Source organism: Vombatus ursinus, unplaced genomic scaffold, assembly GCF_900497805.2.
Source record: "Vombatus ursinus unplaced genomic scaffold, bare-nosed wombat genome assembly UNPS02014791.1, whole genome shotgun sequence".
NCBI lineage: Eukaryota > Metazoa > Chordata > Mammalia > Diprotodontia > Vombatidae > Vombatus > Vombatus ursinus.
The window spans coordinates 77,390,773-77,451,720 of record NW_020954569.1 but is presented as its reverse complement, the minus strand read 5'-3'; the positions used below and the strand labels follow the sequence as shown (position 1 = coordinate 77,451,720).

The 60,948-nt window shown below is 38.5% G+C and overlaps 1 protein-coding gene across 1 annotated transcript; it reads left to right on the top strand.

The window, feature by feature from the left end:
- The first annotated feature begins 8,094 nt into the window (after nt 1-8,094).
- FECH (ferrochelatase) lies at nt 8,095-52,014 on the top strand. The gene is made up of 11 exons (XM_027868940.1): nt 8,095-8,167; nt 12,390-12,513; nt 25,323-25,442; nt 26,500-26,648; nt 35,036-35,170; nt 37,631-37,737; nt 40,766-40,864; nt 44,925-45,032; nt 46,538-46,702; nt 50,065-50,124; nt 50,605-52,014. The coding sequence occupies exons 1-11, from the start codon at nt 8,137-8,139 to the stop codon at nt 50,737-50,739; spliced, it is 1,233 nt and encodes a 410-aa protein (XP_027724741.1). The 5' UTR covers nt 8,095-8,136; the 3' UTR covers nt 50,740-52,014.
- Nucleotides 52,015-60,948: the final 8,934 nt, after the last annotated feature.

Here is a 60,948-nt window from a genome sequence, read left to right as displayed (position 1 = left end):
CTAGAAAAGGATACCACTTAAAACTATGTGTTCCTAATTGCTTCTTTTTATGTTTGAATTGAGTTAGATCATATTTGTTGGTGTGTTTTAGACACTAGTTAAGTTTTATTTATTTTTGCAGTTCAAAATAAAATTACCAGTGAAATATTTTTGTAGTGTAAGAATTGAGATACTTTTAAGGGTATAAGTAGCTTCTAACAGTTACTACTTAATGAGGGAATTTGTTTAAGCGATGTTTAGCCTGAAGAAGTGAAGCTGTAGTAGATTAAGTGTATATTTTATGAATGTTTTGGGTTCCATGAATCTAGTATTTACTATATATAATATATATATATATATATATATATTATATCTAGTATAATACTGACAAGTACATAATAAATGCTTATTGAATTGCATTTGTTGAATGAAACTAAAACAGGACCTGAAAAACAGAACAGTGGGTGCAGTCAGTCAAAGAGCCCAGCTTGGGGGAGCTTCACTGGGGCGTGAGCACAGGAGATAACACCAGCTCAGTGGCAGTGAGATCTTGGCACAGCAGCAGTGGGGTCTTGGCACAGCAGCAGTGGGGTCTTGGTTGCTCTTTCAAGAAGTAACGACTGGGCAGAGGGCAGAGAACAGTAGGTACCTGGCAGCCAAGCCAGGGAATTAACCATAAAGGTCACTGCTCAGTAGCAGTGCTTCACACTCTTAATAGCGCCCTTACTGACTTAGTTACCAAAAGGCTCTCTCCTGTCTCCCTTCTTTCCTCATTGTCTTGCCTTTTCTTGTTCCCCTCAATTCTCCCCAATGCATTTTTCTATCCTATTTTCCCTCCCTCTGCTTATTCTCTCCCCTTTAGTACCCAAAAGTCCCCTGGATAGTTGCATGGTCAGTTGAGGTTTAGACTTCATCATTTCATAGTGCTTTGCCATGAATGTAGCCCTGGAATAAAATCAGCTGGGAAATTGCCAATTTGGTTATGTGTGACCCCTAGTTTCTTCTGAAAGAAGTAAAAAGGAATTATGAGTCCTCCACTTAGTGATTGCATATTGATTGATATGGGACAAGTCAGACTTTTTTAGTGTTCAGGCATAAACAGAAATAAAATTTTATTAAACTTGGTTTTCTTAGCACCAGCTCGGTGGCAGAGAGGAAGAATACTGGACCTGAATTCAGGAGGACCTGAATTCAGGAAGACCTGAGTTCAAATCCTGCCTCAGACATTTTCTAGCTGTGTGACCCATGGAAAGTCACAACTCATGTTTGCCTCAGTTTCCTCATCTGCAAAATGAGGGTAATAGTACTTATCTCTTAGAGTTGTGAGGAAAAATGAGATATTTGTAAAGTGATTTGCAAACTTTAAAGCACTATATAAATGCTAATATTATTACTAATTCCCCCCTTGGACAATTCAGGAGGAGAAAAGGATATAATGAAATTAAGCAGTGATAGAACAGTGCAGCTGCACAAACATTAATTTGTAGTTGAGAATGGATGAAATGGGTAATGTGTTATATTAAGCTAAGTTCTTAGCTTTGTTGTTCAGTCGTTTCAGTCATGTCCAACTCTTAATGACCCCATTTAAGGTTTTCTGGGCAAAAATACTGGAGTGGTTTGCCATTTCCTTCTCCAGCTCATTTTATAGATGAGGAAACTGAGGCCAGCAGGGTGAAGTGACTCGCCCAGTGTCACCCAGCTACAAAGTGTTTGGGAGGCCAGATTTGAACCAGGCCAGATACTCTATCCACTGCACCACCTTAGCAGCCTAAACTTATCTTTACTATGTGCAAATTTTTTAATGTGATTAAAGAGACTTGATTGGGAATTCTAAAAAAGTAGGCTACTTTTGTGTGTCACAAGCATCAAGTGTCTATAGTCAAAATCATCCACCTGTCACCAGACTTCAGTGAGCAGTTCACCAATTTTTAGAACTTCAGTTCTATATTAGAAGTTTAAATTTTTACCCATCAGACATATATTCCTGTGGGGCTACAATGGCTAAGCTTTTTGCTGTTAGCACTATTGAGTTTCTTTGGACCCATGATAAAAAGCTTTATTAATACTTTTCAAGTCTGTCACAATACTCTTTCAAATTTAAAATGTTAGTTCTCCATTGCCATGACTTAGCATGTCTCATCAGCCCCTCTATTATCATTTTAAGTCATTGGCTAGATGGTGCTTCCTGAAAAATAGATAACTGATGATTTGACACCGCCTGGTGCTGGGGAGATAGAGGAATATGGGGTGGATCCCTAGACTTGAGACATGAAGAGTTTGAATAGGGTCCACAGAGCTCCAGGATAGGAGAAAAAGAACTGAAGCAGTGACCCCTGACCTTCTGAAGATTTGATGATTATGAGAATTGGGTTATTTAACCTGGAGTTTGCATGTGTAAGCACCACCGGTAATGTGTGTACTGGAAAAGAACCTGGACAAAATGATCATACAGCAGCATGGAGTCCTTGGAGAGACTAATGGTTAAATCCTGCTTCCATCTCTTATTGATCCAGGCCAAATCACTTAACAGACCCAAGCCTCACTTTTCCTCATCTGTGAAATGGGGATAATAATACTTGTCTTACCTTACCAGGTATAGTATAAGTGGTATTGAACAGCTATACGCCAAATTTGTGGACAAGTCAAAAGAGCTGAAGTGTGGTGGGAAATATTTCTATGACAATTTAGGAAGAATTTTCAGATACAAACACCTTCACTAAAAATGTGGATCATCTGAAAGTTGGTGGGGAAAGGATAAATACACAATGACATGACTGAGTGTGACAGGCAAATAACTATAGACTACACCTCTGATCCTGACTAACTGTTGTGTAAACTGGGTAATTGGGTAAGAGTATGAGTTTGTGCAACCTCTGCTCACTCCTGGGGGAAGGTAAAAGTACACATTCTTTTGACTTGGATTCTGCAGTATCATTGTGGTAAACAAAGGATAGTTAGCATGTTGGAGCTATGGATTAGATGATAATTACGGCATGCAAATTGCTTCTGCTTTCCTTGGCTACAATTTCTTTGGCACTGAATTTGCCCCCTTTTTCTGATTACGGAGATACAGCCAAGTAATCTAAATTTAGTTTGTGCAGCAGCTCAGAGATGCCAATCATGACAAATAATGATTTAGGTTTCTCCCCCTCTCCCAAAGCACTGAGCTGAAACCAACAAATTCATTTTATTTAGGTCTTCGAGCTAAACTCACACACTGGGTCCTATCTGTGACAGGCGAGTGCTTTATCCACTAATTAAGTCACCCAGCCTCAGATAAATCCTCTTGCTCTGCTGGGCTGCTTATCTGGGGCCATCCAGGGCTTCTTTCATTCATATACATTTCTGTGTAGAAAGTGAATGTTTCTGCACAAGTATTTCTTGGTAAATGTGGAAAATAGAAGTAAAACAATTATCTACTCTATAAGGGGTTGGTTTTTTTTTTTTAATTTACCCAGTAACTCAATGTACTTTCCAGTTTATTTTCCCTGGAATTATCTCTTTGGGAGATAATGCAGCAGTGTGGTGTAGTGCTGGAATCAGAGGACCTGAGTTCATATTCTGTCTGCTTGCTGACTGTTTGACATTGGACAAGCCATTTAAACTCTATGGGCTACAGTTTGCTATTGTTCTGTCTGCCTCATTTGGGATTTCCTTGGCAGTGATACTGGAGTAGTTTGCCCTTTCTTTCTCCAGCTCATTTTACAGATGAGGAAACTGAGGTAAATAGAGTTAGATGACTTGCCCAGGGTCACACAGCTAGTAAGTGTCTGAGGCCAAGTTTGACCTCAGGAATATGAGTCTTGCTGACTAGAGGCCAGGCACTCTTTACACTATGGCACCCCCTAGTTACCTGGGCTTCAGTTAACTTATCTGTAAAATGAAAGCGATCACTCTCATCTCTAAGGTCCATTCTAGGTCCAAATCTATGAATCTATTCATTTCAGAAAATTTTTTTTTAGCTTTTCATCATTCTTTCTGCTAATCTTAATGTCATCATTATCCAGCATTTATAGAGTATAAAGCATGGTTAGTTTTCTAAAGACACTGATCTTAATTTTAGGAATGGAAAGTTATATATTACAAAGCTGATCCAGCACTTAGCACAGTGTCTGGCACAGTAATAATTAGGTTTATCTTATTGACTGACTAGCCCTTATGGTGGTGTGATCTTCCTGTATTTGTCTGTACCCATAAGATGAGACATGTCAGAAAAAATATGCATGTAGGTATATTTTGAAAAATAACAGTGATAATAGGTTGCATTCAGATTTTGCCCAAGTCAAGCGTAAAGGAGTGCAGTGGATAGAGTGTCTGGCCTGGAGTCAGGAAGACCTGAGTTCAAATCTGGCCTCAGATACTTCCTAGCTGTGTGACCCTGGGCAAGCCACTTACCTCCGTCTGCCTCAGTTTCCTCATCTGTGAAATGAGCTAGAGAAAGACATGGCAAATTACTACAGTATCTTTGCCAAGAAAACCCCAAATGGGGTCACGAAGAGTTGGATACAACTGAACAACAACTTAAGTAGCCTGATGAGCTAATTAAAATATGCAGGGAGTTGCAAAGCATCCATGATCTCACGTAATTTTTACAACAATGCTGTGAGGTACTGTAGGTATTGTCATTACCATTCCCCTACCCCTTTTAACCAGACTTGGGTTAAGTGACTTGCTTATGGTTCGGATTGTCCCCCAGAGAGGTCTCTTCTGGCTCCGAACCAAACTACCTTCTAGTAACATCAAACAAGTTTCTATGATAATAGAGATAGTCCTTCTAGGTGAAGAGTAGTGAATTCATTTTCACATGTCACGTCTCAGTACGAATGTATCAGTTTTGTACATCTTGATCACTGGAAACATGACTCTATCTTCTACGCACTTGTTAAGTTAATATTCCTTGAGCCTAGGTCTTACAATGTCACTCTGCTACCTGAAAAGCTTTAGTGTCCCAAGACTGCTAGTGTAAAACGTTTACAAGATCCCTTTTGGAACCACAGCCTGGTTCTAACCTATCCTGACATTCCAGCCAGACCAGCCTATTTGCTGCCCCACCCTATCTCCAGACGTTTGGATGCCTGGGAGACAGGGAGACTGGGAGGGATGGAATATTCTTCTTTACCTCCACCTTCTACAGGAAGCCATCTTTTCTGAGCTGCTTGGTAGTACTTTCTCTTCCCATTGCATTTTCTTTATGTAAGATTTGTATTGCTTATTTCTGTACTCTTTGTCCTCCAGTAGAATGACTTCAAAGGCAGGAAGTGTTTGGATTTTTTTTTGTTTGTTTGTTTTTGTGCTTGTATCCCCAGCACCTAGTAGGCACTTAAATCCTTATTGAGTAAAAGATGGACAACTGGATTTAAAATTAATAAAAATGAAAGCATATCAACAAAAATCCACAAAAAGGGCAATACAATTTACAAATATAGGTGCTAAATGAATATATTTAACAATGAAATGGTTTTGATATTCATTAAAAGAATATGAAAGTGATTTATTTTTAAAAAAGATCAATACAAGTAATTTTTTATGAGTTTCCCCTAAAAATGTACTGGATTTCTTTCCCCTAAAAGTATAAAATATTTACAAACCTTTATCCCATCATGAGTCTGATTAAAAAAACCCTAAAATGCAAGCAAACCACGAGCTACTCATTGAGTTTCTATGAAATTTTGCCCAATTTTTGCCTACTCACCAATCATTTTGGAGTCTGTGTGGTAGATAGACAATAGATAAGCATTATCTTCATTTGGCAGAAAGTGGAATGTGGCCAGAGATAGGGTTACTTGACTTATCCAGGGTATTCCAGATGTGGCTAAGTGAAGAGGGAATTCATACTCTTGATTTCCTCTTACTTTCTAATTTTCCAACCTTAGACATACTGCTTCTTCTGGTGCTGAATTTAAAAATAGGTAAAAGATTCAGGGTTTTTTTTTGGCAGGAAAGCACATCCTTCATACTAGAAAAACTCTTTGAAAGGGCAATAAAGAATGAGTAGAATCTTAGCTAACAAATATAGACTTGGTGATGAAATATAGGAAAACGGAATTTAAAAAAAAACCATCATTCTCCATTTCTCAGAGCAACAATTCTATCAAATTCCCATTTGGTTTTACCTTTAGATAATGATGAAGACTGGCCCTTTTAATTGGGGCTCCCACTGCAACGGAAATAATCATTTTTAGGAAACTGAATAATTTGATCAGCACCTCAACTACTCAGGTACAAAACCAAAAACAATTTTTTAAAAAAAATTTCAAGGGATGTTGTGGCCATCCTGGTGATAAGCCTCCCTCCTCTGAGCTCAGACAATTCAAGTTGCCGATTTATAAGTAACTACTATACACAGGGCACTATTCTTACTACTTACTGAGTATACAAAGATAATGATAAAAATTGTTTCTGATCTCAAGGAGGTTACATACAACCTTAGATTATACATATATATGTATATATACATATATATTTATTTTATATATATTTATATGTATTTAAAAATATAATTAAAAATACATATATTTTAATACAGAATAGATAAGGACACTGGGCAACCAACAAGCTTTTATTAAGAACCTACTACATGCCAGGCACTAAGGATATAAAGTGAAACATCCCCTGCCCTTTAGAAGCTTACATTCTAAGCTGTCTCTTTACCTAGATATTTTCTGCCCGGGAGCCTGTCTCTGTGATGCCGCCCTCCAAACGAGTCCTCCAGAGACCAGGCCTGGAAGGAACTAAACCACCTGCCCAGCTATTCCTTGAGATCATGTCCGTGTACTCTCCTCTTCCACCACCTGCTCTGAGATCTGTAATCAAAATCACACTGTCATGGCCTCTGGAAAGCATATGCCAGTTGGCTGCCCCAGTGTTCTGTGCACCATCTTTGCTGCTTTACAGACCAAAGGCCCCTTCTCCAGCCACTGCTCCCCTACATACTTTGTCTGCCCCACCAAAGTGAGCTCTTTGAGAGCAGGGGCTACCTCACTTTTGTATTTTTAATCCTGAGTGCTTAGCACAGTTTTTGACACATTGTAAACATTTAATAAATGCTTTTAATTCAAAACATACACTTATAGGTAGGTTCACAATTTGTGCAAAATGGACACAAGGTGATTTTGGAGAGGAGGGCAGTCACATTGATTATAGGAGGTGGTGGTAAAGAGAGAAGGCATTTCAGGCCTGGGGAAAGAAAGGCCCAGGGCTGGGAAATTGAATGCCAGGCTAGGAAACAGTATAACAACAAGCAATTATTAAGTACTGTGCTGGGCACTAGGGATACAAAGAAAAGCAAAAACAGCCACTGCCCTCAAGGATTTTACACTCTAACAAGGGAGACAGCATTCAAACAAAACAATTATGTACAAACTATGTGTATATTCATGTGTGTATATATCTGCACATATACGTGCATATATATGCATATACATACATACACACATATGTGGGGCAGCTAGGTGGGAGAGTCAGAAGGAACCTGAGTTTAAATCTGGCCTCAGACACTTACTAGCTGTGTGGCCCTGGGCAATTTCTTAATATATATAATAACAGCATCTACCTCCCAGGGTTGTTGTGAGATTTTTTAGCTGGATAACCCTGGGCAAGTCATTTAACCTCTGTTTGCCTCAGTTTCCTCATCTAGACAATGGAGATAATAATGACAGGGTTATTGTGAGGATCAAATAAGATAATGATTGTAAAGCAGCGCATAGTAAGCGGTATGTAAATGTTATTATTATTATTATTATTATTATTATTATTATTATAGCCTCTGAGGTCCTTTCCAGCTCAATCTATAACTGGAAGTTTTATGGAATAGTAAAGTATGTCTACATCTTTATATAAGCCAACAACTTGATACGCCAATGGGCAGAGGCGAGAAGGGGTGGGTCTTAGAGCCAGCCCCTCCCTGCTGCCTTCAGCACCTCCCCGCCCCCGGACCCTGGGCAGATCTGGTGCAGTTCCCTCCGAGGTCCTGCAGCGGAGCAGAGCGCTAGGCGCCGTCGCTGCGGTGCTGGGGGCCGAGCTCGCAGCCCAGCGGGGAGCCGAGCCGAGCGAGCCAGAGCCCGGGCCTCGCGCCGTGGGGAGGAGCAGGCGCGCGTGCGCAGGAGCCGCCGGGGAGCGGCGCCGCGGCCTCTGCGGAGCAGCCTGAAAGCTGCCAACATGGCTGCCGCCGCGCGCCTCCTGGGTCCTTGTAAGTGCGCCTCGGGCTCGTCGCGCGGTCTTGGCTGTCGCTGCGGGCCGCGAGGATCGCGATAGCAGGAAGGGGGCCGCGGGCTGCTCTTGGGCTCCACGGCCCCGCTTGGGGGCGGGGGTTCCGGGGACAGGGGGATGGCCCAGCTTCAGGGGCTCCCACCCGCGATTGCAGACAGCAGAGCCCGCGGGGCAGCGAGGGCCGGCTGTGGAGTCCCAGGTCCTGGGTTCGAATTCTGCCGCTGTCACTTAATCCTTGTGACATCCTGGGCAGGGTATTCACTCTTTCAGGGCCTTGGTTTCCCCTTCTGTACAATGAGGGGAGTGCCGCTATCCTGCTAGGCAGCGCTGTCATCGTGGGGCCGACTTGGGGGAAACCAAAGTAGGTGTTAGAGTTAACTCTTCCCCAGCCGACAAGCATTGATTAAGCGCGTACTGCAGGGCTTTGCATTTCGGAGACGGAGAAGGGCAAAAACTGGGTGCCTGCCCTCCTGGAGCTTACAGACTAACGATGAAGAACAACTTGTACAGAGATGTGAGATACAGAGTAGATGAAGAGTCATCCGAGACGGGCAGGCACTAAGTGAAGGGAGGGTCAAGACAAGCCTCCTCCTGGAAGTGCAGTTGGATCGGAGCCATTAAGGAGGACCGCGAAATCCCAGAGAGGGCGGTGAAGGGGAAGAGCATTCCGTGCCGGGGGCACAGCAGGGGCAAAGGCAGGGAGGTGGGAGACGGGAGTGTTGTAGGAGGAGCACAGCGCGTAGACAGGGATTTTAAAGTGTGGGGAGGGGGGTAGAGTGTATAAGAAAACAAAACAAGCAGAAACCAGAATGGTTGGAAGTGTCCCGGTGTGAAAGAATTTAAGTTCAAACAGAGGATTGTATTATATTAATTTTATAATATTTATATTCTATCATTATATATAAATATATATAAACTGGAGTTTATTGAGGCTCTGCTTAAAGAGTTGTGACCTTCAACCTTGTTGGGAGAAGGAGGAGGAGGAGGAGAGAAAAATGCAAGTAGTGTGATCAGGGTACTGACTCCAGACTACAGATTGGTTCACATCCCACCCCTGACTCTTAAATCCTGTGTAAACTATTCACATAACTTTCCTGGATCTCATTTTCCTCATCCGTACAATGAGAGGGTTACTCTCGGACTCAGGGGTGGGGAATCTGCGGCCTTGAGGCCACACATGGCCCTCTAGGTCCTCAAGTGCAGCCCTTTGACTGAATCCAAACTTCACAGAACACTTGAGGGCCCAGAGGGCTACATGTGACCTTGAGGCCACTTCCCCATCCCTGGCACTAGGTGGTTTTGGAGGTTCCTTCCAGCTCTCTGTCTTAGGGTGCTGTGCTGTTGGAGGGTGAGCAGGAGGGGAGAGGTCCTTGTTTTGGGAGAATGGAAGTAAGTTCTATGAAACAGTGTTTGTTATGCTTGCATAAGATAAGTTTGGAAGCCCTGGTTGGGACAAAGGGATTTTAGAGTCATTTTATAGAGACCCATCCTCACTTATCTTGGGTGTAGCCAAGATTTCTCCTGACAGCCGTGTGTGCAGTGTGTCAGGCTTGGAAGCGTCCACATTTTATGGGTTGTAGTGTTACTGGTTGGTTACAGAAGCTGGGAAGATTCCTAGAGGCACCTGTTTGAGTTACCAAGTGCCCTTCCACCACTGAATAACTGCTTTTTTCAGCCTAGAAACATTAAGTGCCTGTTACACCCCAGTTGAGAGGCAGCATGATGCAATGAATAGCGATTCTGTTGGGGAGACAGCAAGAAATGAGTTTGAATCTCTCTGAACCTCAGTTTCCTCATCTGTGTTCTGAAGTTAATAACAGCTCAGTGTCTTGTACACAATAAGTGATTAATAAATGTTTGTTGTATCTAATTGAATTACCAGTCATCCCTAAACTGCAGAATTGAATGGATGGTCTTTTATCAGTTCTTATCCTCCTTTACCTCCCTGCATTTTGTTGATCATCTTCTCCCCTTACATGTTCTCTGTTCCCTTGATTTCTGTGACACTATCCTTTAACCTCTCTGATTGCCCCTTCTTGATATTTTCAGTATTATTTACCAGCTGCTCTTGTGTTGTGGGTGACCCCCCGCTATTCTATCCTGAGGCCTTTTCTCTCCTTTACTATACTTTGTTCCTTGGAGATCCCTGATCTCATCTGCTCCCATGGGTTAAAGTATCACCTCTATGTAGACGACTCCCAAATCTATGTGTCCAATTTTCTCTCTTGAATATCATCAGCTTCCTCCTAGATATCTCCTCCTGAATTTCCCATTGAGATCTCAAATATAAAACATCCAAAAACAGCCATTTTCTTCCCTAAACTTGGCCCGCCCACTTTTCTATTTCTTTTGAGAGCACTATTATCTTCCCACATGGGAAAGACCAAGTACACAAAAAATGTCTGTTGCCCGGATTTCAAAATGCCTTTGGTTAGACACCTTTGGCCATCAATACGTTTATCAGAGACAGATTGGACAGATGGACTCTTGGTTGAATCTGGAGTTGAACAGGAGGGAAAAACCCAATTGGATTGCTTTTGAGAAATTGTAAGCATTTTTTCCTGCTTCCTATAAAGGGAAAGGCCCATCATTTTAATACAGCCATTTTCCTGGTGTTACTATATGGTGATGAGTCATGGAACACACTTGTCCTGGAAGACCCACAGTTTAAGAAGTGCTTAAGGGGTTATGAATGGAAAAAGTTTAAGAAGCCCCGATTCTAGAGAATATTAGGCACGTAGAGAAATATTTGAGCAGGCTGAGCATGTAAACAGTAAAGCAGAACAGGAGGAAAGATGTTTGCGAGGAATTCTGTAATAGGAAGAGAATATGGACTGGTCACACCTGGCGACACATGGAGAGGGTGGACAGCAGAGGACTCCACTGGTGCCCTTGTCACATTAGGGGAAAGTGAGGATGACCTTGGGCAAACTGAGTGCATGTGTTATGCAGAATGTCTGAGAGCGTGTGGATAAGAGTTACACAGGATGGACAGGTATGGACGCTGTGTGATCTGCATCATTGGAGGGAGGGAGCTTCCAAGTAAATAATATCATAGATCCATTTGAGTATTTTATACTCATTTGTGCGCATGTTTTAGCCCCCTGCATGACATGCTCTTTTAGATCAGGACTCTTTTTTGTATTCCCTAAAACCAATCACAGTGCCTACCGCGTAGTAGGTGTTTAATAGAGGAAGGGATCTTATGGCTTATTGAGTCCAATCCCTTCGTTTTACAGATGAGGAAACTGAGGCACAGAGACATTGGGTAGTTTACTGAGCATCACACACTAGTAAATGTTTGAGGTGAGATTTTAACCCAAGTTGGGGGCAGCTAGGTGGCGCAGTGGATAGAGCACCTGAAGTCAGGAGGACCTGAGTCAAATCCAGTGTCAGACCAGACACTTGACACTTACTAGCTTAGTTGCTTAACCTCAGTTGCCTAAAAAGGGGGAAAAAAAGAGAGATTTTAACCCAAGTCCTTTTTTTTTTTTTCCCCGACTAGGCAGTAGGGTTAAGTGACTTGCCCAGGGTCACACAGCTAGTTAAGTGTCAAGTGTCTGAGGCCGGATTTGAACTCAGGTGCTTCTGACTTCAGGGCCAGTGTTCTATCCACGTACCACCTAGCTGCCCCCAACCGCTTTTCTTCTAATGCACTCAAAGTGTTCGAGGGTGCTGATCAGTTAGCGACACTGATTCTCAGGGAAAGGTTAGAATGGAAGGGATTGAGCCAACTTTCATTCCATCAGCTTGAAGGCTGGTAGAAACAGGCCGTGGGAACGAGTCAGCCTCATGGCACGTCACACATACCATGAGCCTGCTGTAGGACTTAAACTTTGACTTCATTATAAATCCCAAGCGGGTAACACTCTTTGGAGATTTAGTGATAGAAAAACATTAAGTATACAAGGCACTTCAGCAGTAGTTCAATCTGGTTGACCAGATCTATTATTTTATTTTCATAGGCTGACAGACAGGCAGAAATGGGATAACTAACTGAAATAAATGATATTCTAGTTCTGAATGCCTTTTTAAATCCTTTTGTTTCCTGCAAAAGACAGTGAGAAAGTGAACTCAGATTCCCCAAATCTCCGCATTTATATAAATCCGGGAACTATGCTCTTAGTACGCCTTTTCAAAGCAATTACTTTCCAACCAGATTTCACACTAAATAATAAAATAAAATTTTAATTTTATTGCAGTGGTGAAAAGCAGCAGGGGCAGCAGTCAGGGGACAATCCATGGACTGTGGAGGTGTCAGTCTGGTGCAGCGGCAGCAGCCACACACACGCAAAGAACAAAAGCTCAAGTTCAGCCAGAGAAGAGGTAGGAATTGAAGGTTTAGAGATAAAGAAGGCTTCTCTTGATTGATGTGAATAAGTATCAGTGAGCATAACCTGCCCAGTAAGGAAGGGGCTATGCAGATTCAGTTAATCAGGAATATTTTCTTCCCTTGGGCTTGTCATCACCAAATGTGAGAATTCATGGAATATATTATGTGAGACATGTAAGCATAGCACTTTTATTGGGGAGAAAAAAGTTCAAGCTTGAGCTCTTTTCACTGCCACCGCCTACCCCCAAGGCACCCTCCCCTCATTGGGAAGAAAAAGGAGTACAGAGAGCCTTTTCATCTCGGCCGGGTGGAGAAGGGAATGTCATTCTTGTTTGCCCTCCATTGACCCTTTTCTAGCCATCACAGCTTCAGGAGAATGACCTCTAGTGAATGCCACACAGAAGTGGAAATGGTTATCAGTAATTTGGGGTTGAAATTGGTTCTGGAAAATTATATTGTCACATTTGACATAAACTATAAGACCTCATTCTGTGTATAAATGTGGAGTTGGAGAAGCTGTAGGGTTTTAACATCTTATACTTTACAATGCTATTTCTCAATTTTTTTTTTGTGAAGAAGAAAGGGTATGAATCAGTCTTAAAAGTCTTTTGTTACTGTCGTTAATTGCAAAGTGCCTTGCACCACACTTTATTATTAACTATTATGGTAGTAAACATTTATAACGTTTCCCCAAACTGTATTAGTTTATTGAGACAGTGAACGTGAAAGATATTATAAATGTTAAGACATAACACAGATTGATTTTGTCATGAACATACAGAATTCTTGTATTGCCTTTTCTTGGTATAAATTATCGACAATAGAAACAAAATTTTGCTTTTTTTTCTTTTTGACCACAGACTAGCTTATATAAGTTTCATATAAGTTTTAGGTAGGTTAAGTCAAAGGAAACTTTAAAATTGAGAAAAATGACACAAAGGTGAAAACTTTTGAGTAATATGTTTTCAGTGATTTTTTTTTTTTTTTGATGTGCATGAGTGTTTAAAGAAAGGGAACCTGACCATTTAGGCTCCAATTACAGACATCGTATCTTTTTCTCTTGGGGAAAAGATTATGATCTTTGATGGAAGCTTTACTCTTCACAAAGCTAGGAAAGTGGTATGAGAAGTTACTAATGCACCATTCATCATTCACAACATCATTTGGAATTAAGTGCAGTGGTGTTTAAACATTTTCAAATCCTTACTTCTCTTTCATGTACGAGATTGAATGTGGGTTTTCAAAAATGCTGGCAAAGCAGAGTAATGTCCCATTCAAACCTTAATGGTCAGTCTCCTGCTCTGAGCTCAGGTGGTGTAGATGAAAAGTAGAGTTCTAAATCCAGATTGAATGCTGATACCCTCTGTGGCTTTTGATAAGTCATTTGGCCTGGTATTTCCTACCCCCTAATTTATGAACTGGCATCCATCCCTGGAAAAGTGTATTATAATTTATTATTAGTCACAGTCTTTGAGAGCGAAACTAGGGAGACACTGGGACAGGAAAGAAGGAGAGAGATTAAGGGCACATGGGGACTTCACATGAGAGCATCCTGAATTTTCAGGTAACAGAAGACTACTAGTTTTCTGGACTTTGGTAAAAATTTTCTGGCTTTAGTGTTTGGAGAGCCTACGGAACACTGCCTTTACCTCTCAATTTTAGTTTCTTAGTTCAGCAAATGAGAGTAGTAACATCTTCCTTTAAGAGAGAATATGAAAATTTCTTTAGTTAACCCTTACCATGGGCCATACAATGGACACATCTCTAATAGTAGAAAGAGAACTGGCTCAGAAATTGAAAGACCTGGGTTCTAATCTCCCCTCTGTTGCTTGCTTTTACCCAAGTGAACTTCCCTGAGCCTCAGGGGGATGGGCTAGATGGCCTCTGAGATGCTTCCCAGCTCTGGAGCTTCGAGCCTCTGCTTCCTATTTTTTGGGAATTCTTGTTTTTAAAATTAAAGTGGAGAATAGAGACTCTTGCCTGGTCATTTACCTACTGTTGCACGCTCAAGAGGGAGACTTCCTCCTCTGTAAATTTGACATTATTATGTACTTTTAAAAAAACATTGACAAGGGCTTTCTTTTAAAATGATGATCTAAATTACTTTTTTAAAAAATTAATTTAATTGTTTCTAGTTTTAAACATTCACTTCCATAAGCTTTTGAGTTTTAAATTTTCTCCCCTTCCCTCCCCACCTCCTTCCGAAGATGGCACGCAGTCTGATACAGGCTCTACATATACATTCCTATTAAACATATTTTCACATTAGTCATGTTGTAAAGAAGAATTAGAACCAATAGGAGGAACCACAAGAAAGAGGAAACAAAACAAAACAGCAGAAAAAAAAAAGAGCAAATAGCATACTTCCATCTGCATTCCAACTCCATAGTTCTTTCTCTGGATGTGGATAGCATTTTCCATCATGAGACTTTTGGAGATGTCTTAGATCCTTGCATTGCTGAGAAGAGCTAAGTCTATCAAAGTCAGTCATTGCACAATGTGGCTGTTAAAACGTTCTCCTGGTTGTGCTCACTTCACTCAGCATCAGTAAATGACTTTTTTTTTTTAAATAAAAAGTATTTGGCAGTAACACCATTAACTGAGTAGAGAGAAAGGAAGAACTCAGTAAAAGGTTTGTCTTGTAGTATATCTAAGTGGATTTAGTTCTTGAATTGTCAAAAGGAACTCATTGAAATCTAGGAGATGGATCCCCATTTAGCACCTGAGTAGTGATGGTAAATCCACATCTTGGCACTTTTAAAGTGAAATACCTCTTGCCCAGCAATTTTACCTCCTTTTAACTGATATTCTGACACAACTAATATTCTTCTGAGTGGCATTAGGAATAATCAGATTTTTAGTCTGGGGGAGAAGGGCATGGAAAGCTGTGGCATTGACTTTCCTGGCTAGACCTTTAATTCATTTCGACAAAAATTTTGGTCAGTAAAAATTTATTTATTTTTACAATTTTTAAAAACATTTTAGACTTAAATATTAAAACAAATACACAATAAAGAAAAGAAAAAGAAACATATTATAAACTTAAATATTGAAACTTAAATACAAAAGAAAAAAAGAAAAAAAGCATGTCATGTGCACAGCAGAACATAAGAGAGGATTCGAAACATATAGCAATAAATTTCCATTTCAAGAAAGCCTATATAATAAATACCATGCATTGTGTTGAAAACTATCCGTCTTTTCTTTGCCTCCTTGTAGGTTTTCTTTTGTTCTCTGCTGTGTACTTTTCACTTTGTTCTTTTTTCCCCCTTTCCTTCCCTACCCCCCCCAAGGTTACAGTTAAGCGTAGATATGTTTATATATAGATGTACACACATACATATGCATATGTACACATACATCCATATATAAACACATATTCTACTCCTGATCTTTGCTGTGTGTTTGTACGTCTCTTATTTCCCATCCCTCCCAACTCTTCTACTTCACTTCTATCCACTACCTTGCCCTCCTATTACTTAACCTATCCCTACTCCCCCCATCCCTCCCTTATCTTCTCATTCCCATAAATCTAAACACCCTTCTATACCCCACTTTAACTTATTTCCTTACCCTCCCCTCTAGAGATCCCTCCCTTATCCTCCCATTCCCTTTAATCTAAACACCCTTCTATATTCCCCTTAACCTATTCCCTCATCCTCCGCTCTAGAGATCCCTCCCTTATCCTCTCCCCCCTCCCTATCCCCTTAGCGTTTTATTTCTTTCTCAATTCAGAAGACTTTTATACTCTTCTAGATATATATATATTGTTCCCTCTTGAACCCATTCCCTATGAAAGTCAGTTTCCAGAACTAACAGGCCTCCTCCCCCTTCTAATTCCCCTGTGTTCTTCCTTTTGCACTCCTTTTGTGTAAGATAACTACTCCTTTTAGCTGTTCCTAAACAGCTTTATTTTTTGAAGTCTTATCATAGTCAGGTCTACCCCAGTGTTTCTTATGAATTACCCAGTTATTAATAACAATCTTAGATATGCATTTTACGTTTTATATACATGAAAGGCAAACAGCCTGTCCTTGTTGAGTTCCTTGTAATTAGTCTTTGGTATGTACCTTATATTTCTCTTAGCTCTTGTATGTCAAATCTTCTATTAAGTTCAGGTTTCTTTTAACAAAGTCCTGCAAGTCTGACAGTTCATTAAATGTTCATTTTTTTCCATTCAGAATTTTGCTTAGCTTTGCTGGGTATGATATTTTTGGCTGTAACCCTGGTTCTTTTGCTCTTCGATACATAATGTTCCAAGACATTGGAAAATTAAAGGTCTTTTGGTGTCGCCACTGCTAGGTATTGTGTGATTCTCATTGTGGCAGTAAACATTTATTAAACACTACTGTATGTCAGGCACTGTACTAAGTGCTGGGGCTACACCAAGAGGTAAAAGACAGCCCTTGCCCTCAGGGGGCTTACAGTCTAATGGGGGAGATCACAAACAAACAATATGTACAAACAAGCTATATATAGGATAAATGGGAAATAATTAAAAGGGGGACTAGAATTAAGAGGGATTGAGAAAAGATCCCTGCAGGAAGATGTTTTTAAAATCAAGGCTGAGAATTTATTAAGTGCAGGGCAGTTCGATAGACATAGGCTATGCAAGGATAAAAACTGAACATTCCTTGCCCTCAAAAGCTTCCATTCATCTACTGAGAAACAGTGTATACACAGATGGTAAACAAAGTGATTTTGAGAAGTGGACAGCAATAGCAGCTGGGGGATCAGGAAGGGTCTTGGGTAGGGGGTGGCACTCAAGCTGGGCTTTAGAGGAGGCAAGGAAGAAGCACATTATTGGGCTTACCATATCTGTTGGAATTTCAGACTGCTCCACCGGCATCTCAAACTCAGCATGTCTCAATCAGGACTCATTATCTTCCCCTACCCAAACACACACACCTTTTCTGAACGTCTGTATTCGTATCAAGGAGACATCAGCCTTCCATTTACCTACACTCTCAACTCTCTTTTCTCCTGCATACAGCGAGTTGTGAAGTCTTAGTGATTCCTCCTCCTCACAACACCTCTTGTATCCATCTTCGACTCTCATTGTGGTCTACTCTCCCAGCCATTACCGTAGTCCTCTTCCTCATCACCTCTTGCCTAGACGATGAGAAGAGTCTCCTACTTGGTCTCCCTGCCTCAATGTTCTGACCTCTGTGATCTATCTTTCACATAGTGGCCAAAGTGATATTTCTAAAACATAAATATGACTATGTCACTCCTCTCCTCAATAATCTCCTGTGGCTTCCTTTTATCTCTAGGGTCAAATACAAACTCCTCTGGCATTTAAAGCTATTTACAAACTAGCTTCAACCTACCTTTTCAGAGTAATTATTCATTACTATCCTTCACAAAGTGTCTGAAGCCAAATTGGCCTTCTTGTTTTCTCTTATACATGACCTTCTGTCTTCTGTCTCTGTGCTTTGCAATGCCTGTCACCTATGCCTAGAATGTACCCCCTTTTCACTTCCAATTTTTAGACTTTTTTAGTTTATGTCAAAGCTTAGGCTAGGTGGCACAGTTGGCCTGGAGTCAGGAAGACCGGAATTTAAATCCAGCCTCAAACATTAGCTGAGTAACCCTGAGCAAGTCACTTAACCCTGTTTGTCTCAGTTTCCTCATTTGTAAAATGAGCTGGAGAAGGAAGTGGCAAATCACTCCAGTATCTTTGCCAAGAAAACCCCAAATGGGGTCACCAAGAGTCAAACATGACTGAAAAACGGGAAGTTTATGTCAAAACTCAGCTCAAGTGCCACTTTCAGCATAAAGCATTTCCTGATCCCCTTAGCAATTAGCATCTTTGCCATGCAGAATTACGTTGTCTTTATTTCTATTTATTTTCTATATATGCACGTATTTCTCATGTTAGAAGGTAAGTTCCCTGAGGGCAGGGACTTTTTCATTTTTTTTTTTTTGGTAGTCCCATGGCCTGAAACAGGGGTGGGGAACCTGTGGCCTTCTGGGTCTTTGGGTCAGCCTTTTTTTTTTTTTTTTTTTAAGTGAAGCAGTTGGGGTTAAGTGACTTGCCCAGGGTCACACAGCTAGTAAATATCAAGCATCTGAGGTCAGATTTGAATTCAGGTCCTTCAGACTCCAGAGCCAGTGCTCTATCTGCTGTGCCACCTAGCTGCCCCTGGATTCAGCCTTTTGACTGAGTTGAGTTTTACAGAACAAATCCTTTTATTAAGGGGATTTGTTCTGTGAAGTTTGGATTCAGTCAAAGGGCTGAACTTGAGGACCTAGAGGGCCTTTTCCTCAGCCCTGGCTAGAGCAACGCTTGGAACATAATAGACACTTGATGAATGCTTGTTGATTGGTTGATTCCAGACTTGAGGGAAATCTATGCAAAGTTACTGAAGATTAAGATTTCATTTTCAAGGTACATAAAAAACTGATTCAAATTTATAACAATAAGAGCTGTTCCCCAATTGATAAATGATCAAACAAGATGACCAGGTAATTTTTTCAAAGGAAGATATCCAGGCTGTCAATTGCCTGTTGAGGAAAAAATGCTCTAAATAATTAATAATTAGAGAAATAAAAATTAAAGTGCCTCTGAAGTTGCCCCTCAGATTGGCAAAGTTCATGCTGGAAGAGCTATGAGAAAACCAGCACACTAATGAACCAGGTAAAGCAGTGAGTTGGTCCAGTCATTTAGGAAAGCAATTAGGAACTCCTACTGCTAAATCACTAAACTGCACACTTTCTGACCCAGCAATACCATTACTAGCCCTTTACCTTAAAGAGATCAATGAAAGAGGAAAAGAACTCATATACACAAAAACAGTAGTTCTTTTTGTGGTAGCAAAGAACTGGAAACTAAGGGGGGTGCCCATTAATTGAGAGATAGCTGAACAAATTATGAAATTATGAATGTAATAGAATTCCATAGTGCTATAAGAAATGATGAAAAGGATAGTTTCGGTGAAACTTGGGATACCATTTGTGAAATAATGCAGAGTGACGTGAGTACAACTAGGAACAATTCATAAAATAGCAACATTGTAAAAACAAACAACTTTGAAAGAACTCTAATCAATGCAGTGACCAGCCATGATAGCAGGGGACCAGTGATGAAGCTTTGCTACTTACCTTCTGACAGAAGTGATGGAATCAGAATGCTGAATGAGATAATTTTTTTTTTTATGTGACCACTATGGGAGTTTGTTCTGCTTAACTGTGAATATTTGTTACAAACGTTTTGCTTTTCTTTTCTTTTTCAATGGAGGGAAGGTGAGATAGATAGAAAACTGATTTTTGTTAATTGCAAAAATTTTTTTAATAAAAGCAAAGCCATGGATGGTGGAAAGTGAAATACTGAATTTGGAAAACAACAGGTAGGCTAATTTGACTATAACAGAGTAAAGTAATATGAACTCAGACTAGAAAGATAAGTGGGAATCAGATCATTAAGGGCTTTAGGTGCTAGACTGAGGAACTAGTACTTTTTTATTGATGAAAGAGGAAGCTGCTGACTTTTGAGTAGGCGAGTGATGTGGTCAGATATGTGTTAGAAATTACAATTTGACAACTGTGTGGAGAATAGATTGGAGGAGGGGAAAGACTAGAAGCAGGAAGATGAAAATTAGGAAGTTATTGCAATAATCCATTTCAGAAGTGATGAAATCTTGAACTAGGATATAAGCTGGGTAAGTAGAGAGAAGGGAACAGAGATCCAAGAGAAGTTGCAGTTGTGGCATTACCAGTATTCGCCAACTGATTGTATATTGAGGGTAAGGAAGAGGGAAGGATCAGAGATGATTTTAAGGTTGAGAACTTGGGTAACTAGAAGGATGGCGATGTCCTTGACAGAATTAAAGAGGTTTGGAGGGAGGAAAAGTGTTGAGGAAAATACAGCAATATCCATTTTGGACATGTTGAATTTGAGGTGCCAATGGGAGCTAGAGATGCCTCGGAGACATTTCGTAATGTAAAACTCAACCTCAGGATAGAGATTATGGCTGGATGTATAGATTTGAGAACTGTCTGCACAGAAGTACTCATTAAAACAATGCGAGCTGATGACATCACCAGCAGAGAGGGAGAGAGAGAAGAATCCCAGCAAACTCTGGATTAGTGGATGGAGCGGGCTGATGATTCAGCAAAGGAGACTAAAAGGGAATGATCATAGGAGAGACAAGAGGAATCAACGCTTGCAATGGTAAATCATTGTAGAGAATATTGGGTAATAGGCAGTGATTCAGAGTGAAATTAGTATAACCTTGAGAAAAATTTGTACAAGGATAACAACATTGTGAAATAAAGCACCTGACCAGTGCATGTCTTGAGAAGAGAGATGTTGAAATGTGTTAGAGATGATGGACTATAATAGGTACAGAGACACTGTATAGATGCGTTTTGTTTAACTATACTTAATATACAAGGAGTTTTTTTTGGGGGGGGGATTTGTTTTTCCCCATTTCAATTTTTTAATTGGGAGCTAGGTTAGGAAGACAGGGGCAGCAACATTGCTGCCACCCCCTAAAAGAGGGCCATTGAACCATTTTTAAAAATGCACAGAAGAGAAGAAAAGGACGTTCAGAAGGAAGCATAGACAAGCAGGGCAGTTTTGAAAATAGCATGTAGAATTATATACTTTAAAAAGTGGCATGAAGACGCTTCTGCTTCCGGGAGCCAAGATGGTGGAGTAAGAGGTATGCCTCTCTTACTCTTCTTTATTGACCCCTGAAAGCCTCGAAAATTTCACCCCAGGAAAAACCCTGGAACAGCTGATCCAGAAGAAAGATGGGGTACAGCAGTCCAGTAGCCCAGGTAGCTTGAGGGATTAACTGGAAAGGCCCCTCTTACCCTTGGGGAAGGGGAGTAGTACAGAACAGGAGGCATTCTGGCAAGCTAGTGGAAAGCCCACCTCAGCATACCAGGAGGAGATCCTGAAGCCCAGGTGGTGAAGCAGGCAAGTACCAACACCTGGACCCCGAGTGCCTCATCGAGGGCAGGGGAACTGGTGGAAACCACCAGGTGCCTCGGCATTCTACAGCAACCTGCTCTCCCAGTGCCTCAGAAAAACTAAGGGAAGCAGCGCTCCAAGGGGCCCCAGGTGGATAAACACCCTACAACATCCATCTGAAAAGAGCTGAAGAAAGCAAAAGGAGGGAAAAGCCTGGGTGAGCAAGAAATCTCCAGGAGCCACACTACCCAATCCTATCCGTAGAGTTCCAGTATTGCAGTTTCCAGCCCAACACCAGGTAAGCTGCCAGAACCCTACAGCCTCCAACTGCCAACATTGGAGGCTCCAGCACACAAAGCCATCGACCAGGTCCTAGGCTCCCAACACAAGAAGCTTGGGTCAGTGCCCTCTGCTCCCTAGCAGGAGAGCCCAGTCTCTTTAAAGGCCAGGAAATAAACAAACACCATGAGCAAAAAGAAATGTACAATAGATTCTTATTATGGGAGGAAATTCTGAAGAGGACAACATTGTCAACAAACCCACATCTGGGACTTCAAAAGAGAATATGAACTGGTCTGAAGTTCAAAAAACCTTCTTAGAAGAGCTCAAGAAAGATTTTAAAAGTCAAATGAGAGAGAAGAAAAAATGGGAAAAGAAATGAGAGGTATGCAAGAGATAGTCAATAGCTCGGAAAGGGAAGGACAAAAATTAACTGTAGAAAACAAGTCCTTAAAAAAATACAGTTGGCCAACTGGAAAAAAAAATACACTGAAGAAAACAAGTCCCTAAAAAATACAATTGGCCAAATGGGGAAGGAGGTACAAAATCTAATAGAAAACATCTAAAGAAAACAATTTGTAAAAATTAGAATTTGCCAAATGGAAGCTGATGACTCTATGAGAGAGCAAGAATCAGTCAAATAAAACAAAAGAATGAAAAAAATGGATGAAAATGTAAAATATCTCATTGGTAAAACAACTAACCTGGAAAATAGATCCAGGAGAGACAATTTAAAAATTATTGGCCTACCTGAAAATCCCTATGAAAAAAAGAGCCTGGACAGTATCTTTCAGGAAATCATAAAGGAAAACTGCCCTGAGGTCCTAGAATCAGCGGGTAAAATAGCCGTAGAAAGAATCCGCCGATCACCTCCTGAAAGAGATTCCAAATTGAAAACACCAAGGAATATAGTAGCCAAATTTCAAAATTACCAGGTCAAGGTGAAAATACTGCAAGCAGCCAGAAAGAAACAATTTAATATCATTGAACCACAGTCAGGATTACACAGGACCTTGCAGCTTCTACATTAAAAGACCATAGGGCATGGAATATGATATTCTGTAAGGCAAAGGAGCTTGGATTACAACCAAGGATCAACTACCCAGTGAGATCTTTCAGGGGAGGAGATGGATATTCAACAAAATAGGGGGCTTCCATACCTTCCTGATAAAAAGACCAGAGCCCAACAGAAAATTTGATCTTCAAATACAAGACTTAAGAGAGACATAAAAAGGTAAACAGGACAGAAAGTAAGAACATGTTATTAATAAGGGCAAACTCTTTACATCCCTACAAGGGAAGATGACACTTGGTAACTCTTGAGCACGGTATTGTTATTATACCATGTTAAAGGGGTATACATAAAGGGGGTGGGTGTAAATTGACTGATGTAATGATGAAAAAAATCTAATCAAGTGGGTTAAATGGATCCAAAGTAAGTGAATTAATTTGATCTAACTAAGAAAATGTACTGAGAGAAAAGGAAAGGAGGAGGCAGACAAGGGTAAATTACATCACAGGAAAAGGCACAGAAACCTATTACAGCAGAGGGAAAAAAGGGAGGGAGATGAGTATTGTTTGAACCTTATTCTCATAAGATTTGGCTTAAGAAGGGAATAACGTAATCAAGTATAGAAATCTAACATGCCCTATAGACAGTAGGAGGAAAAAGGGGAAAGAAAAAGGAGGGAGCTAATAGAAGGGAGATGGGACTGAGAGAGGGGGTGGTCAAAAGCAAAACATTAGTGAGGAGGGAAAAGGAGAAATGAGAAAGAAAAGCATAAAGGGGGAGAGGGAGAAAGGATGAAGAGAAAGACACAGATAGTTATTGTAATTGTGAATGTGATATATGAAAGTAATGGAATACTATTGTGCTATAAGAAATGATGAACAGGCAGACTTCAGATAAACCTGGAAACACTTGTATGGTTTGATACTGAGTGAAGTGAGCAGAACCAGGATAACGTTGTACACAGTAACAGCTGAGTGATGACTGATTTTGATAGACTTAACCCCTCTCAGCAATATAGGGATCTAAGACATCTCCAAAAGCCTCGTGATGGAAAATGCTATCCACATCCAAAGAAAGAACTATGGAGTTTGAATGCAGATCAAAACAAACTATTTGCTGTTTTTTTTCTTTTGTTGTGTTTTATTTCCTCTTTCTGGTAGTTCCTCCTTTTAGTTCTAATTCTTACTTACAGCATCACTAATGTGAAAATATGTTTAATAAGAATGTATATATATATAGCCTATATTAGATTGTGTGCCGTCTTGGTGAGGGAAATAAGGAGGGAGAGGGAGAAAAATTTAACACTCAAAAGCTTATGAAAGTGATTGCTGATAAATCAAAATAAATTAGTAAATAAATTTTTTAAAAAGTGGCATGAAATAAAAAGTCGTGGTTTCATATAGTGTTTTTATATTCTCTGTGTTCTTTTGCTTGGTGTTTAAGTTCAAAAAATGAAATTTAAAAACAAAAAAATTAATTGGCTAACAAAAACATGTGATGGAGGAGTAGGGAAAACAAGAAAGGCATGTATACATTTGTATAGGTTTTTGGAACTGGGATTAATTGCTTTGTGATCTATGTGGAAGGCATCTGGCAACCATATTTTGAAGGAAGAAGTTTTATAGCTAGAGTCATATGCAAGAAGAATGACTTATAAAAAATAGCCAACTTGAGGTTTCATTGAATTATCGTGTATTATGTGGTTGAAATCTTGAATTGTTTTAAGGGCAAAGATTGTTTAGTAGATCCCCAAGATAAATTCATCTCTTCGTGGCAGTTTTTTCTAACCAATTCTATATTTTTGACTTGACTCTCAGATCAAAAAAGACTGAGCCTCATTTCAGTTTCAAGGCTAAAATACAATGATCCAAGACAACTCTGAAGGACATAGATGAAAAATGCTGTCCATCCCCAGACAAAGAACTGATGGTGTCTGAATACAGATTGAAGCATACCTTTTTTACTTTATTTTTCTTGAGTTTTTTTTTTATCTGTGTTTTCTTTTACAACATGATTAGTATGGAAATGTTTTGTGTGATTATACACATATAACCTATATTGATTTGCTTGTCAAGGAGGCAGGGTATGGGGAGGAAGAAAGGGAGAGAATTTGGAACACAAAGCTTTAAAAACAAATGTTAAAAATTGTTTTTACTTGTAATTGGGGAAAATAAAATACTAAATAAATTCAGTTTCAAGGCTGAAAGTCATGAGAATTGGTTTATTATTGTATTCACCCTGTGTCTATGTCCAAGATTTTTAATATTCAACCTGGGCTGAAGGCTAGGACCTTACTGTGAAAAGATTTCATGATAAAGAAAGTACAGAGTTGGGAAAGCTAATGATAGGAATATTGATAGTTAAAGTAATGGTTAATAATATGATGTTAATGAGAGGGGGTAGCTTGATGTATATTTATTAACATGAGTAATTGTGGTAAATGAATCCTTATATTTTAACTCAAATTTTTATATAAGAATATATTTCATATTTACATTAAAGTTTGATGAGACAGTGGTAGCTTAAGTATATTTAAGCTCTAAAGGAAAATAAGAACATTTTTATACCAACTTTTATATTCCTTTACATAGGAAGCCTAAAACCGGAATATTAATGCTAAACATGGGAGGCCCAGAGACACTGGGAGATGTTCATGACTTCCTACTGAGGCTTTTCCTGGACAGAGACCTAATGTCGCTTCCTGTACAAGAGTAAGATATACATATCTCTGTAGCCTTGTATCTTTATATTTTTGAATTTTTAAGAACTTTTTTTAGCCTTTAAGCATATGATTGTTTGCTAATGAAAGCATATTACTTTTATCATGATTATTTTAATACAATTTTTTTTTCTTTTGGGAAGGGATGGAGATGCTGGTAGAGCTGTTTTGTTACTTAAGTTGGTAGAAAATGACGCGGGAAGAACTCCACATAAAAAGAATTAATTCTGTGTGTATCTTCTTGTTTGACTGTTTCCTCCACATAGAGCATGCGCACTGTTTAAATAATTAGCCTCAGAAATCCAAATCCAAATTGCCTCATAAATATCTGTTATTCGAATCGTACCAGTCTAAGAAACATTTATTAAGTGCCTACTCTTTGCGAGGCATTGTGCTTATGCAGGCATATCCTCTTTAATTGGTTCTGTGAAAGCACATTAGACAAAACATCATTACAGGGAGCAACTGTTTAATAGGAACAATGTTATAAATATTACAAATGGATACTCTTTTAAGGGGTTTTGTTAGAATTTATAAACACGGTTGTGAAATAATGTTGATTGGACATACCTTTATAACTAAACTGCTTCCTAGCTAAATATTTAGTAAAGCAGTGGTTGCCTCTCATTTGTGTCGTGAATGTGTAGGTTTTTTAAAAGTTTGTACAGAGGGCTTGTGTGTAGCTTGATCTCCCATATTATAGCTTTTGGTATATTCAGGAACCAAAAGATTTTCTGTAAGAGAACAGTTATCCCCAAACTGATCAGTTGGTCTAGAACTGCAGTCAGGTGTGATTTCAGGGTCTGTTGCCAGAGTGGCCTATGCAGCAGAGATGGAGCTGATGATTATCGGAAAGGTCTGGCTCTGTCTGCTGTACTACTCTGGGCCAAAAGAGCCAATTTTTCTAGTGATCTGGCTGATGAATTTTTCAACTTATCTGGTCAGTTTTCTTCTTTTTTGGTTAGTTTGTTTTCTTTCTTGGGTGAAAAATGTTTCTTAGCCTGCTAAGATGAAGTAAAGCCAACTTACCTGAATGTTGAATGATATAGCAAACTGGCCCCTTTCATTGCCAAGCGTCGCACACCCAAAATTCAGGAGCAGTACCGTAAGATTGGAGGTGGTTCACCGATCAAAAAGTGGACTACCCAGCAAGGAGAAGCCATGATAAAGCTTCTGGATGAACTTTCTCCACACACAGGTACTTGTTAATGAAATACTATTAAATATTAAAATACTATTAAAATATTTTACAAAATTAACAGATTTATTTCAGGAGGGTTAAAAAATTGAATGACAAATACAGTGAGTGTATACATGTTTGTGTGTGTATGTGTGTGTGTGTATGTGTGTATCACCCACATGTAAACACAGATCTTATAGTGTGTCTTGGTGGGGAAGGTGAATAGGAGCCCTGACCTTTGTTCTTTATGGAGTTAATGCATATCCTTTAGTGTATCTTCTTCTCTTTGAGTTCCTACAATATAGATTAAAAAAGAAGTCTGGATTCTTGGTTTTAGAAGGAACTCAGAGGCTATATAAAAATAAATTGCATCATAGAGAAAAATCACAGGCAGTTGGGTGGTGCAGAGGATAGAGCTCCAGGCCTGGAGTCAGGAAAACCCAAATTCAAATCCAGTCTCAGAGACTTACTAGCTGTATAACCCTGGGCAAGTCACTTAACTCTGTTTGCCTTAGTTTCCCCATCTGTAAAATGAGCTAGAGAAGGAAATGGCAAACCACTTGAAGTCTCTTTGCCAAGAAAACCCCAAATGGGATAATAGAGAATTGGACATGACTGAAAAATGACTTAACAACAACAAAAGAAAAAAGAAAAAAATCCCAACTTCTGTGAATAGAGGATTCTTTGTAAGTGCAGTAAATTGACTTTGTAAAAAATACATAGGATGTGTGTTACTTACTTAGCCCACAACCTTTTTCTTTGGAGTAGGCCACTAACAAAATTAATGTTTAGAGCCAAGTTACTTTGGCATCATTTAAAACATGACATTGCTAGTGAACTACTACTTTTAGGATTAGGTGATACAATCTTTTATAAACTTTTATTGTTATAGTTGTACATACCACTGTAGTAGACACTGTATGGAGAATGTAGATCTGGTATCTGCCATGTGATTGATTATCTAGGATATTCCGTGCTGGCACAGATATATATGTACAAGACGATTGGCTATGTAAACATTTCACCAAGTCATGAATAGGAAGTAAATATATCGGATGCAGGACAAGGATAAATGCATTTCAGAAGTGAGGGCAAAAATAATTCCATAATGAGAGATTCTAGCCATGCAAGATTGGATTGAGGGAAAAGGTCAGCTCTTGTTGGATCAGCCTTAGAAGACTTCAGTCAGCCTCATCAGCCATGACGCTTTGAGAAGCTGTTTTTTACCATTGAATCCAGCTCAGTAGCCCCCTGGCATAGCAGCTCACTTGGAAAATTGTTCAGTTGCATTCCTGGATGGTAGGTGTGTTTCTTGGCTTTAGCCGTAGCTCAAGGGCATTTCTTACACAGTTCTGTTTCAAATGCCACAATGCATCTTCTTAAATGTTGGGTGAAGGAGGTTTGGCTGACCTCCACTCACACCTACTCGATTGGGAACGAACTCTGTAGTCATTAACAGTTTATCACTGATAAAAGGTTTAACACAAATTAGATTTGCAATTACTACGCTGTCTTTAGAGGAAAGTGGAAGCATAAAATGCCATTTTTATCTGTTTATGTGTTACTATAGCACCCATCACCATAATAGGCTCAAACACAGTTGTCAGGTACAAGCAGAGAGGTCAGGCTAGAATATAAATGAGGGAGAGAAGGGCCTTCTCCCTTACTATGAGGGTAAAATGATTAGACATCCTGGATTACACAGGACAATCTTAGATTTCAATTTTCTGTCCTTTGTCATAGTGTCACAGAAAGTGTCTTGCATTATATCCACCTAATCTGGGATGGCAAATCATTTTATACTCATGCGTGTTAATGTAAAGAAAAAATTACAACCTTGTGGATTGGAGGATTAAGTCAGCATTATTGACTCTTGTTTGGAAAATTCTACCCCTGTTTGGATATATTCATGCTGTCATCACAATAATTGCTGGGAAGATGTTTGATAAATACTATAAAATATCACTTATTATCTCTAAATAGCAAAGGTATTCTGTCCTTATTTTTTATTTAATTTAGCCTTTTGAGGCAGATGGGGGTAGAAATTATTTTTGTACCATTGAGTCTGAAAAACTGTTAAGTAAATTGTTAGTCACACAACAAGTTGTTGGTGGAACTAGGAAACAATTCAGTATGGTTTCATTCAGACCAGAAGTCTCTTTGGGCATGCTATAATGGGAAGAATGTTAAATTCAGGAGTCAAAACATCTGGGTTCAAAACCAGGTTTTTTGGTTATTTTACTAGCTGTGTGATCTTGAGCAATTCATTTAACATCTCTGAGCTTCAGTTTTGTTTCCTCATCTGTAAAATGATGATAATGAGATTTATATCACTTATCTCATAAGGTTGTTTTGAGGAACAAATAAGATTACAGATAGGAGTTTATAACCATAAAAGGCTAGTAACTGCAAGTACTGATGATGATGATGATTTTTTTTGGGTGGGGAGTATCACACTACCCTGGAACTGTGTCCATGGTCCAGTGATAGGAAGGACCTCGGCACTGAGCGTCTTCTTCCCATATTTCTTTACTTCATTTTAGAGATAATTTTTGCTTTTCCCTGTGTGTCAGGGAAAGTTGGAAGAGGACGTCAAAATGATGAAAGAGGTGATAGTTTGAGTATTTCTGGTCTTGGGGGCAGTTGCACAAACTTTACTGGCATCTTCTTACAGTTCTCAGAATCAGTGATTGACTTAAAAGCTATCATCTGGCTGTATAGACAAAAGGCCATAATGTTTTATGACTCTGGAAAATGCTTTGAAATCTTAAGAGAAAGGTGGTATATTCCTTGCACATTTAGGGAGTGGAGGTTGGGAAAGTTTCATCAGTGTAGAGAAATCTTGGTATATAGCTGCCTCCAACAATATTCCTTATAATCTTAGAGATTTTCCTGGAATACCGAGCATTTCAGTGGCTCACTCTTGATCCTATGGCATTATATGTCAGAAGCAGGACCAAGTCTCTCTGACTGGCCCTCTGTTTTTACTACCATGCTACCTGTCTCTCATGTGTCTTGTACATACTTGGTCCTTAATAAGTATTTGTGGAACCGTGTTGAATTATACAGTGCATATGCTAGGTCTATGATAATAGTGATGGGATCATCTTAGCATTGTTTGAGGTGAATAAAACAGTCTCTAAGTTGTATCCCTTCATTCTGAGCAGAACTTAAAAACTATTGCCAATGATTTTGAAGTCTTAGGTGATAAATTGAAGACTATAGGGCACAGGTTGTGTTTTCCTCACTGTTGCCCATTGAAAGGAAGAGATATAAAAGAGGAAATTAATTTGGGAAGTGAAGAGCTATAAAAAGGTTTGCTGAGGGTTTCACTTGGATAGTGGCTTACAACATAAAGTTGACAGACTTCTGACCAGAATTGGAGTACACCTAACAAAATTTTCTAGGTGTCTTGGAAATCTAATCAAAAGGGCTTTAAACTAAAAAAGATGGAGAAGACTGCCAATGAATATTCCTCAAGTTAGATGCTATAGAGAGTAGCCAGAAAGAATAAAGAAGAGGGGAGCAGTGGATAGAGCACTGGCCCTGAGGTCAGGAGGACCTGAGTTCAATGCAGCCTCAGACCAAACACTTGGCACTTACTAGCTGTGTGACCTGGGGCAAGTCACTTAACCCCAATTGCCTAAAAAAAAAAAGAAGAAATCTTCAAATGCCTCTATACAAATACATGCCCAAAGTTTTGGTGACAACCAATAGGAGCTAGAGGTCCTAATTTAATGAGGCAAATTGACCCCTTAGGTATCCTTTAGACTTGGTGAGATGAATAGTCCGTGATTGGATTATAGCTCTGGATAGGTGTACTTTATTCAAAAGACACAGTGTAGGTAAAAGGCAGGTGAGGTGGCATTGTACATTCAGATGATATATTCATGTGAAGCACCAGAATGGGGAGTGTATGTTGGAGAGTATTTAAGTAAAGATTAAAAACGGAAGCAACAGAAATGGTTTTTCATTAGAATGAACACTCAGAGAGAAAGAGGTAATTAATGAGCTTGAGGAGCAGATCAGAAGTGTGGCACAGAGACATGATGCAGTGGGGGGTGGGGTGATGTGAGGGGAGGATTTCAATTATCTACACTAGAATTGTCTTACTCTGCCAAAAGTAGAACATTTAGTAATACCTCAACTTATTTAATGATAATATCACTCTATCATTCTTTAAAAGGTAGAGAAACCTCCTATTGGTTCTAATTCTTCTTTACAACATCACTCATGTGAAAATATATTTAATAGAAATGTATATGTAGAACCTATATCAGATTGCATGTCGTCTTGGGGAGGGAGGTGGGGAGAGGGAGAAAATTTAAAACTCAAAAGCTTATGGAAGTGAATGTTGAAAACTAAAAATAAATTAATAAAAAAATAAAATAAAAGGTAGAAGAGCCAACATGGGGAAATTTTGTTGTGGATCTGATTCTCACTAATAAACTGAAACTGGTTATTAGTGTGGAAATGATGGGAGTTTTAGGGAAAGTGACTACTCTTTCTTAGAATTCATGATAGAGAGAGGAAATCTGGGCATAATCTGACACAGCATAGATTTTGGCAAAGAGGATTTTTGTTTTAAAGCTAGGTAAGATCATGTGGAGTAAAATGCTTCGAAGTCAGCCCAGGAGAGATGGAAGATACTCAAGAATGAAATTGTGACTACATAAAGGGAAATAATTCCAATGAGGGATAAAGATGGAATTTATCTGAAGAGACTCGTTTGCATTCACAGGGAATTTACCAACCATTTTGGATTAAGAAAAAGAAATGTGCAGAAGATGGAAGCAAGACCAAGTAAAAGAAGATGAATAGGAAAACATGGCATGTTCCTGTAGAAATGGTTTTTCTTTTTTAGGCAGTTGGGGTTAAGTGACTTGCCCAGGGTCACACAGCTAGTAAGTGTCAAGTGTTTAGTCTGAGGCCAGATTTGAACTCAGGTCCTCCTGACTTCAGGGCTGGTGCTGTATCCACTGCACCACCTAGCTGCCCCATAGATATGGTTTTTCAAGAAGCATTTACTAAAGGACAGGCACTGTGCTAAGCACTAGGCAAAAACAGTCCCTACCTTTGTGTAGCTCACATTTGAATAGGGGAGACAACATGCAAACAACCGTGAAGAAGGTATTTTAAAAAGTGATACTGTCTAAGTTCCTAGGAAATTTTGGAGTCTAGTGTTTTCATTTTAATTTGGGATAAGTTTTACTGGGTTTTTATGAGGTCTTATGAGTTAATGTATATAGAGCACATTGTAAACCAGAATATTGAATGTCAACTCTTTATAGTAAGAGATGTAAACAGTATGAAGAGTGCTAACAGGTACCAATATTTTAAAAAATATACTCCTCCTACTGGGGGAAACAGTTATAGCTGATAGCTACCATGGGAAGTTTCAGAATTGCCCTAAATCTTTGGAATAAATTATGTATGTATCATTAGTGGACCAATGAATGAATGAATGAAAAAGCATTTAAGTACTTACTATGAGCAAAGCACTGGGCTAAATACTGGGATACAAATAAAAAAGCAGAGACAGTCTCTGCTCTTAAGGAGCTCCAATTCTTATAGGTGAGACAACATTATACACATACACAGATATACATATATACATACGTGTGTATACATGCGTATATACAACATATATAACACAAATATATTTGTGCATACGTTTTAATATAATACATGTATGTATGTGTATGCATGTAGTTTCAGCTGCAAGTCAGATGGAAATGTCCAGTGGTCCATAGGTTGCAGTGGGAAGAAAGCAGATGACAGCAACACCTTCTTTGAAGTCATTTCCACTGATAAAAACATATCTGTTTCTGATTTTGACCCATTCCACAGTGCCAAGGACTTTCTTTTCTGTATCTTCAGTATCTGTAGTTGTTAAGAGGTTGGGGTGGAATTGGGAGGGGAGATTAGCTCTTTCAGAAGCAGTTTCTAGGTCTCATCTCCTTAGGGGTTGCTTAATAGGATGATGATTTCAGGGGCTGGTCCTGAAGCAGGGATAGTGGTTTAGGAGGCATTGCTTTTCTCAGGGCTCTTGGGTTCAGGGTCTTGGGTTACCTTTGTCAGTTTGAGGGGAGGTAGTGGTCAAAGTGGTATGACTTTCCTGGCACATGCCACTTTCTGGCTCTGTTTCAGGGTCCCTTCCTGTTTCAAGTATAAGGAAAAAATACAAAGTCCAAATAATAAGCTACTAGTAAGTATAAGAAGATATTCAATGAAAAAGCTACTATCGTACAATAGTAAGCTATTGGTTTACTTTGCATCCTGAAAGTTAGACATAAAAATAGCAAATTATAGTACTTCTAATTTTTACCCAAAGAATTTTATACTGTTTGAATTATGGTAAATTACAAATTAAAACCTAAATTAATAGTATTATTATATAAAAACTCCAGTTTATTTGCTTTTTATTTCTTAGTCATAGTTATGATCAAATAGTTTAAAGGTTGGATTTTTACTTGGCTCTCAAGTCACTTAATTGATGTTATATTTTATAGTAATATTTATTAACATTTGTGAGCTTTCTAGTATTTTCTTCCCATTTCTCTCAGTAACATCCACAAAATTAAGCCAGTCTATGTTATATTTGATTAACACTCACTGAAATTTCTTAGACTAGCCTGATCAAGAAGATCTTGTAGTCACTTTTTCTAAAATAGGTTTTTGTGAGCTCTCTTTAAATGGACGGTTCAGGAAGCATTATCTATTCTTTCCAAGGCATTTGGCTCTCTCGAACTTCAATATGTGGTTACCCACCCTGCCTTTATCTGTCAGTGCGGCTTCCACACCTCATTTGGTCTGCATCATTTGGAGAACTCCCTGACCTCAGATATTTGGTCTACAATTTTCAGATGCCAGGCAGGTGAAAAGAAAATGTTAGCAGATGGTTGATGACCTGCAACATTCAGCGACTTTACAATGTCAAACTGATCGTTGTATTGTCGCAAAACAGATTAGAAAGCAAATCCCACGTAAATCTGGGCTGTAACATTTCAAATCATCTGGTGTAACTGAAAAATAGGGACTTGATGTTATTTTTAAAGGACAGTTAGCACTTTCCTTATTAACTCCATGGTATTAGAACAGTCATTCATTTATATTTCATCTTACAGTGTAGTTTCTCCTGGTATGACTAAACAGCAGCTCACTATGGCTTCTGACTGAAAGAAATTATTGTAGCTTATATTAACTGCAGTATTTCTTGGTGATGATGCACATTGCATTTCCTCATTTCATCGTTACAACTATCTTGTTAAGTAGGTTGTGCAAATGTCATTTTATAGATAAGAAAGCTTGGGCTCATAGAGGGTAAGTGACTTAGGTCTGGTCATACTGTTGCTCATTTAGTAACCAGGACTCTAGACTTGAACTCGAGTGCTCTCTGCTACACCAGGCTGCCTGTCACAGACACATACAACTGGCCAGGGCATCTTGAAGTGATTTATTCCATTTGCCCTCCCATCCCAGCTTATCACCAGAGTGATATTGGGCATGATCTCTTCCTTTAATGCAATGGATTCCTCACAACAATCTATAAAGAATGATATTCTGCACACTCCTTTGGTGACTTAATTCCCTTTCCTGGCAATTCTTATTTTTAGTAGATTTTTGTATAAGCAGGACAAGATCATTGTTATTTCCTAGGGTCTAACTTTAATGTTTCCGGTTGCAATCTAATTACTTGTTATGTTTTCTTTTTAAATACTTTTACTTCTAACCATTTGAAAAGTGACCTTGATTTGCTTGAAATTTGCACATGTAAGCTCAATAAATAAGCTCAATAAAGAAAGCTTTATTTGTATTCTATTTTAAAAGGAGGAGGAAGAACGGGGCAAAAAGGGGTAATAAGAAAGATGATGGAGAGAGAATAAAAAGGTAGCAACAGAACACCAAGAGCATTCCCTTCAGATTTCATAGTTTTTGACACTAGTGCCAGTGGTACTCCGATCTGTGGCATGTCACCTAATCACAGTGTGCGTGCATTTCTTTACTTATTAAATTGCAGCAATGATTCTAGTCATTCATTATCAGTCGACATTGACCAAAAACCCCTTGGAATTTGACATCTTATTTTTGTGTTTATTTATATAAACTGATGTGTGTTTATAAGGAGAAGTGAGCTCCTGAATAGTCCCAGCTAATACCAGGCAAGTAAATGAAAAATTGAACTTAAAGAACTGTTATTAAAATTGTACTTTCCTCCCAGGAAGTACAAATCAACAACTAGATAAGCACCAGGGAATATTATAATACCTTAGAAAGTTCAGCATCACAGAAGTTATGTTAATCTTTTTTTAAATTTATGAGAATTGCATTCTGGACAGAGTAATATGAAAAAAATTTTTAAATGATTTTTTTTCTCTTTCCTCTCCCCTTGTACTTCTTAATAGCTCCTCACAAATATTACATTGGATTTCGGTATGTCCATCCTTTAACAGAAGAGGCAATTGAAGAGATGGAGGAAGATGGGCTTGAAAGGGCTATTGCTTTCACACAGTATCCACAATACAGCTGCTCTACCACAGGTAAGGGCGTCTCTTTTAAAATGGGAGACTAAATATTTCGCAGCCAAAATAATATGATGTACCTGTGAGCCAGAGTGCTAAAGGCAAGGATAAATCACTTAAGATTTGAATGGCAAATCCAGCCTGTCTCCTTTAAACGCAAGAGTTCAGGTTAGTCTGTTTGAAATATCACGGTTCACCTCTCGCTTGAGTTATTGCTTGGACTGCTGAGAGTCAAAAGTGGTGACTGGGTAGTAGTAACCGAGAGCATTCCAGTGCAGCTTTATAACAGTCATGAACCTTGAGCTGCGTCCTGCAGTCGTGTGTTGTTTCTTTGTATTGTCTCTTTACATTTTCAACTTAGCAGGGTAGCCAAAAGACGTAGTTATTTCTATTTTCAAGGAAAAGATGCCCATGTTTGTCCTTGTTCCTGATTGTGGAAAGTAGTGCAGCTTCATGTTTCCCATGCTTGTGACTGTGGTGACAGACATTGATCCATATTTGGAAGTGTCTAACTCATTAATTGTGGGTGGATTTTGTCTCTTACGTAACCATCACCCACATGGACAGTGAAAGCTTGCATCTCACTTCATTGTCTTCAGATTAGCTGGTTGGGTTTTTGCTCTTAAACTGCTGCTAGAGATAAAAACTGTGATAAGTTTACCCTCTGCCTTAAATAGACTCTAGCTACATATTAACTATCTGTTTGCTGCACTTTTTAAACAGTGGGTCGTGACCGCATGGGGTCGCGAAACAAAGGTTTCTGAGTGCGCAACGACCAAAAATTAATTAAAAATCAGAAGTGTAGTGAATCCAAGGTGGTTGTGGTAGCGCTCTCCCATGTTGCATAGCGCGGCTTCACTGCGGCCTTGGTTCTGAACACACAGCATGCACGCTTTGCACTGCGCATGCAGAAGCCACACAACGGTGGAATGCTGCAAAGGGGCCTGGAGTGGAAAAAATTTAAGAAACCCTGGACTCTAAAGCATTAGTCACTCTTTTAAATATCCTAGGTCCTCAGAAATAAATGTTAGATGAACAAATGGGTCGAATTTTAGTTTCTTTGGAAAATTTCCAACTACATGTTCTGAGTATCTGATGGAATATCATTGGTGAATAGGTCAAATTTCATAAGGGAATAATCTATACTAGTCATTCACTCAGTAAACTAAAGATAACCCTTTTCTCTAAGAAAACTCAGTATATAAAAATCCAAATTTATAAGGCAGGTAAATTTAGGTGCTGGTTATTTAAATTACAAAAGGTTTCCTTTTACAGGTTTCCTTTAAATAACTAGATCTTAGTGCGTGTGCAGAAATGTAATTTATAGTCAATATTTTTATGTGTTTATCAAGTGAAGCATGCCTGTGCTGTTAAGGTGTGAGGTACTCAGAAGGGGCATTAATTCTCTTAGGCCACTTGGGTATTGTTCATCCATGGTATCTTTTAAACGTTCACTGTTGTGGCACAACCATAATGTCTTAATTTCTAATGTATTGATCACAAGTAGCCCTTTCAGTTATGTCTTTACCTCCTCACATAGTTACATCTAGTCCACTAAATGGTGCTGATCTAAAAGAGCTAATGCAGATATTCCCTCATGCACAGACTAATACACACCTGTACATTTTGTTTGAAGTGTACTTGTGGTAATAACTGCTAGATAATATTTCAGGAGATAGTGCTGCTGACCCTGGATCTGTTAGTTTAAATTAGGTAATTCTATTCAATTGTGCCCTGCTTTCATGCATTAAACTCACTTTTTGTAGGTTGCTTTCTGGCCTGAGTAAATTTTAATTAAAATATGACACTGGCATGTCTAGCATTTTAAATTGGATGCCTCCTGTTTCTTGTAGTTCTTTTATTTAGAACAATCAATAGATTGGTGGTGTGAGACATCTTAAGGTCACAGCACAAGTATCATGTCAGGGCTGGGGGTGAGATTCTGAAGTCCTTCAGTCTCGTGTGTTTGAACCCTTGGCCCCATTGCTTGTTCACTTGGGCTAAGGTAGAGCCTTACAATTTGAGGGTCGGGGGAGGAGCTTTATGTTTGCCAACACAGACAATATGTGAATTTCTTCTTATTAAGATACGCGTACACAAAGATGGACTGTTTTGACTTATTCCAAGGTTCAATGTTTCTTTTTTTTTTTTCCTGCCCTTTCTTTTAGTAAATTGACTGTTCACAAATGCCAGTGTGCTTTCTCAGAAAATGTTCTTTATTTTAGGAAAATAACAATGGCATTTTTCACTGGGAGAGACCACAAATGTGAAAATCTATTCTAAATGATGAAAATCTATTGTAATTGAGCATTTTTATTAATCTTCATTTCCATGAGGTTTAATTTATGTGCATTAAAATTTTTTAAAAAATATTATAATTATACTAATTTGGTATAGAGTTTATAATTACTGACCCTACAAACCTGTTATTTATTCATATTATGAAAAATTTGCTAATTACCTGCCTATATGTTTTAGGCAGTAGCTTAAATGCTATTTATCGATACTATAATAAAGTTGGGAAGAAACCAAAGATGAAGTGGAGTACTATTGACAGATGGCCTACCCATCCTCTTTTCATTCAGGTAAAATGGAAGATTACTTACATTGTTTGTAGCTTTAGTTGTTGGTGTTAATAAAGTTTTTATCCCTACTTGTTTTGTATAAATAAGCTTCTCTTTGAGTTTTAATTCCACCAATTATTATGCTTGAGACTTTTTGCCCATTAGTTTAGTTTTTTGTTTTGCTATGTGGGGACATGTATAGAAGTAATGAAATGTTTATACTTTTATTTTAAAAAACTTAAGTCACACATAAATTAATTTATTTACTAGATTGTGAGCTCCTCTAGAGCAGGGAGCTAGAGAGCTCACAATCTAGTAAATAAATTAATTTATTAATTTATTAATATCAATTACATTAATATTAATAAATTAAAAATCCCTGCTCTATTTTGCCTTTGTTGCTTAGCATAGTACTGGGTACATAGTAGGTGTTTCATAAATGTTCATTAACTGTCTTTTGTTCAGTGATGTACCTGTATTTTCATTGGTGTGAATCTTCAACATCTTTGAGTACCATGTCCAGAAAAAGTATATAAAATCATTGGGCCCTTATACAAAACATATTGATTTTGCTTCTAAAGGACATACCATGATAAAGCATATGTGTGTTGGTGATTCAGTAGTAGAGACTTATTTACTAGTTTCCATTCTGTGTTACAGATTATACCTGACAGTAGTGAGACTTATTTCAGCCAGTGTCTTAGAATCCTTTGTGTTAGCATAGTTTGCTCAACTTTATTTGTATATAATGCTGTTGATTATTATTACCAGACACCATGCAAATGTGTTCTACTTTGTTCCATAAATGGAAGCTATTGCCTCTTGGAAAGTTCTCTAGCTTTTGGAAGAATGTCCATTTAGCATATATATTTTTAAGACCTCCTATTTAAAATCCATAACCACTAGATGGTGCTCGGCATCATTGTGATTTTGGGTCAGGATCCTTAGAGAGTCTATAATATCCCTTTAGGTCATGTTGTAGGTGATGTAATAGGTTAATATAATAACACTTCACGTCTAGAAACTAGGGCTTGATGACCATTTTAAGGAATGAGACCGATTTTAGCCACAAGGACTGTTTTGTATATCTGATCTCCTGACTGTGTGCAGAGGGTTCTGCTTTATTTAGCTTCAATGTGAACCCGAACCATGACTGTCTCTTCTCTTCTGCCTTTGCTCTGGAGAGGCTTGTGATTTTGCAAGTACGGGTGTTTCAGGTCAAGACTGACATGTGGTAGCAGAGCTGAAAAGAGAGATCTGCACAGCATCTGCCTGCCCACACTCATCTAGTGAGTAATTAGATTTGCATTAAAATTCAGCTCTTTGAAAAGGGGGGAAGTAGAAAGATGGAAAGGTCTCTTGACTGAGGAAGTCTCTGTTCATAAAATGAAAGGGAGTTTCAGAGGCATTTAGCTGCCCTACTCCACAGTGTGATTGAAGACGAAGGGCAGTGTTTCTCTTTCTTTGTGCAATTGGATTGCATATAGAAAATGCTGCCAATGGAATTTTTTAGGTGATTGGAGACACATTTGTATTTGTCTGTTGCTTTTTAATTTTGAGCATGGCATAGACAATTTTAAATCAAAATAAAGTTGTATTTATCGCTTGCTATTCCATAAATGGTATAAAGGTGATGATTATGAAATTCCAGTTCATAAAAGATTTCATTCTTAGTATTAAGAATCATTCAACAGAAGAGAAAAACAAAACAAAACAAAGCCCAGCAAGCTTGAATGAAACAAAAGACTTAAGGATAACATAAGCCAGAAAAAATCAAAACCCATTTTCTTGTTTTGCATGTACCTAATTGATTTTTACCCCAGAAATAACAAAATAAAATAATAATTTTACTAATTTCAATACACACTCTCTCTCTCTCTCTCCCCCCCCCCCTGTCACACACACACACACACACACACACACATTGGCTTAATCTGTTGGAGCCACTAATATCAATGCCATTTCTAGCCTCCCAAATAGAATTTGCTGAGGACTTTCTCCCTAGCCCTCTGGCCACAGACATGGCTTACCTGGGCTGTCTGAGCTCTAAATGCTGAAGGGGTTTTCTGTTTTACTGCCTGTGGCAGGGCCTGCCTTGTGATAAAACTTTTTTAAGGAGGTAATTAATATGCATCGAAAAGGGAGCATTAACTCTTCGAAGCCTTTTGGGATGCTATTTTTCACATTGAAGCAGTAATTTACCTAATGGTGCTCAGAGGTTCTGGAAAGGGGGCTACACATCTCAGTGTATATTTAGGAGTTTGACTCATGGAGCATTGAACCATGAACAGATATATAGATTACAAAAATGCACACTTGGTTTTGGTAAATTGACCTTCTAACTTAAAAGACAGAACAAATAAATGATAAAAGCAAAGAAGAAAGTTGCACTTTGTTATTGAAAATTGGAATGATGAACACAACTTTGGACCTGAAGTCAGGGGGCTGATATTTTGGTCCTGATACTGATTAATGACCTTGTATAAGTTGGCAGATTTCTGTGCATTGTTTTCCTCTGATGTTTGTGATGGGATTGACACTACCTCTTGAAAGATATCATAAAAATAGAACATCATTTTCTTACTTTTTCCTACTCTTATTTCCATCTAATGTATTTTAGTTTAATGTGATATGTCTGAAAGCCAAACAAAGGAAGTTTTAGAAAGACCTGGTAAGCTATTTTCCTGCTAACTGAGCAAATGAGAGATCTTAAAACAACTTCTCTTCCCCATATGTGTTTCCTCTCCATCTGGAAGTGTGCCCTGCGCCTCCCGAGGGGAAGCAGACACAGAACGTACATTTTCCGTGAGCCATTAGTGAGCTTTAGAAGTTTCCCATCAAATTCCCCAGGCCCCTAAAACCGTTGTTAGCCGTTTTGATGATGAACCAAAGGAAGAAAGACTGTACCTTTGGCTGTCAAAAAATAACTTTTTTTGTTTTAATGTTGCCCTGAGAACATTTTGGTATACCTTATTTATTTCCAAAGTTTGTTTCCTTCACTCCTACTGGCTTTCTCACGCCTTTCTTTTTTTTCTTTGTATTTACACAGTGCTTTGTAGACCACATACAAAAAGAATTAGACCTGTTTCCACCGGAGAAGAGAGGAGAGGTGGTCATTCTTTTCTCTGCGCACTCACTGCCAATGTCTGTAAGTCATAAAAAAATATATTTTGTAAAATCAAGGAGAAGTTTGTACATAGTATTGTCTTTTTTTTGTGGTGAATGATTATTACTTCCATTTTATAAACTTATAAAATCAACTCATCCTTAATAGCTCCTATGTTTATGGGCAAAGGATGATATCCAAAACAGTCTTATCTATCATAGCTAAATTAAATTCTTTTTCAATGTCAATAACCAAATTGGTCAATGCCCATCATCCATGACTAGGGGTATTCTTAATATGTATTCATATATAATAAAAGCACCATCCTTTGAAAATTAGGAGCATAGATCAAGGAGACTGGAAAAAAGGAACAAATTCCTTTGCCCTTGACCCTTTGTTGAGAGGCAGTTGAGCTTCAGGTTAGAATGCTGAGACTGTCGGCTGCTGGATTTTGTCAGAGCTGAATGGTGGGACCTAAAACTGAGCCATTGGATTCCTCTTCCTTCCCTCTCAGAAGATTTATTTAAGAAGGAGCTATTTGTTTTTCACAGTCATTAGCATCCTTTTCCTTTTAAAGTTTCATTTTTTTACAGTTTTCATTGCACACGTGTTATCTAGTTGATTCTTTGCTTTTCATAACATCTTTTCTGCTTAAAAAGCAGAAGCTTCTGATCCCAGAGATTCCATTATTCATGTAGTCTGGGTTGGACCTTGAACTCTTTGTCAAGTGAAATAATTAAGACAGTTGGACAATATAAAGTATCTCTGACAAGTAAATTTCATGCTGTTAAAGCCACATTTTTGGAAAGAAGACCTGACAGAGAGATGAGCTAACACAAATTCCATTATCTCACATGTGTGGCTGGTGACACAATATAACCGGTATGCTTTGTGCTCTTCTGTATTTCGCTCCTATACTTCTTACCTGGAAGTGTCACATATCATCTACCAGGTTCTCCCTAAGGGGAGGAAAAAAAAACCCCAAAACCTTTAAAGCATTCATGCACATTAACATGACCTTAATGAAGTTCAGTTGAATTTTTTAAAATGAGAATAACAAACAGGCAGGAGGCTAGGTAAGTAAGAACTTTTAATAAGAATTAATTATTAGCAGGTAACTGTGGGTTTAGAGCTCGAAGGAACACAGAGACCATCTCACCCAACCTCCTCCTCATTTTGCAGATGAGAAAATGGTTGCCAAAAGAGGGACTTCCCCTGGATCACACAAGGAATAGATGGTAGAGTCAGGATTTGAATCTAGGTTTTCTGACTCCTAATCCAGTACTCCTCCTGCTCCTCTTTGTTGTCTCAGCTAATTGTATGTAAAGATAGAGTTCCATCCTTAGTCTCATGTCTTTTTTTTTTTTTTAAGTGAGGCAATTGGGGTTAAGTGACTTGCCCAGAGTCACACAGCTAGGAAGTATTATGTGTCTGAGGCAGAATTTGAACTCCTGACTCTAGGGCCAGTTCTCTATGCACTGTGCCACCTAGCTGCCCCTATGTAATTTTTCTTGAAGCAGCAGCTGATGGAGGCGTAGTAGGAAGAACATTAGATTGGGAATTAGAAGCCTTGTGTTCTCTGCCATTAACTAGATAGATGACCTTGGACAAATCACTTCATTTTTCTAGGACTCACTTTCCTCTTTTGTAGAACAAGGGGGTTGAATTAGATGCTTTCTAAGGTCACTTCCATTATCTGTGCATCTTAGATGCTTCTAGCTCTGGAAAGAATCATTGCCTTCATTTTGGTAAGAGGAAACTGCTGGAATATATTTTTATGGGCTGACAAGAATTTTATTGGGGCGATGGTTCTTTAAAAATCTGTTGCTAGGCACTAAAGGTCTTTTTTCAGTAACTGTTTTACTTCTTAGTAATTTTTTATGTTTGATTCTTTTTTTCTTCTTTTCTTTTTACATTTAATAGTATTTTTTCCCAATTACATGTAAAGATAGTTTTCAACATTCTTTTTTGTAAGATTTTTGAGTTCTACATTTTTCTCCCTCCCTCCCTTCTCTCCCCCCCTTCCCAAGACAGCAAGCAATCTGATATTGGTTATACATGTACAATAATGTCAAGCATATTTCCACATTAGTCATGTTGTGAAAGAAGAATCAGAACAAAAAAGAAAAAAACAAAAAAAAGTGAATATAGTATGCTTTGATCTACATTCAGACTCAATAGTTATTTCTCTGGATTGTGGATAGCATTTTCCATCATGAGTCTTTTGAAATTGTCTTGGATCATTGCATTGCTGAGAAGAGCTAAGTCTGTTATAGGTGATCGTTGCACAATGTTGCTGTCACTGTGTACAAAGTTCTCCTGGTTCTGCTCACTTCTTTATGTTTAATTCTTAAACAAAGGAAAAATGGCCTTTTTTTTTTTTTGGTGAGGCAGTTGGGGTTAAGTGACTTGCCTAGGGTCACACAGCTAATAAGTGTCAAGTGTCTGAGGTCAGATTTGAATTCAGGTCCTCCTGACACTCCAAGACTGGAGCTCTATCCACTGTACCACCTAGCTGCCCTCTACCTTTCATTTTTAAATGGTCTTAAATGAACTGTCCTATGCCGTAGGCACTGGAAGGGGAAGAGGCATTTTACTTGGCTTCTTGACCTGTTGGTAGCATGGTTCATATCTCATTACAGCAAATATGATATAATGGATTCAAAAAGAATAAAACTACTTAATGGTAAAGAAGACTATGGGTAGAATCTGTTGCAGTCCATTTCACTAGCTCAGAATCTGTCCTAAAAGCATGGCCAGTGAAGCTTAACAGATGGCATATTTTCCCTTTCAAAAGTATAATAAGCCCCTCCACCTTGTGGTTGTTTTTCTGTAGTTTAAGTTGTCAGGTTTGATATGGGGGCAGAGACAGGGGGACTGAGCACAGGGAGGGTGGGGTGGTTTTTTTGTATGGGTCTTTACTGCCACCTGCTGGTCTTCAGCAAGGAACCCTGTGCTGCTGCTTTGCTCTGACAGTCAGGGAGGGCAAGTGGGACCATGGAGAGAAGCTCCTCATAGCAAAGTCCACTTACTCAATAATGAAGAGCAGGCTTAGGAGCTCATTCTAATTTTTGTAGGTGGAGGAGTGAGGACAGTGCACAAGAGCCCCGAACTTAAACTTCTACCTAGGGCTACAGGTTCTCAGCTCTCTTTTTTCCCACCTATCTGCTAGGTCTTTGATTCAGAATGAAAAACAACAACAACAACTACTAAATAATGTTTCCCTCTTCTTTCCCTCATGCTTCATTTCCTTCTGTTTCTGTAAGGGGTTGAGCATGTTGGGGGCAGGGAGGATTGCTGGCTGGGGAAAGCAAGTTAACAGAAGTGTAACCTGAAAACCTGGTGAAGTAATAGAGAAAGAACAGTGGAGACTGGATACAACAACCCTCAGGAGGAGAGGCAGTGAGAAGGGAAGTTGTTGGCCTTGCGATCTCGCATTTACCTGTTCGTAGGCTTCCTCTGGCTTTCTGGGTAGCTTGGATATTTCCGAATTCTACAAAATGGTTTGTTGGTATGAAGTCGTCACTGAAGCAGTTAAAAGGAAACCTGAATTGAACATTTCCAAAGATATTTGACAAATTTTGTCAGCCAGCCATATTTGTTGAACACCCTCTATATAAAAAGGTTTAAAGCATAATTATAAGATAGTCTTTGTTCTTCAGTTTATAATCTAGTCCTTTTTGTATTGCATCATCTTTTATTCACCTTGTTCCTATCAGCTCTAAGCCTTTTTCTGTACTGCTGTAAATAAATTAGTACCTTAATTCTCATTTAATAATATACCTCTATTCTTTCAAGTCCCTTCTTGCATCCCGTGTTTCCAAAAGATATTAGATGGACATTCACATACTTCTGCACCAAGCTGACTCTTTCCATCCTTCTTTTCTATACAGTACATTTTTTTTGCATGTACAACAAATGTATTTGGTAATAATTCTGATAATAGTAGAATCTTGATTATTAGGACCTTTATGTAATTTTAAAGGAAAGAGACCAAATCCAGTTTTTCCTTAATTGTACTTGGGAGGTCACCCCATGAACATCTTGCTTGACTGTTCTTTGTATGATTGGAGCCTGAGAACATAATCTTTCTTGACCATAGGTAGTCAATCGAGGGGATCCTTATCCTCAAGAGGTAGGAGCTACAGTCCAGAGAGTAATGGAGAAGCTGGGGTACTCCAACCCATATAGACTTGTCTGGCAGTCTAAGGTATGTGTCAGAATCCAGTAATTTAGGAGTGTAATCTTCTATAGTTTTTTCACATCTTTAGTTCATCAACCTTTAGAGAAAGTCATTTCTCTGATTAAGTGCTAAAAAATATTGATCATGACACATATATCAGCATGTACATAGGCTTGATCATTTTGAAATCTGAATACTCACCATGGAAACACAAATAACTGGAGGCGAGGAAGAGGGAGGAGAAAAGAAAGTGATCTAAAAATAACTTGGTTGTTGATTTAAAGGGATTTATTATTGTAAGAAAAATCTGATTCGACAAACATTTACTAAATACTTTTTATAGGAAAGGTACTATGCAAGTTTCTTAGAAAAAAATTGCCTCTGCCCTCAGGGAACTTATTTTTTGTTGGCAGAATAGGAGGTATGCAGGAAATAAATGTAATTTGAGGAAAAATGAATGTATGAGTAAATGGGAAGGCATTTGTTAAGTACTTACCATGTGCCGAACACCGATCTAAGTGGTACAGATACAAATACAAAGTAAGATAGTGATTGTTCTCAAGAAGCTCATGTTCTCTTTGGGAGGAGATAACACATATAGGAAAAATATCATGAAGGAGTGGTGGGAGCATAGGATGCTAGACTTGGAGTTGAAAGGGACCCCAGGGGCCATCTGGTCTAATCTTGTTGAGTAGAAAACTGAGGCAGCTGGAGTTGGGAAGACCAGAATTCAAATGTGGCTTCAGACACTTTTTGGAGGTCTGACCTTGGGTGAGTCACCTAACCTGTCTTTTCCTCTATAAAATAGGGATGATAATAGCATGTACTTCAAAAAGTTGTTGTGAGGAAAGCCCTTATTAGCACAGTGCCTGGTGTATAGTAAGCACTTAATAAATGCTTGTTCCCATACTCTTCTCACTTCACACAAGTAGGAAGCGTCAAATGTGGAATTTGAACCCAAGTCCTCTGAGTCCCAGTGCTCTTTTCACTGTACTGGGGGAATGTTTCCAGGAAGGAGGTTGTCTTTGGGCTGAATTTTGAAGGAAGATGAGGATTTTGAGAGGTGGAGATGAGGCGGAAGAGCGTTCAGTAATGGGGGGCAGGAGGGAGGGACAGGGACAGCTTTTTCAGATATGTGGAGGTGAGAGGTGGCATATTAAGTTCAGGCAGCAGCTAGTAGTTCAGTTTGGTTGTAATGTACCTAATTAGAGGTTCTCTTACCATTTTGTTCTTATTTTTGTATTCCTAACATTTAACATAGTGCCTTGAATATTATGAGGGCTAATTAATGGCACTTAATAAAGGCTTGTTGAAATGATTTTTCATACAAAAACAAAACAAAACAAATTCTAAAATTAACTGAACCCCCTACCATTTTTAATTCATCAGTTCCTTGTTTTCACCTCCTTCCTCCTTGCCTTCAGTACCTCCATCTGTGCCTCCAAGATAAGTGTTCAGATTTCAGAATGAACAGCTCTGTGTAAATCCCATCAGAGTGTATTTATCTTGTCACTAATATTTCATTTTCATAGGTTGGTCCAATGCCGTGGTTGGGTCCACAGACAGATGAAACTATCAAAGGACTTTGTGAAAGGGGCAGAAAGAATATCCTTTTAGTTCCAATAGCATTTACCAGTGATCATATTGAAACCTTGTATGAACTCGATATCGAGTATGCTCAAAAACTAGCAAATGAGGTAAGTTTCCTTTTAACTTTCATCGCTAAAGAACATTGCTGTGTATATCTGTATTTCTGACTTTCTAAGTGTGAGTATGCATTTGTTCATATAAAAACAAGATCACTGTCTTCAGAGGCTTGGATGATTTTTGTGTAGAAGACAGAGTGATCTTATTTTTCTTGATTCCTAGAAGGCAGAACTAGAATCTACTAGGAAGGAAAAAGAACTTCATAATAACTAGAGGTGTTAAAAAATGAAATGAGCTGGCTTACTAGATAATGAGTTCACTTTTATGGAAGGGATTCAGGCAGAAGTGCTATGATCTCTTGTTAGTGGCATTTCAGAGGGAATTCGTGATTTGGTTTGTTGTTGTTGTTCAGTTGTTTCCAGTTGTGTCTGTATCTTTGTGGCCCTGTTTGGAGGGTTTTGTTGTTGTTGTTGTTGTTTTTAAGCTTTTATTTTTTAATTAATTAATTAATTTTTAGTTTTCAACAATCACTTCCATAAGCTTTTGAGTTTTAAATTTTCTTCCCTCCCTCCCCAAGATGGCGTGCAATCTGATCCATTTGGAGTTTTCTTGGCAGAGATACTGGAGTGGTTTGCCATTTCCTTCTTTAGCTCATTTTAGAAATGAGGAAACTGAGGCGAACAGGATTAAGTGACTTGCCCAGGGTCACACAGCTAGTAAGTGTCTGAGGCTGGATTTGAACTCAGGAAGATGAGTCTTGCTGAGTCCAGGTCCTGTACTCTATCCATTACACTACCTAGCTGCCCCAGTACTAGCCAACAAAAACTCCCCATGATTCAGTTAGGGATTGTCAAACTAGAGGAGCTCTAGTGACCTCTGGAGACTCTTTCCAAGTCTAAGATCCCATGATTCTATGACTCTATCTGAATCCCACTACTTCAGAATTTGTAGTGATTTTAACTGGGATTGAGTTGATATCTACTCCTGTTCTTCATGAAGTTCTTTCTTCATATAGTAATTTCATCGTGTAAAAAATATTGAAGGGGGAAATACTTTAAAATAATTAATAATACTTTAAAGTATAACTTGGAATCATTAGCAAATGAAAAACATTCTTACTCATTAAAGCACCTTTTAGCTTAGTTTGAATAATCTATATAACCATATGCAAACTGCGCTGTTTTTAAAAAGTCAGTACTTCAGATTTTTCATTAATCTTGTCAGGCATCTTTTCATTAATTTGAGTTAGGTTTTATTGTGCCATAATTCCTTTTCTTCCTTGATGCTGTCATTTAATTTGGGACTTTTATAAAATTTTATTTTTCTATTATGTGTTACAAGGCATATGACTTAAAATTCTGTATGGTTTTTTATAAGTATGGGAATAAACACAGAATCACATCTCTAGTAATTTTCTTGACCTCTTTTATGTACTGACTTAATTAGCTATTTGCCACTGTGTTGTGATCAATCTGATTATTGAAATAACAAATACCATCGTTAGCATCTTGTAATGTAAGATGGATGTGAGTTGTCAGTCACTATGGAGAAAAACTATAGTTAAGCTACGTCATGGGTTAAATAAGCTTTTGTAGGCTAGTTGGGGAAACCTAACCACCATTTATAATATTTAGCTTATGGGAAAATGCATTCTGCATTTGTGGAGAGAGGGGAATATAGTAATGGGAACACTTGTGGCCACTAAGCAATTCCTTGCACGGTGAGAAGGGAACACAGTGGTTCAGATAATACTTCTTACTCTCCAGTACTTCCACGTGGGAAGCCAGCTCTTGGAATGGTGGTGTGGGACAGCTACTTGTATATACAGACTATTCTTATGCTGAAGAGTGCTAGGACTATTTGTCACTAGCTCTGTTAGAAGGCTTTGTAGGAAGGTTGTAATTAGCTAAAATGAGACTTGTAGGAAATTTTTTTGTGTTTAACCATATCATCCCTGTCCCATGTCTAAAAAATACTCACTATCTAATTAGTAAATTTGCTTTTTCATTCTCATACTTTAGAGGAAAAAATACTTCAGTTTAAATTGGTGATACTCAGTTTTATGACAATATTTATTTATTTTTTATTTTATGATAATATTTATAATTACTCTTAGCCAAAAGAGCATTGTGGTTCTGTTTGGTATCATTGTGATGCAGAAATGGGCAATCTGGAATTAAGTAAAATAGGTTAATATGAAAGAGACATATCTTGGGAACCATAGTCTATCAGTACTAAAAATTGGACTTTGTATTGTTCATGAGAAGTTACTCTCCAGGGTGCTGTTGCTTGTTACAGTATGATACACACATTTTTTTTGGAAAAGGGAAGCAGGTTAGTTGACATTGGAAACCACAATGGAAACTGCAATAAGTTCTTTTTCTTTCTGACTTGTGAATATTTTCAGAATTCCTTCTCTTCCTTTAGTAATGTTTCTTCTTTTCCAGTTGTAGTACATTCTCTTGTGCCTATCCTAGGGGGGAAATGATTGACTTATAGGCCTGTTACAGGAATCAAAAGAGGTTGGTGAGATATAGTGGCTAGACAAGCCACCTCAAAACCAAGAAAGCCTGTGTTCTAGTCTTATTTTGAGACATACTAACTCTGGGCAAGTCACTTAACCTCTCAGTGCTTTATGCAACTCTCTAAAATTTAGGTTTCAGAGAAGGCATTAACCTGTATGTTCTTCACATGGAATTTCCTATCCTACTGAAATCTCAAGTCTTTTCCCTATCCCTTATCACTCATGATAGAATTTTTATGCACTTGATTATTTCATCTCTTATTAAGGGGAAAAAACCCTAAATATGTGGCATTTAAACTCACCTACAAGTTGGATAAGAGGCTACAGAAGCTATTTTTATAAACATTTAGAGATGAAATAGATTCCCAAACTTTGTCATTGTTAGAGAATTAAATGAATATTTTAACAGCTCTGTGGTACTGAATGTGTTTTTCATGTAAGGGATGAAGATAGACATAAGGAATGACATGCCAAAAGAAAAAAAAAAAAGAATGACATACCACTAGCGAGATGCTGTTGGAATTGTGTGTTAGAAATCTATGTCTGGTTGGTTATTTTTTCTGGAGGGAAAAGAATGAAGCACAGATTTAAATGAAGAAAGAGTTACATTCTAAGGATAACAAAAATGGATTAGAAACATAATGCTTGGGAGGGATAAGAATGGCATGTAGAAATTGAAGAGGCATTTATAATAACAGGGATGAACAATTAACTTAAAGCCCACGTCCAATATTTTCAATTAACAGCTGCCTGTAGACACTTTTGAACCAATACCATGGGTTGTGGTTTTGTTTATTTGCTTGTTTTTGGTTGTAGCAGATCTTTAAAAAAAAAAAAGCTATAAGAAATAAAAACGTGTGTGTTTTTTTTCCTTCTCATTTGATTCAGTGTGGAGTTGAAAACATCAGAAGAGCAGAATCTCTTAATGGAAATCCATTGTTCTCTAAGGTATCCACAATGTTGCTGCTGTCTTAGTAGAACATAGAGTAGAGCAGTCCTCTGAGAAACTCGAACAGAATATTGGTTTTCTCACATATTAAAACATTTTGAGTTCCAATTAATTACAAAAAATAAAAATCGAATTCCCTATACTTAATTTTTTTTCCCTTTTATCCCCAATTTTCCTGTTTGCGTCTCTGCACACTGAAGGTTAATCTAAAATCTACTTTCCACAAAACAGTTATTTTGGGGTATTGGTGAGAGTATTTAATTTCCAAAAACCCTTGTTTTAACCTTCTTTTAGCTGAGGTTTACAAGAAAAGGAAAGCTTCGTAGTCTTTAGTTGATAGGACTTATGAATGAACTCTAAAAGAAAACCCCAAACCAAAAACACTCTGGTGAGGATGAGGGCAAACACAAAAGGAAAAATAAACTGAGTACACTTTTTTGGTTCCAGCTAATCTTTGTTTCTTATCATCTGTTTTTCAGGCACTGGCTGATTTGGTTCATTCACATATCAAATCAAATGAAATGTGCTCCAAGCAGTTAACTCTAAGCTGTCCACTCTGTGTAAATCCTGTCTGCAAGGAGACAAAATCCTTCTTCACTAATCAACAGCTGTGACACATGGTCTGTGGAGCCAGTTGGATTAGTCAGGAGAAGAACTTCCTGGGCTGTCTCCCCAGACACCCCAGAGACATCTCACCTGGGGAAAAAATGTTAGGAGAAGTAAAGGAACGGAATTACATTACTTTGTTGACGAATCCTTTGGTACATTTTGCTGGATATTATGTAGAGAGTGATTCTGAAGATCCCTCTAGAGGGAATTCTGTTTTTATGTATTTAATATGCTGTGAACATTCACATTTTATTCTTTTAAGTATAGTGACGCTCTTTAAGTATTGCTAGCATAATGGCCAATTGGCTGTTTCATATTAATAATAAACAGATGGATTTTAAAGACTTCTTGGGTTCTAGAGACACATTTTAAATACAAATTTTGGTTTCATCACCAAAGAAATTTTACAGCAGTACAGGTGCAACTATCTCATATGGACTGTGGGGATGATTGAGACTTGTTTGCATTTCATTCATCTGTTTTTCTCTTTGTTTCATCAAAAATGTGTCTGACTATGGAAAACCTAACTTGAAAAGAAGGCTACTCAGTGTTCGTTCTGTGGCCTACTCAACTGTCTCAACTGTCGTTGAGAGTGAGCTCTGATGCCTGTGTCTACCAATGATTTGCCAGAAGTTTGCCAGTGAAACTGGTCTTCTTTTCATATTGCTTTTTTCATTGGTAATAGTGGAATGTGTTGATTTCTAAATCGCCTGGGATTCTGAAATCCACTTGGGTAAAGACTCAGGGTTGCTAATAACAGAAAAACATATTGTCTATTATGCATAACTTTATGGAAATTTATGGTGGCTGAAGGAGTGCTCATGATCTTTTCTACTGGCCTCTGGAGTTGATATTCTTGAGGAATGATTTTACTGAAAAATTTTGATAATACCTTGATTTTTAACTTTTCTCCCAGAATCCCAGAGAGCGTTTCTGTGCAAATTCTCTTCTGTCTGAGATGAGTTTTTCCATTCTGTATAGGTTTGTTTTGAAAATTATTTTTTGAATGGGCAGATATGTTTTGTAACCACGAGTTCTTAGGTGAAAAGTTACCCGCAAATGCAGCAATGATGTCAGATAATCAGATCTCATATATGTTCTGATTTAAGTGGATTAAAATTCACTGTCAGCCGCTTACACAATAGAACTTGTAATGATCACTATTTTCCTTGGTTCTTCCAAAGACTAACACGTGATGTTCTTCAAAAGAGATTTTCTCTGTTTGATTTAAAGATGTCTTTTTTTTTTTTTGGTTAGGCAGTTGGGGTTAAGTGACTTGCCCAGGGTCACACAGCTAGTAAGTGTCAAGTGTTTGGTCTGAGGCAGGATTTGAACTGAGGTCCTCCTGACTTCAAGGCTGGTGCTCTATCCATTGCGCCACGTAGCTGCCCCTCTCTGTTTGATTTAAAAAAAAAAAATTCAGAAAGTAGGAATATTCTTCAGAGGATTTCTAGATCTTCTGTATTCAGGATTTGCTGTGTTAATAAATATTATGACATCAGTGAGGTTTCTTTGGAGGTACATAGATGATATTGAACCGGTTTAATTCATGTTGTCTAAAATCAAAATGATATAATGAAAGAAAATTACCTTAAGGCACATGGAAAAAATGTCTCCCACTTTTGTTGCCCTAGTAATAATCCTCTCCATAACTTAGAATCCAGTGTTACATTGGAAGAAGAAAGAAAGAAAGAAAGAAAAAAAGAAAGAAAAGGAGCAGCTGAATTTTGACCATTTGGTAAAAAATAAAAGAAATTGACTTTTCTACCAGGGGGACTGTTTTTTGTAGGTTAACTTGATTCTGAGTAGAAGCACTTCATTAGGCTCTAGTTGTAGGATGTTATTGCAGAACTGTTTATTGATGGCTTAGAACTTCTTTTTGAGCTTTGATTTGGAATCCGGGGCCAAACTGAATTTTACATCATAAAGAATGAGTAGTATTCCACTCATTTTACCCCAAGAAACTGTAGTCCAACTCTTTTTCAGTCTGAGTGTGGCCTAGCCCTTAGGTGTCTTTGGTTAGAGAATTCAAAAAGTGATTGAGATAGTCCAGTTGGTAGCACTTCAGACCCTCAGGATGGACACGGAGCCACAGCCTTAGAATCCCTGCAGAGAAGATATGTACATGCTTTTCCACCATCCACCTGTCTTACCCCAGTCCCCAATTTGTCCCTGAAACTTAGCCAGTTGATCAAGAAATCTTAGACATTAGTCTGGACCAAGATTCCTGGTGCTGATTTGGAACTAGGCCAGCTTCTGGTATTAAGGCGTTGGGGTGACATTTATTTGGATCTTTGCCCATGGTGTTGGGTACTTTTACATGTTAACCTCGATTGCTATTTAATTACTGCTTGATAAGTCTAGTGTTTGGTAGGACCAAATTATTGATAGGTCGTTTTTGGACTATTAGGGAGGCTTTGAGAAGAGCGTTTGCTTAGTTGTCAACTCCAGGATTACAAACATCTGCTCTGGGTAATTAGCACTAAAATACTGCCAGCTCTTCTCAAACTGAGCTCCTGTGTAGTACTGACTTTAAATTGATGAAGCAACTTTTTACAAGGTTTGAAAGAGCTGTGATTATTAAGTAATTTGGCTTGCCACGATTAGTGTAAGGTACAGAACCTCCTTAAATACAGTCCCTTAGGGATGGAACCATTTAAAGATGATACCATTTCACTGCCACCATCTGTCTGTTTATTATTTCTTGTACTGAAAGTAAACTTACTTTATAACATTTGAGAGAAACTCAGCTTTGAAACCCTTTTATGCTTTTCACCTTGCCAAAGTGTTTGCTAAATACAGCTGCCCTCTAGTATACTGTTGGGGTTCATTAAGTAGTGGATTAATAACAATCAATTTCTTTGATAATGTCCTTGTAGTAAGCCTCTTCCTCAACTTGTTATTAGTGTATAGTATTAAAACAAGTTAGAAACTTTACTAATTCCCAGAATTACATTGTCCTCTGTCCCTTTTCCATATGTTTTCTGTACAGTGGTTCTTAAATGCATGATTGTGATGGTGAAGATACAAGGAAAGAACAGAATGTTTGGCACCATGTTACTAAAGCTTTGGCTCAGAGCAGACACTATGTGCATAACAAAAATCATTCTCTTCTTTATAGACAGAAGTCATTGATATATCATGAAAAGGAGGAGGGGATAGTAGTTCATGAAAGTTTTCAGGTGGCTTCCCAAAAACAGATTTTCTTTCTCTTCTTTTTCTGAACAAATTTGCTGATTTGATGTGAGATAGGCCATATAGAACAAGGCTACCATTTTTTTTTTTTTTTTGTGGTGGAGGATGGCAGAGCTAGACCAGTGGTTATCAAAGTGTGGTCCAGGAACCCAAGATCAAAACTATTTTCATGATAGTACTAAATTTTAATTTCCAGGATGGTAAATATCTATAGATATAACCCACCTAGGCAAAAGTTCTTTGGTGGTGAGGGTGCTCAGTAATTTTTAATACTGTAAAGTGGTCTTGAGATCAAAAAGTTTGAGAACTATTGGTCTAGACAATATGGGGGTCACTCTGATATATACATATGCATATATATGTACACACACATATATACTCACTCGTGTGTGTGTGTGTGTGTTTGTGTGTAGTTTTACAAATTTGTGTGTGTCATTCAAGAAGCCATAATTGAAATATGTAAGTTAGATGGTTTGTGCAACTAGCTGCAAATGTATTCAGATCAGATATTCAGGACCTGACACATTTGAAGTGTGCAAAGAATTATTCAACCAAGAGAGTAGTAAGATCAGAATGAATATCATTGAGTAGGGGCAGGGTGAGACCTTCTTCACCCACCCCAGAGTTCAAAATAACCACATGGCCCCTTGCAGGCAAGGGAAGCTCCTCTCTGTTTTGCTCCTCCCTCCTCCCAAGGGCAGTTGCTTTGGCAGAAAGCCAGATTACTAGGGATAAGCTGCAGCTGGGGACAGGGGAAAATTAGGAGCTGTACCTTAAAATTGAGGACATCTGGTAACCTTAACAATCAGCATATCTGTTTGTGTGCACATGCATGTTCATGTCAGGAGAATCCTACAAGAGTCTTCATCCTCATCCCTTAGTAGCTCATTGGAGTCATCCAAAGCCAGGATCAGTTTGGCATCACTGTTTCTCTGGTTCTTGTAATCAGCTAATTTTCCTTTAAAAGTGCTTCCTGAAAAGCTCTGACCCAGGAAGATGCATGATAGTGGTTGGGGAAAATAATTCAATAGATTTTAAGAAAACAGAATTTAAATTTAGTGCTGGATTCGGAACTCTCAATGGAAATTAATTTCCCAGTTTTTATCAGAAAGACATGGACTCATGAGAACATTTTGAGCTATTAAACTATGGTTTATTTTCTGTTTACTCACATGACATCTGCAAATTTAAAAGATAAATTTTAAACATACCGTCTGCCCCAGGACTGCTTTGAAAACACAACTCTAGAACTTTCTTATAATTGCCTTATAGTGAGAAAACTTTAGAGATCATTGGCACTTGACTTTAAATATTTAAACTAAGGCCCATAGAAATTAAGGGACTTGCAAAGATCATATAAATAGTAGCAGAACCAGAATTAGACCCTGGTTCTTTCTTCTGCTCTATTCACTTCCTGTTATTCCCAAATCCCAGTGTGGGAAATTGTGTTCTAAAGAGGTTCTGTATACCTGTTTCAATTTTAGTTCATAAAATTAAGCTTAAGTGGACAGATTTTGCAATAAACCAGAATTCTGCTTTAGGCAATGCCATAAATCTTATTTAACAATAAATAAGATCTAAAACCTAATTTATTACATTATTAATGTTGAATTTCAATGTTCTTCTTTTTTTCTTTCTTCTCTTTTTCCTTTGGTGAGGCAACTGGGGTTGTGACTTGCCTAGGGTCACACAGCTAATAAGTGTCAAGTGTATGACGCCAGATTTGAACTCAGATCCTCCCGATACCAGTGTTCTATCCGCTGCACCACCTAGCTGCCCTCTTTAAATGTTTTTTCTTACTAAGTATTGCTAGTTAAATGAAACAATTTTACCTGACAGCTTTTGTATTTGTTTGTTAGGTTTCTCTTTCTGGCATTTGTATATGTGAAAGCATATGTACTGTAACAATTATTTTCCTATTTGATTGCTTTAAATGTTGCTTTGAAAATATTATGGTTTTATCTAGAATCATTGGTCTCCATTTTTATGTAGTGTTGTTGGCTATATGAATTGTATCAGTTGCCATTGAGATGGATGTTGGAATTAAAAACATTTTTTTGGGAAAAACAAAGAAACTCATGTCTGGTCTGAAACCATTTGTTTAAAAAAAATTTCTTTATGAGAGGCTGCAGCCTGTTACCTACTTCTCACTTGGTGACAGTTGCCATTTGAAGTTTTCCTTTCCAAATACACAGAAGCTGAATCATGAGTACCTTGTGATCTGAGGACATGGAGTCTCACATATATTTCTCCCTATCCCAGACATTCAAGTGAAATGTGGAGAAAGGAGCTTTCATGATGTTAAAAACTAGAAGCACTAGATATGCAAATTTATGAAATGTTCCAAGGTTTTATCCCTCCCTTCCTTGGGTTTAATAAATCAAATATTTTAAGACATCCTGTAGGACTGATGATCAGTGTTCACGAAATCTGTCTCTTGATTATACACTATTTTTTTCTTCAGTTTTCACAATTACATATATTTCTTTTTTTCTTTTTTCTTTAATTAATTTATTTTGAATTATCAACAATCACTTCCATAGGCTTTTGAGTTTTAAATTTTTCTCCCCCTCCTTCCCCATCTCTTTCCCCAAGACAGCGAGGAATCTGATATAGCTATACATACACATTCCTATTAAACATATTTTCACATTAGTGATGTTGTAAGTAAGAATTAGAACCAATAGGAGGAACCACCAGAAAGAGGAAACAAAACACAACAGAAGAAAAAAAAATAGCAAATAGTATGCTTCGATCTCCATTCAAACTCCATAGTTCTTTCTCTGGATGTGGATAGCATTTTCCATCATGAGACATTTGGAGATGTCTTAGATCCTTGTATTGCTGAGAAGGGTTAAGTCTATCAATATTAGTCATTGCACAACGTGGCTGTTACTGTGTACGATGTTCTCTTGGTTCTGCTCACTTCACTCAGCATCAGACCATACAAGTCTTCCAGGTTTTTCTGAAGTCAGCCTGTTCATCATTTCTTATAGCACAATAGTATTCCATAGACATATTTTTGAAGTACTACCCTGGTGATCCATTGCAATGGAGAGGTCACTCTGGGTTCTTGGAGACTGTGCCAGCGAATAGCAAACTCTGGCAAGTCCTGCCACATGGGAAAGACTTAGTGCAGACCTAATAGTGGGCTGTATGTATGGGCTGAGACAGAGCCCAGCTAAGTTTGGAGAGGCTCATCATCTGAGGGTTGACCACCAGAAGGTGATTAGGGTAGGGTTGAGGTGGAGAGGGATAGCAGCTCACAAAACCATATACTGAGATGTGGAGGGATTGTGGCCTATATTGGTAAAGGGAGCACCCACATCTTTGAAGAGTAATTAAGACAAGTAGAGTAAGTCTAGATATCCCATTGTCCCAGTTAGTATGTAAGCTAGAAGACAAGCACCATATCTTCGTTTGTTTCCTCCCTCCCCCCAAAGCATTTGACAATACATAAATAAGTCATAACTTGAGCATCACTTAGAGAGATGTTAGGAAGCCCTGAAAAGAAAATCTCACTAGTACCTCCAACTACATTCTGTTTGCAAGCAGGGCCTGGAAAACAGGGGTCCTATTCCACTCTCTCATTCTGAATTTTAACATGGGAGGGCATCACAGTGTGGACCCCCTTTAAAATTGGCCTTTTTTTCTAAACCCCAAAGGTGCCCCCCTCAATATTTGCTTCAGTGGTGCCACTTCCGTGGAGACAACTTTGGCAAAGCGAATCTTGTGATTTATGTGATTGCAAGAGGAAATGAGGCCCAGAAATGTTCAGGGTTATAGAACTTCAGCTCATTCCTGAATACAGCCCATTGTCCTATTGTCACAACCCCTTTCTCATCAGAGTGGTGTCATCATACTCCATTGCCTCCCATTTCATGGTTTCTATTTTTCCTGAAGCAAAGCAATTTTTTTTCTCAAGGCTGCTGTCCATAGAGACAAACATTGTCTTTTATTGATGGCTCTTTCACGTCAAGTGGATGAGGGAAAGGGATGTTCTTGCCTAAAACAGTCCTAGCCATATTTCCAGCACACACCCAGCCTCATTCCCCATGTTACATATTCATCAAAATACTGATACACACTTTTGCAGCTACATCAAACTTCTTGTAGACCCCAAGACCTCTTTCTGTTTCCCATGTTATTCCTCTATTCAATAGTGTTTCTATAGCTTTTTCCTTTGTTCCCAAGTCACAGTGTTATCCTTTGCTACAATCCTTGATCCTTAGGAGCTATGAATATCTTTAGGGCTTTAAGCATGATCTTTTCTATATCCCGTAAGGGATAAGTAAGGGGTAAGTACCAAGTTGAGCCATGGTAATATTCAGTGAAAGGGCTAGCTAGACCAGCGTTACATTCTTTAGAGCTGGCCGTCTCTTTGGGAGCATCAAAGACATCTTGTTGCACCTGTGTAGCATACACTGTAGCATCTCAAAGATATATGAAAGCTTGGTTACTGCCACACTGTTTAAAAAAAATTAAATGGATGCCTCGCTCTAAAGATATGCTCATTTGAAGGCTTCTAACTGTTACTTCTGTCTGCATTAGCACCATCTGGACCAAATTATTCCCATATCAGGTTTCACTGACAGCTGACTGGTTTGCCTTCAAATGCAGTAAGAAGCAAAGATTAGGCTCAAGGAGATAACAGCAGTCCTGTGGAGGAGCCTCATGACTGGGGTGGCAGAGAGACTCCTGGATAGAGGTTCACGTTAGCAAGTTATCCTTTAGGAGAGGAAATTGTTACAGGCTGTCTGGCAGGGACATTAGCACCTGAGGTGACTAAAACACTTGAGTTACTGGATTTACCAAAATAAAAAGTTTTAGGACTCAGGAGGCTGACATGTGACCTCTATGCTTTTTAAAAATTTTATTTGTAGCCATTGAATTTCTGTTTCTTTAAAGCAAAAGTATTCGGGATAACATTGATCTTTTCAGGGTACAGAGAAAGAGGAATTGAGTTTAAATGGTAATAATGTGTGTTGGGAACAATTTGACCTTTTTTTTTTTTTTTTTAGTTTTGACCCAATTTCACATCTTAATGATACTATAAGGACCCATAAAAACTGGATCAAGTTTCTGTGGAACATGGTGGAACTTTAGTTTTCTGCAGATTATTAAAACAGATAAACATATGAATCAAGATTGATAACCCATCTTAAATTGTGTAGGTGTCATTATTCCTGAGACAGGGTGTTGGACAGATTGACCTTAAGAGGTCTTATTTAAGACTATGATTTTCTTTCTTACAGTATGATGAGAGTTCACTTCCCTTCCTGTCCTGGGAAGGATATTATGCGAAGGAACCCAATTACTTATTAGGGAGAAAAAACTAAAAAAGAAATGAGGCAAATTACTTTTCAGACTTAGGTAACAGAGTGATTAGTTGGAGCTACATCTCTTCAGCCATGGAGATAAATTAGGTCTTGGGCTAAATGTCTGTTGGATGGCAGTCAGTCCTCCTGAGAAGCATGTGCTCTGCCTGCCTATGGGTTTACAGGGAAGCTTCCTGTTGCTCATCAAATAATGAGTCTCAGAATGCAGCTTATTTGGCCCCAACTGGCCTTATCTTCATGTAAGAAGTAAGATTACCCCAGCTTTTATATATATATGTTTTAGGTAATTAGGGCTAAGTGACTTGCTCAGGGTCACACAGCTAGTAAGTGTCAAGTGTCAGGTCTGAGGTCAGATTTGAACTCAGGTCCTCCTGACTCCAGGGCCAGTGCTCTATCCACTGTGCCACATAGCTGCCTCACCCCAGCTTTTATAGAGGGAGTTCTGTGCCATTGGGAGGGACTGACCACCAGGGTATTATTCAGGATACTTAAGGCATATAGACAATGACCATATATGTGCAGTCAACTCTCAGTCACCTAAAGTAATATAGCCTGCATGGGCAGCATGGATAAGTAGAACCTATTAATCATCCCTAAATCCACTTAAATCTATAATCTCAACCTCTTCCCTGATATAATCTCAACCTCTTAGCAGACTTAAGTTCTTACTTGTATTTCAAGAGAGGTAGATGCTGCCTATAGATGGTGCAGGGTCCTTGGCAGAAGGGGATGGTGGCATAAAAGACAGACTGTTAGACTTGGGGTCAGAATGATCTAAATTCAAATCCTGCCTCAGACACTAGCAGTGTGACCCAGGGTAAGTCACTTAAAATCTCTCTCTGCCTCAGTTTCCTCATCTGTAAATAATGAGGTTAGGTTTGACCTTAGGCTAAGATCTTTTCCAACTATAAATTTATAATGCTATGGTATTCCTTCCCCCTTCCTGGAGGGTCAGATCCAATACTTAAGAACTTTCTTCTTCCCTTCTTTTTGGTGAGGCAATCAGGGTTAAGTGACTTGTCCAGGATTACACAGCTAGTAATCATCAAGTGTCTGAGGCCAGATTTGAACTCGGGTCCTCCTGACTCCAGAGCTGGTGCTGTATCCCAAGAACCTTCTTAATAGGCATTGCTTCAGAATTCAGTCCCCAGTCTCTATCCTATCTTTCTCACCACATTTTTACCTTTGTGTAATCAGTGACTATTGAGGTTCTGGTACATGAATATATGTATATATGTACATATATATATATATATATATATGCATGTATGTATGTATAAGACTCTGAACATCTTCAGGAAGTGTATTCAACATAAAGCCCAGAACCCAGTAGCTTTCCTCTCACACTCACTCACATACTTTTTCTTCTCCATATTTAAATAAAACAAACCAATCAAGAGTTGGAAAGTCTTTCCGGTGTTTATCCAGGAACATCTAAAGATGTTGTAGCTGGTAGACCTTAGAGGCAACAGCCCTATTTCTTTCTGTACCAGTGGCCTACAGCTGGAATATCGTGGTCCTGAAGCTTTGATGTAGTATAGCCTTCTACAGGGAGAAAGTCAGTATAGTGAGAGGAGGCGGGGCATGTCCATACTCTGTGATCCATTGACACTGGCATCCTTGTTGTTTCATGCATACAACATTTCATCTCCCACTTCCAATATTTTCACTTTCTGCCCC

Coding starts and splice junctions, on each gene's coding strand:
- FECH (XM_027868940.1), top strand. CDS start 8,137: ATGGCTGCCGCCGCGCGCCTCCTGGGTCCTT. Junction 37,738..40,765: donor CCCATCCTCTTTTCATTCAG/GTAAAATGGAAG, acceptor GTATTTACACAG/TGCTTTGTAGACCACATACA. Junction 45,033..46,537: donor GACTTGTCTGGCAGTCTAAG/GTATGTGTCAGA, acceptor TCATTTTCATAG/GTTGGTCCAATGCCGTGGTT.